The sequence below is a fragment of the Magnolia sinica genome, chromosome 3 (genome assembly GCF_029962835.1).
Source record: "Magnolia sinica isolate HGM2019 chromosome 3, MsV1, whole genome shotgun sequence".
Lineage (NCBI taxonomy): Eukaryota > Viridiplantae > Streptophyta > Magnoliopsida > Magnoliales > Magnoliaceae > Magnolia > Magnolia sinica.
The window spans coordinates 19,581,422-19,653,510 of record NC_080575.1 but is presented as its reverse complement, the minus strand read 5'-3'; the positions used below and the strand labels follow the sequence as shown (position 1 = coordinate 19,653,510).

Here is a 72,089-nt window from a genome sequence, read left to right as displayed (position 1 = left end):
CTGGAGCCATCTCCCACCAGAAAAAGGACCCCTTGATTGAAGGTCCCTTGAAGGCTAATCACCAATTTCCAAATGTGGGAAGCTCCGTATAAGGAAGAACTTCAAGTCACCCATCCCCTTTCCTCAATGCCATATTTACTAGCAATAATTTCACACCAAACCAACCCCCCCCGGATCCAAACCTCCAAAGCCACTTCCCAAGGAGGGCTGAGTTCATGGTGGCAAGGTTTCTCACTCCTACGCCACCATTCGCGTATGGCTTGCACGCCTCATTCCAACTAAGGAAGTGGAATTTGTTATCTTTTATTGAACCTCTGCAAAGAAAGTCTCTTCTCATCTTGTCCAATCCGTCACGCACTGATTGAGGGCACTTGAACAAAGACAAACTAGACAGGCATATTGGAGAAGGTTGTCTTGATAAGAGTGAGCCTGGCAAGGAGAGGTAATGAGTCTTCCACTTGGACAATTTACTTTCAATCCTTTCTACCACCTTATCCCATAGGTGCTTTGCAGGTTTCCCAATATATAGCAGAAGGCCTAGGTAGGTGGAGGGGAGTGTACTTGTCTTGCAATAGAAAATGAGGGCGAACTTGGTAAAGTCCTCCTTGGACAAATGGCCATCATCTCGCTCTTTCCAGCATTGATTTTTAGCCTAGAAATTGCTTCAAAGCACAGGATTGCTTTCTGCAAGTCATCAATCATATCTTCATCAGCATCACAAAAGATTATCATATCGTCGGCAAACTAGAGTTGTGATATACGATCCACTAAAGCGGCCACCTTGAAACCTGAAAAGAGACCACTCTCCTGTTCCGTGGTGATCATCTGACTGAAAGCTTTCGCGATAACAATAAAAAGATATGGAAATAGGGGGTTGCCTTGCCTTAAGCCCCTGGACGCCTTAAAAAAGCCTTTTGGGAAACTGTTAAGGACTGAAAAGGTTGGGGATTGAATGCAAGCCTTCATCCATAACCTCCCTGCCTCCCTACCTGCCGACCATATAGTCCAGAAAATTCCAATCGACATGATCAAAAGCTTTTTTCACATTGAGCTTACAAATGATTCCCTGTTTCTTTTCCTTGAAATGGGAGTCCAAACGCTTATGGGCTATGAGCCCAGTGTCCAGAATTTGTCTCCTGTCCACAAAAGCTCCTTGATTGTGGGAGATAACATTGCCCAAGACCTCCTTGAACTTTGAAGCAAGCACTTTAGCCAGAATTTTATAGGGGCTTTCGAGAAGGCTTATAGGTTTAAAATCCTTCAGATTACCTGCTCCTTCAACCTTTGGAATCAGTGCAATAAACGATGCTCATAGTTCAGTCAAAATGTGGCCCTCGTTAAAGAATTCTTTAATGAAAGCGGTAACATTTGGGCCGACCATGTTCCAAAACACTTGAAAGAAGGCCAGGGGGAAACCATTTGGGGACTATAGGGGCTTTCGAGAAGGCTTATAGGTTTAAAATCCTTCAGATTCTCTGCTCCTTCAACCTTTGGAATTGATGCAATAAACGATGCTCATAGTTCAGTTGAAATGCAGCCCTTGTCGAAGAATTCTTTGATGAAACTGGTAACATTTGGGCCGACCATGTTCCAAAACACTTGAAAGAAGGCCAGAGGGAAACCATCTGGGGACCAGGAGCTTTATGCCTCCCCACGCTGTCCACTGCAACCTTGACTTGCATTTCTAAATGACCAGCATCTTCTTTTGAGAGATGATCAAAATGCAGATGATCTAGCTGCAGTCGCAGCCTCAAGTTCTTCGATAAGAGCTTGTGATAAAAGTCCACAACTGCTGCTCAAATTTCATCTTCTTTCTTCTTCTTCTTTTTTTTTCCCCCAGCCTTACCTCGGCTATAAGAAGGGAGCAGATTCTGATGTTTCTGGCCCTTGCCGAAGCCATGCTGTGTAAGAAGCTAGTATTCTTGCCGCCCTCCTTAAGCCACGAAGCTCGGGACTGCTGTCTCCACTTGATATCGTCATTAATTTTTCTCTAGCCCGAAACACCTCGATATTCCAACGTTTGAGATTATCTTTCAGTAGCTTTAGTTTCTTGTGGAGCCTAAAACCAGTTGTTCCTTCAACCTGAAAAGAATGCCACTACCCTTTCACGAGATCGGAGAACCCTTCAAAATCTAGCCATGCCAATTCAAACTCGAATGGCTTAGGGCCCCGACCATCTGAAATTGAGTCAAGCAAAATGGGTCTGTTGTCTGAGAAAATGCACGGCAACCCTTTCGAATGTGTTAAGGGGAATTTGTGCATTCATTCAGGAGATGCAAAGAATCTGTCTAGGCATGACAACAATGGGGGCTCTGACCATTGGACCAAGTGAAAATGGCCCCGAAGATCGGGATGTCGATGAGATCGAACCGCTGAACCCAATCTTAAAATTCCTTCATTGATCTGGTTATCCGGGAGCCATTCGACTTTTCATACGTGAATCGAATGGCATTGAAGTCTCCTCTGATGCACCAGGGGATTGCCTATCTCGCTGGAATAAGCTTAAGTTCTTCCTAGAATTTGGATCTCTGTTCCGCCTTGCAAGGACCCTAGACAGAAGAGAGAACCCACCTAAAGCTAGAAGAAATGTCAGAAAGAACTATTGAGACTGAGAACTGACCACTCCAACTGTCCTCCTATTTCCAAAATCTAGAGTCCCAAGCAACCAAAATTCCCCCAGAGGATCCCTCTGCATCGAGACAAATAAAATCTTTAGACTTACGACCCTAGACGAATCCGATGTAGCTCTGTCAAATGAAGCTTAGTCTCTTGGAGGATGATAGTTTGCGCTCTTGAGTTGTTGTAAACCTCCTTGATCTGGGAGCCCTTATGACTACTTCCCATTCCCTTGATGTTCCGATTGAGAATAATCATTGAGAAACTGAACTCGCCTGTCTTACCCTTAACAAACCGTTAATCCTGAAGCTAGTATCGTAATTGATCAAACTCTCTAGCCTCAACAGTTCCCTTTGTCCTTGCGGAGTACACTTTAATGGTCGCTGGTAACCTGAGCAACATCGTTCTTCAACGAAGTGATAGAGGACCTCAACATCTTCGTCGTCTGCTTGAAAGGACATTCCAAGTTTCCTCCCCACATTGTCGATCACATCCTTAGACCATACTAAATCCTCCTCTGAGATGAACTGATCGTAGTGGCCTTTAGGAATTTGGGCTCTTACCTCGATGGGCTGATATTCTTCGGGAGTTTGGGTCGCTATGCTGCCATTTGTAACCTAAAGAGGAGTAACATCCAAGGTTTCCATCACTTCCACACTTGAAGTCGATACCCCGTCTTCCAAAGGAGCATTAGAGTTAGCGGCAATGATCACTCTAGAATCCCCTGGGATTGCTTCCTGACGGTTCTGATGTTGCACCAAGATAGGCTCCTTCAGGAGTGAAATCGTCATCGAATCATTCTTATGGGTGAAGAGGTCGCCATTGAAAGAGGGTCGAAGGAGGTTGGCATTACAAAGAAGCAGGGCTCTCGGACCCCCCCCCCCCCCCCCACACACACACGCACGCATAATAAGGTAGAAGACGCTTTTCAGGAGTGAAGGAGACTTCGAGATCTCTTATGAATGTTCAAGGCACGTGTCATTGGCTGGGCTTGTGCCTCTGTGCTTCCCACACAAGTCACATAAGGATTTGAAGAAAAGGGATCGTTGCTCACATGAGTGGCATCAGTTGGAATAACTGATGGCCCAAGGTCCTTGATCGTTGATTTTGCATTAAGATGAAGGCTCGGAACGGGGGTACATGTTGATACATGAGAAGGGTGTGCCTTCGATTGGGACATGTGTCGCTTCTAAGGAAAAGGGGTCAAAGGCTCGAGACCGAACCTCAATCTCCAGACCTATAGAGTCTTTCGTTCCGGCTCGAGGTTGGGGCAGATCCGGAGCCTCATTCCGAATCTCCGTCCAAACCTAAATTGAAACTTCGGGTGGCACATTCGAAGTTTGTGAACGTGTGTGGAGTGTTCCCAAATTCCACTTAGCTAATGGGCTGCGCGTCCCGCCTGGTTAGAGCTCCCGTAGAGTACCAAAATCAATTCAACATCTGCAAATGCTCCATCTAGCCTTTTCTCTCTGGAGGTAGCTTTGAGGGTGACACATGGAGAACTCTCCTCCTGGTGCGACACCGGACCAATGCATCTGTGCTCCGTCTTCCCGATGACCTCTTCAGAATGAAGAAGGATGTCAACCCCCTTCTTGTAGCTTCCAAACATCGCCCCATTTACAAATGGATCTCTCAGGAATCTCTTTCGAAACCTTCAGCCGAAGGAAGGTCTCTCCCACCCTGAGAGACATTGTTTTCAGCACCGGCAGGGCTCTGCTTCTCCTCATGCAAATATGAGTCACGCTCAAGTATTCTCCCACATTGAAAGCTTCATTTATAGCTAGCAATTCATCTAGGCATTCTCCGATAGCTTTAAAGACGTCCTTATTCCATATCTCAATGGGGGTTCCTCGGATGAGAAATAATGACACTTCTTTCCCCATAACAGAGTTGTCGTCCATTTTGTAATGGAGCGGATCAGGACATCATTGAATCTTGGCGCAGCCAAGACCATCTGATTTAAGTCTGTGCCCGGCTTCACGGAGATCCACACTTCATTTGCCTTCAATGACTTTAGCTTGCACTCCCATTCTTATAGTCGGCAGAAGGCTCGCAACCAGACCCTAATCTAAGAAAGCAAGGCCCCTTCCTTTGTCTTCGCCAGCACAAACCAGAGGAGGAAGGGTCTAGCATTCTCCACCATCTTCTAATCTACATGAGCCTCCATGCCCGAATGAGAGTGCTTTGTCCAAACCCACCTATCGCGAGGAAGCTTGCCTATCCCCACACCCCTTCCTTCGCAAGCTTTTTGAGATAGGGTCGTCGGCCCTTCTCCAGTATGGACCTCCTTGAAGGATCTAGCTTCTATTCAGTGTAGCTCCGTGTCCCCTGATCATCTCGGCAACAACTTCTTCTCTACTTGTCTCCCCTTCCCCAATGCTCCCTTTGCCAGGGATAGAGATCCCCTTCTTGACTTTTGTGATTTCGTTTGGCTCTTTGAGATAGGGTCTCTTCCCTATTTGCCTCTTCCGGCCCATACATAGCTCTCTGCATGCAGAGTTTCATCCCTACAAAACTTTCGCCGTTTAACAAGTGAATCGCCGATTCCAAATCCTCTTTTGTCTTCATTCGGATGAAAGCAAAGCCCTGGAGGGTCAACGACCCCCGAACCCAAGGGATTACAACCTCCATCACCTCCCTTGCTTTCCCAAAAACTCTTTCGAAGTTGATTGGCATCCACCTTGTAGGAAATCCTTTCATGAACAAAGTAGGGAGAACCTTGAGAGAAGGGTTGCTTTTCACTATAGTAGTAGAAGCCCCAACCTTTCTCCTACTTGCTGGAATCCATCTAGGTCCTTCCTCTTTGATAGACTGAAAGTCTCATAGACCAGCATCTTCCTTACTTTACCTGAACAGTCGTTGCCGGAGGAGTTCTGATTTCCTTCAGACGACCATCCAGCTTGACTGTCTCCCTTCGCCGGAGATTTCCCTCTGGAATATCTGCTCCACTGAGAGCTCGAATGGCGCCTGCCATCTTCACTTCTCACTGCTCCGCTACCCTTCGAGGAGCTTCTCGAAGAAGCTCTCTCCACTGCACGAGACATTCACTATACCATGGACAAGGCTACTTCTAATGGGCAGTTGTTCCTGCTGAAATCTGCTTGGAAACGATCAAGCAATGAGGAAAAAAACGGATTTCACGGCATGGTTTTACAGAAAGGTTGGTTGGATGCATGATGCAGATACGGGTGTAGACAAGAGCGGAACCAAGTACAGTCTTGAACCACCAGGACTCGGAATAGCACCACCGATGTGTTTTAAAAAATGTAGCTTCTCCAGGCAGATCTGCAAGACAGCTGCGTGAAATTTTACAAAGGAAACTATTCACCTCAACTCCAGCAGCTGCGATGAGGTCTCTCTCCAAATCATGAAGAATGTCTTCTGACCTATATCAGGCATCTACAGGCTGAGAGAAACACAAAGGTTTACCAAAAACTTGTCATCCGCACATATCTGCTATCCTAAGAGAGATTATAGTGGAGGTAGGTTTTAGGATCAGTTTCCTTCTCCACTCTATTGCAAATTGGTCGAATCTGGTGGTGGGCTGGATCAAGGCAAATGTTGACACAACTTGACAGATCCCTATCCCGTAGCGGACCATTAATCCCAATCTTGTGATCTTGTCACCTGGGAACGGATGGGCACTGTGCAAAGAGAATGGATGGTTTGAAGAACTTGAGATAGTCCACAATCAATGTAGTGGCCCACCTGATGCAGGTATTAACCCGAATTGTCTATTGTCATATTCACAGTGAGGACTAGCTCATGTACTGCTAATATGTCCTACATGCTTGCCAGATTAGCACATGAACTTGAGTGCAAAGGTGTGCATGGAGATAGGTGCATATGCGGCTAGCGAACCTCTAATCAACTATCCTAAACTTTTTAGGCTTGTCCTGATTGTATTTGTGCAATAAAATGACCAGTTCACAAAAAAAGAATGAATATATGAATGAGATAATGGGAATCATGGTCAGTGCATCTATCTTTTCAGTTCTGAAATCCCATTTTATAGAATATCAATAGAAAGTTTACTAGAATTATATTTTGCTGGCTATTTTAGATATCAACAGAACTTTTTTTTTTATGGGTTAACTCTCAAAGAAACTTGTTGATTGTAATCTCTCTCTGTTTTTTTTTTTTTTAATTTTTTTATTTTATAAGATAAAAGATTTTATTAGGCAGAGCCAAAATTAGAAAACAAAAACAGAAACAAGAGCTATAAGAAAGAAAAACTAGCATACAACCACCCAGCCCCACAACTAGGGAAAAACTCTGTGAGACCCTAAAAAGACTTGGGGGTCGTTTGGCACCATGGATTTGGGGGGATTTGATCCCCTGTTTGTTTGGCAGCATAAAGTAACTGGGGGTTTCAAATCCCCTCAAAGAGGGGGTTTGGAATCCACGGTGAGAGCTTGGATTACACCTAAAATCCTTTCTATAGTTGCATGTGTAACATGTGTGTCACCATACTATTATTCTATTGGGCACATGGCCCACTAATGATATCCAAAAACAATTAGATTATCAATTGCATCACTATAATTATTTTAATATGATGATCAGCACCGTCCAAACATTGTCCATGTAAATCACGACTAGAAATTGTTGGTTAGTCACTCAGACATGATCTTGTGCTTGTGGCCCATCCGAGACTTGGAATTTCATCATTTTTGGGCAAAGCATATATTTTAGCGGGCTTATTACAACCATTGTGTCAAACATTACATACGTCACTAATTAGAGATATTAAAGTTGATTTAATAATTAAATTCAAACCCCTGTAAATATACCAATCATAGCTACTTTTGGATTAAAGTTGATTCCCAATCCAGGGTGCCAAACACAATAAGAGGATTTCAAATCCAGGGGGTTCCAAATCTAGGCTCCCAAATAGGCCCTTAAGGCGCTCAATCTTTGAACAATAATAAAACCCTACTAAATACCCCAACAAAAGAGACCCTCACATTTCTAAAATAATGATTATTTCTTTCAAACCAAACAACCTAGAGGACAATCATTAAAAAAGTCCTCCACTTCTTTCTCCCAATGACCCCTCTTGGATCCGCGTGGCATGAACAAAGGAGGCCATAAATAGAGACAAGCATGACCCATGAAACCCTAGCCAATTGAAGAACACGCCACCAGACTTCTGAGGTGAAAGAGCAGTGAAGGAAGAGATGATCCACATATTTCGCATCTCTGAGGCACAACAAGCACACATTAGGAAGAATCATGCCTTTTTTCCTCATATTATTGACTGTAAGCACCCTATTCTTGCCAACCAGCCATTCAAAAGCAACAACTTTAGGAGGCACTCAATAGAACCAAATATCTCGCATGTGACAACATGTCACTGACAAAGCCAGGAGAGCAAGGGATCCATAGTAAGGATCACATGGAGAAGGAACTTGAGCTAGCAAGAGACCAGACTAGGGAATCTTTCGAATCCGAAGGGGGGATGAAACCTTGTAGACGAGAAAGAAGCGCCATTATATCCAGAATTTCGGAATCCGAAAAAGATTTCTTCTAAATGGAAGGAGCCAAACTCTCCCTTCTCCTTCTCTGAAGAAACAATTTGCCACGAAAATATTCAGAAGGGGACAAATAACAGCTAGAGCAAGGAAAGCAATTGAGAGGAAGGGATTGCCACTCCACAAATTAGAGCAAAATCTAATTCTCACACCATTACCCAAAGCAAAGGTCAATCTTCCAAAAACTTCGGGAGCGACCTTAGCAATTCATTTCCATAAGAAGGAAGCTTGGTAAAGAGAGGAAGATCTAGTCCACCAACCTTAAGGAGACATCCCATATTTAGCAAAAATAACCGATCTCTAAAGGCTATTCTCCTCTCGACCAAACCTCCAGGCCCATTTATCCAACAGAGCCTCATTGACCAAATCCAACCCCTTTATTCCCACATCTTCTGATAAAGGAGAGCAAACCTCCTCCCAGTCAAAAAGAGGGAATTTCCTCGAGGAAGGACCTCCCTACCACAAGAATTCCCTACGAAGTTTTATTAATCTAGAGGAACCGACTTGGGCAATGAAATAACGACACAAAATAAACAGGTAGATTAGAGAGAGAAGCCTTGATTAGGGTTAATCTACCCCCTAGGGAGAGAAACTAATTCTTCCAAGGAGATATTTCTCTCCATTCTTTTGATGATTTTATCCCACAACAATAGAGCAAGTTTGCCTATACAAAGAGGAAGGACTAAAAATGCAGTCGGCAGGGACCCGACTTTACAACCAAAAGACAGCCAAGTTAGAGATTACCTCCAAGGACAAATTGATCCCAAAAAAGTCACTTCTAGACGAGTTCACCTTCGAACCTGAGACCACTTCAAACCAACATAGGCATGCTCAAAGAAACAACCATAGATTCGTTAACATCACAAAACAACAATGTATCATCAACAAATTGAAGGTGAAAGATATGCTAGGGGTAATTCTCCACCTGGAAACCCCTAAATAGGCTCACCTCCTGACCCTTAGATAACATACAACTTAGAGCTTCAGTGACTATCATAAAAAGAGAAGGAGAAAGGATCTCCTTGACGGAGACCCCAGGAAGCTTTAAAGAAATCGAAGGGAGATCCATTAATAAGGACTGAGATTAGAGCTAGGGAAACATAGGATCGGATCCAACCCCTCTATTTATCCTCAAAACCCAACATGCACAGTAAATAATCCAGGAAAGACCAGTCTGCATGATCATAGGCCTTCTTAAGGTCAAGCTTGCAAAGAACTCCCGGCCTACCCACCCTATTGCAAGAGTCCAGACATTTGTGAGCAATAAGCACACTGTCTAAGATCTGTCTACCTAGCATAAAAGCACTTTGAAAGGGAGAGAATCTTAGAGATCACTAGTCACAATCTCTAATTACGGATCTTAGCCATAATCTTGGAGAGACTACCAACTAGGTTAATAGGCTAAAAATCTTTAAGATATACAACACCTTCCAACTTAGGAATAAGCACTAAAAAGGTGCTTCCGATTTCAGAGGGCAGACAATTAGACTCAAAGAAATCAGCCACAAAACTAGGAAGATTTGACCTTAGTAGGTCCCAAAAGGACTCATAAAAGGCTATGGGGAATCCATCAGGACCGGGAGATTTGTCTCCCTGCAAATCCCAAACAACAGCTTTGATCTCATCAAGTATGAAGGGCTTCTCCAAAAAAGCCACATCTTCTTGAGAAACACAATTGAAGACTAGATCATCAATATAAGGGTGAGAAACATTTTCTGACAACAATAAATTTGAATGGAAACTTACAATAGAATTGCAAATACTATCGTTGTCAGAAATACGTTCACCATCCACGACCAAAGAGGACATAGAATAAGCATGCGCCTTGGTGTTCGCTATTCTGTGGAAGAACTTTGTTATGATCACCCTCTTTAAGCCAAATTGCCCCAAGATCGTTGGTGCCGTTTTATTTCCTCCTCTTTTAATCTAGCACAATAGTCTGAGGATAACCTAGCTCTAGAAGAGATCTCCTCCTTTGTGAGTTGGCATCCTTCCTCCTTGACATTCAAAGCTTGGATAGTAGATAGCAAAGATAACATCTCAGATTCTCTCTTATCAAAGATTTCTCGATGCCAGGCTTTCAATTTAATCTTCAACATTTGTAACTTTTTTTTAAAGCTTAAAACTCAAAAAACCATCAACATCAAAAGAGCACCTCCATTCCAAAACCAGAGAGTGGAAACCCTCCACTTCGAGTCAAGCAAGCCCGAATTTAAAGGGTTTCGGCCCCCAATTGTTCTCATCAACTTCCAAAAGAACAGGACAATGATTAGAAAACTGGTTTGGGCAAACTTCTTTGACAAGCAAGTGGAAAATGCTAGCCAATTGGGAGAACCAAAAAATCTATCTAATAAGGACATAGCAGGGGTTGTACGACTGCTACACTAAGTGAAACTGGCATTTCCTATTAACAGGTCCAACAATTCATTCTTACTCACCCAAATCGAGAAGCCTCTCATAGAAGAGAAAATCGATTCCCATCAATTTTTTCATGAATAAACCGAACAATGTTAAAATCACCTCCAATAGACCATAGTAAGAACCATTTATCCCTTATAGAAGATAATTTGTCCCAAAAGGAGCTATGGAGAGACGGTCTGCTTGGACCATAAACTCTGGAGAATACCCAATGAAACCCATAAGAAATTTCGTGAAGCAGTACATTAACTGAGTTAGAGTATAGGCCCAACCAAACCATCTTCATTTCTCAACAGGAGGAATCCTAAAGAACTAGAATCCCCCCTGTTGAGCCCACAACATCCAAAACTACCCAGCCTATACCTTTCCTTCTCCAAATATAGTTAAAAATACCTTTGTCCACAAATTGCAATTTAGTTTCTTGAAGAACAATCAGGCGAGCTTTAGAGTAAGAACACATCTCCTTAACCTGGGACCACTTATGAGGGCATCCTAAACATCTCACATTCCGAGAGAGGATCTTCATTGGAGAACCATGTTACCCCCTCTTCCTTTTCTCTCTTGCCTAAGAATAACTTTCAGAAGGCCTTCTGGATACACTCATAAATTCTGAAGCTCTCTGTTGCTGGGGAAAGATCTTGGGGAGGGTAGAGATGGAACCCCATCTACTATAACACGAAGGTCCCTCTCAGCAACTAACTTGAAAAGAGCAATATAATCTTCATCTCGGTATTGAAACACCACACCTAAAAGCATTCCAGCATGGCACACAACATCCCTAACCCATCTTGCTTTCTTGATTGCTTCCACTAGTCCCTTCAAAACTTCCACTAGAACAGAAGACAGGAGAACAAATCCCTAAAGACTCCTAGGATCATCCAAACTGTAAGCAGCCCTAAAAGAGGGAACCTCAAAAGCTCCCTCCAAAGAAGCCTGGACCAAACCTCATGACCCCTTACCTCTAGTAAACAAGGAACAAAAGGAGAGGGGGCTTCTTGAGGGATAACCACCAAGGACAAAGGACCTACCTAAACAAAAGAACGACTTGAAGGGGAACCCAAAATTGGAATAGAACAGAGGGGAATTAGAGAAACAGGCGATTAGGGAGGAGTATGAAAAATCTCATCTGGAATGAGAGAAGGGGAGGTTAAGATTGAGCAATCCGGAAGAACGCTCCTGTCTGGGCTCGACCTGATCTAAGGAGAGGACATTCGGAGGGGAAAGAACGCCAGAGAGGAGATTTCAAAGGATCGGGAGTCTTCTTCGAAGCTACTATTCATCGAGATATCATTTGAGCAATGCGAGCATGAGTCCGAAGAGGAATCCTCAACCAATGTAGAGGGATGAGAAAGGGCCAAACATTCTTCTAGAACATTCAAAGACTTCCTTATTTGAGCCATTGGTGGGATCAAAAACCTTATGCTCCTGACACCTGCCATCTTAAAAAAATAGTCGAATGGGCCAAACCATCAGCTACCATCGAAGCAACCTCCTCCTTTTTAGACGAACCACTGCTCGGTGCAGGAGACTGGGATAACTGTCCCACGCACTTCTCCAACTACGCTGAAATGAGGACACATCGCCTCCTTATTAAAGACTTCCTGACCACTAGAGATATTATCTGTTGGAGGATTGATATTTACAACCTTGGATGTCGATCCGTTAACGACCTCGGGCATGGGGATATGCTCCTCAGGACATGTTGCAAGGGCGACACTCAAGGGAAGTCTCGAGCCCATCGTCTCATTTTAGGGAGGAGGAAAAATAGCTGAGATATGGAATGGACTATTAGAATAAGACTATTAGATAGCCCTTGATTGTAATCAACCCATTAATAGTCAATTACATTGTGCATGTGGTAGTTTTATGCTTTCATTGCCAATCCATGGCCCGAATAAAGGAAGAGGACTGTGTAAAGTTGGCAGCTGGCGTCAAACTTATGCCATAACTTCCAACATGAATCTGAACAATATGGCATTCCAAACATTTGATAGAGTGGAACGGTAAAAAAGGATTCATGTAGCCGACCCCAATTAGTTGGGATAAGGCTTAGATGATGCTAATGATTGTAACTCTCACAGAAATCTTAGAAGGAAAAAGATACAAGTAATTAGATATAACTAGTGTTTTAAATATCAACAATATCGGCCGATATATCCCACGATGTATCTTGTATCCCACCTGTGTGATACGAAATGCAGTAGTGGGATATATCCCACATGTTTGATCCAGTGAGCATTTTTTTATTTCCGATCTTTTTCGGTTTTTTTTCCCTTCTGTAAATTATGTTAAATCAATGTGAAATTGTTACAAATCAATGATTTTTTATGTTTTGCATGGAAAATTATGGATTGGGAGCTTCGATTTCTAGATTTGGAGGAAAATGACCGAGTTGTGGAAAATTGAAAAAAATAAAAAATTTCTCAATTTCTTGCAAATCGGTTGTAATCTTTATGTCCAAACATAAAATCAAACATGTATGTAACCTGATCTAGTGATTCTTCTTTTGCTTTTGAATGTATTGCTTATGTTTCCACACGTCTTCTTACATTTATAAATTATATGAGTAAAATTTAAATATACTTGCATCAATTCAGTTAGACACCGTATAGATTAGGACCCCATATAAAGAAAACCTATTATGTGCACTTGTTTTTTTTTTTGCAATGTTTTGATTTGTAAGTGTGTATCGATGTCTTTTTTGACAATCACTGAAATTTCATTGAAAAATTCCACAATTTCCAATGTTCCCCCATGTTTCCAACAACAACGATACATTACACGATACAACCGATATATCCCATGCGATTACCGATACGTATCTATATCCCAAGGGTGCTATATGTAATACGATACCAATATTTCGAACACTGGATATAACCATGACATGGGCCAATAGTCCAAATACAAAGACAACCATTGGAGATACCCTCTTCTACGAGCAAATCCTTGATACTATTTACCTCTCTACAAATGATCAAGTGAAAGTTGCAACATTTGACCCAAAATGATGAAATCTAATCCTACAAATAATGCAATATTTAATGATCAGATTTTTGTGAGAAATCTTATTCATTGTCGTCGTCATCATCATCATCTAAGACTTATCCCAATTAATCGGGGCTATCCTGCTATTCCACTCTATCAAGGGCCATAACTTAATATAGACCATATGTCATCAAGTTTTTCCTTACTACCTGCAATCATGCCCCTTTTGGGCTTTTCCCTTGCCCTTGCCTTCACCTTGTACCAACTCAAGGCATTCAATAATGGCAATGGTGGCCATAACGACGCCATAATTATTATTACAATACGGACCGTAACGGCATATCGACCATTACGGCTCCCTGGCCTATAATGGCCATTATGACCTCATAACGCATAATGGTTCCCACTATTACCATTATGTAACGGCTGTTATGTAACTGTTTTTCAATACCTTGGTCTCCGTTGCACATGACCAAAGTCTAATTTCTCTCATCTCCTAAGTTCCCTCCAATGAACTCATTTCGAATACTATCCTTCCTCATCTGGCAACTCATCCATCTCAACATCCTCATTTCAGCAACACTCATTCTATGAACATGCTATTAGTAACTGTCCAATTTTCATTTTCCCTTTCAATTTGAGTGGTACATGACAATCACATAAAACTCCATAGGAGGACCATAACTTAGTGACAAAGATATAACTATTTGCTAGCACTAACAACAGAGAAACAATTATCTAAATGCTGAAGGGATATACTCATTCACCAACGCAGCAAGTATCAAGCAACAGGGTCTCAATGCATGCCTCAATGGTAGACGCACTGCATTTAAATGCTGAAGTCATGGCTTCGAATACCCATGCGGGGTGTGTGTGGGTGGATGGTTAAAAGAAAGTATCAAGCAACAAAATGCGTGACATTTGTAGATATACAAGCTCTAATGGTAATAAAAGAAAGTAAAAGAAAAGAAAAGAGGCCAATATCTCTTAGGCATGGATAAATTCATCAACTTTGTGTTTTTAAATGACATTCAAAGAAGAAAAGAACAAATTCAATATCTTTAGAAGTTGATGTGATTTGCTTACAATTGATACAATAAATAATCTAGCAGCCTACATAGATTTTTTTTAAAAAAAATGTACACATGAAAACTGAAACCTTGTCACTTCTAATGTTATTTGTTATAAAAATAAAAATAAAAATACATACACATGAGAGTTATTATTTATTTATCTATTATTTTGATTAATTGCTTTATGAGAACTTCCAACTTACATATCACTGAGAATGGCAAAAAAAAAAAAACATCTCCAAAACAAGTAGTAATCACACCAGTGATTCAAGGTTTGCGACCTCAGATGCACCCCTACCTCAGACGCACCCACCCCAATCGCCCAGAGGCTAGCCAGCAGGGATAGCCTCCACAATACCTTGTCTTCTTTCCCAAAACCACCTCCGTGCCAAGCCAAAAATAAGCACCCAAACGTCCTGAAGAGGTCAAAGAACTTCTCCCACACCGATCTAGCGTAATGACACTTCATGCTTTGAAAGAGAGCAGCACGACTTGATTAAATGGTGCTGAAAATGCACCTTGTAACCAAAATATTGCAGTGAAGCCGGTCAGTGGAAGATTGAAGACTTATAACATTCCAAAGGGTCCAAATCAATCTGCCCAAAATAAGCACCATACCGCTGAGCTACTTGCCATCATAGGAGCCATTTCAAGCCATCTTTGCAAGCAAATAATCTGGATAGGACGAGCGAAGTTCTAAAATACCAAACTGGAAGCAGCTTGTGGTTCTCAGCGGGATCCTTAGGTGTAAGATTGAACCTCTATTCAACTCACGGTACCATTTGACGATTTGGGTAAAATGGCACCTCAGGAATATTATCTTCCACCACATCAAAAGACAGACAAATCAGTTACTATCCATCACATAAGGATCGCCAATAAAAACCCATGTTGCTGATGGTTATAGCTTCTGATACCAATGCAACTGCAGGTTCGAGTTTTCAGCTTTCATGGATAGCTTTTTGCACAAATATCTAAGATCGCAATAATTTCAAATATTGATTTGCTCGTGCCAAACGAGGATTTCTTCCATTGTTTTTAGAAACCAAATCAATTAGATCATTATATGTCCAGACTTTCTTCTCTCTCACTTTCAATCCAAGAGACAAATACAGCTCTTCACAACTCCTAAGGAAATACCCTTTGCCAAAAGCAGTGAGAACTAGAGGATCAGTCTTCATTTCTACCTCTCCTTCTAGACATCCCAACCTTCTCCAAACTTCTAACACCTTGATCCCACCAACCCCGCTCATATTTGCATCAAAGGCGACTCCAACAGTTACTATATCAGGCTTCACATTCTGCACTCGAAGCTGAGAAAGTGCAATATCCAAATGTGTCAAATCTTTCATCTTCAAATAAGCTAATGCAATAATGTTCGTAAATGTTACATGCGGTCTTACTTTAGCCACTTCCATTTCCTGAGCGACAGATTCTATGCCCTTTCGGCTCATAAGACAAGCACTAGAAAGGAGGAGAAGACACCAGACCAGGTAAGTCCTTCCTGTCCTCGAAGCAGTGTTGAGCCCCAAGTCCTCTAATCGAGAAAACCTGTAATTCTCAATATAAACACCAGCCATTTTCCTAATCAAGCCCTCATTTAAATGGGACTTTGAGTTCAAAATCCTATGATAAACTTTCTCCATCTTCTCCAAAATCCCCAAGTCTGCATAGGCCTCGAGCATTGCAATCAAAGTCAATGGTTGCAAATCCATCCGATTCGAAAGAATAGTCCGATGCACTCCTTCCATTTTCTCGATCAATCTTCCTTGGGCAAACACCCTAATCAGTATATTGTAAGTAACATGATTGAGTAAACAACCCTCCGATTCCATCTTCTTGACACACTTACACATCTCATCATACATTCGATGGTTCCCATAAGCTTGAATAAGTCCATTATACGTTTCAGATTCCAGCATCAAATCATTCCCCACCATCTCTGTGAGAAAATTTCGGGCGTGATCGAACTCCCCTTTCTCAGCAAACCCATGAATTATGGAATTGTAGATTGCTACAGATGGGATAAGACCATACGCCTTCATCTCTTGAAGCATTGACACTGCTTCTTGCATCATACCTGATTTACTCAACAACTCGATGATCTTCGCGTAGTTAGCCTCATTGATTCGGGATTTCTCTATGTTCTTCCAGAAATCAAACACCTACGTATTCAATATTCAAAGTTTCAACTTCAGAAAACAAGTAGAGATAACTTGTTGGCAAAGTCTCAAAGATCCAAATAATTTTTGCTGTTTTTCTGGTTTCCAAGTTTCCATTCAAATAAATTTTCCAACTTTAGAAAACTTTGGGAAACTTTTTTGAATGGTAACTTCAAACATTTTTGCAATTTTTGTAACTCGCCCAGAAAATAACATGTTCAAATCCAGATGAATCAGCAGTGACTCAGCCACCATTTTTTCCTAGCTTTTTTTTACTAATATACTCAATAACCACTCTTGGCAATTGACACCATTTATCATTTGGTGGGCCCTGCTGTGGACACCCACAGCACACAGCGCACAAGCCCCACCAATTGGAACGCGGGGTGAGCCCCACTGCAGCCCACAAACTGATGGCCAAGAATCCATTAATTGGGCGGCTAGGATTCCTCGGAATGCAACTGTTGAAAAGCAGGGCACCATATCAAGACCCCCCATTCATCAGAGGAATCATCGGTAACTGGGCCACTATTTATTTTTCCTAAAATTTACTAATATACCCAGTAATTGGAATGGTTTATCATTTGCCTGGCACCGCTGCAGACACCCACATGGTGCACGAGACTCACCTATTGGAAGGCAGGGCGAGCTGAACTGCAGCCCACAAACTGATGGCCAAGAGCCCATTAATTGGGGGGCTAGGATTTCTCAGATTGCAACTGTGACAACGCAGGCCATCCATATCAAGACCCACCAAATGAATGGCTATGATTATCATGAATCAGAACCATGTGCAGTGAGGGGCTAATATTTTGGCTAGTCCAGCAGACTACTGAACCGGACCTCAGGCAGTAAAAGCGACAATAAGAAGAAGAATGAGGGGAGAAAAAGGGTATAACGTAATGCGGACATACCGGGAGAGCGCCTTTCAATTGAGAGGTTTGATCGAGGAATCTGATAACGGCCCAGAACTCCTCTTTGCTCCAATCTCCTCCATCCGATGCGAGGAGGATTTGAAGAGGATCTGACCCTTCTTTGCTTTGGAGCTTATGGAGTAAGGCCTTGAGACTCTGATTTCTATGGAAGCTCTCGACGGCAAGGGCCCTGTGTTGTTGTTGTTCATCTTCTTCTTGTAGTTGTTGTGGCCGCTGCTGTCGTCGTGGTTGTTGTTGGTGTGAAATCTTTCGTTGTGGGAGTGTTGTGGTATGACTGTTGGTGCTGCGTCTGGTGGGTGTGATTGGTCCTGGAGAAGAAAGAAGGGGTTTCAAGTGTTGTTGTTGTTGTCGTCGTCGTCGTTGTTTGGGGGAAATCTTTCGTTGTGGGCGTGCTGTGGCATGACTGTTGTGGTTGTGTCTGGTGGTGGAAGAAAGAAAGGGTTTCAACTGTTGGGGTCTGGCTGTTGTTGGCGTTGATGGGGTGGGGTGGAAGAGGGTGTTGGGTGGGCCATTCATCGTCAAGATCACGTTCTTATGGCCGTTGAAGCTGCCTCCTTTTGTTTTAAGGAGAGAAGGGTGATATACTGATACGGGATGAGATGGGCGCTTGTCTATCGATAAGGGTAACACCTTAGTAGGTGTTGCTCTTACCGTGGGGCCCACTTGATGGTATATTGTATATCGACTCCGACCATCCGTTTTTTAATCCTACTTTAGGACGCAGTCCCAAAACATTAAGCATATCCAAATCTCAGGTGGACCACACCACAGGAAACAGTGATGATTGAATGTCACCATTAAAAACTTCCTAAGAACCACTCTAAGAATATCCTTAATGTTTAATTGCCATCCAACCCGTCGATAAGGCCAACCAGACCTGGAAGAAAGGAAAATTCATGGATTAGATTGATCTAAAACTTCCGTAGCTTACAAAAAGCTTTTAACGGTCATTCACCAATTTTTCTAGTAACGTGGTCTACTAGAGATTTTTTTTTTCTTCTAAGTGTTCGGATAACGTAATTAAATAATATGAGAAAACAGATCTACGGTCGGCATATGAAAAAAATTCATCAAAGTGGGCCCCATACAGTAAGGGTAACACCCACTAAGATATTACCTAATAACAGGTAGAGCTAGGCATTTCTGACCGGATCCGAGCAGAACCTAAGCTTGGATCGACGCGGTTTAAGTAGGCCAATCAAATCCGATCCAGAATTCGATCCGATTTAATCCAATCCGATCTGGTCAGGTAAAATAGAGCCATTGGATTATTTCTGGCGTAGTTCTGTACTTCCGCTCGACTGCAGGTGATTATTTTTGGAATAAGTACGGGAGTTATTTGAAACGCTGGCTGCGTATGGAGCTTGATACGTAGGCACTTGGAAATAGAATACCTGTCACATGATAACTGAAAATGGACCGACTAAACTGTGAAACCTTCTGTTGAGGTGTTAAAAACTAAAAATTAGATTTTTAGGACAATTGAAATATCTTATTCATGGACACTTTTTTTGATAAAATAAGATGGTTGGATAGTATCATTTTTAACTACCTAATAAATATTCCCTAATCCTGGTATCGATCCCTAGTGGGGTGGCTAACAGTGAACTGTGAACTGACAGTGGGGTGTACTAACAAGCTAAATAATAATAATAAACTAAGTGTAATTTTTGGTTAGTGACCAAAATTTGGTCGGTTTAATTTGAATTATCTGCATTCCACCTGCAATTCCTCAGTAAATTCTAAGTGCCCGTGTATTTGTCTATCAGAGTATCATTCTCTACCAGAGTATCAAAGTTTATCTGCAACAAAGAGGGAACCGATCGGCTACTCCCCCTTGTCACCGGCCAATGGCTAGTGGTCAGTGCTTTGTGGGCCCCACTAAGATGTATGTGTTTCATCCATGCCGGCCATCTATTTTTCCATATCATTTTATCTTAAAAGACCAAAAATTAGGTATATCCTAATTTCAAATAGACCACATTAAACGAAACAGTGTTGAAGGAGCATCAACCATTAAAAACCTTTTGGGGGCCATAAAAGTTTTGGATCAAGCTGATCTTTGTTTTTTCTCTTCATCTGGGCCTTTATGACCTAATCAACAGATTGGATGTCAAATAAACAGTACAGTGTGCCTTAGAAAGATTTTAATGATGGATATCCAATCACTATTGTATTCCTGTGGTGTGACTGACCTGAGATTTATATACTTCTCATTTTTGGGATCAAGAGCTGAAATGATCTTTAAAAATGGATGAACGGAATGGATGAAACACATATATCATTGTGGGGCTCACAGAGCAATGACCATCAGCCACAGGCTGGCCAATCCGTTTCCCCCCTGCCGGGTGGCTGGTGGTTGGTGCTCTATGGGCCCACCATGATGTATGATTTTCATCCATTTTCACATATCATTTTATGGCTTTATTTCAAAAATGAGAGGGATAGAAATCTCAGGTGGACTGCCACAAGAAAACAATGGTGATCGGATATCCACCATTAAAATCCTCCTAAGACCCATTATACTGTTTATTTGACATCCAATCTGTTGATTAGGTCATACAGGCCTAGATGAAGAGAAAAAACAAAGATCAGCTTGATCCAAAACTTTTATGGCCCCCAAAATGTTTTTAATGGTTGACCCTCATTCAACACTGTTTCCTGTAATGTGGTCTACTTGAGATTTTGATATACCTCATTTGTAGACTCCTACAGTAAAATGACCTCTAAAAATAGATGGATGGCATGGATGAAACAAATACATCATGGTGGGTCCCACATAGCACCGACCATCAGCCATTGGCTGGTGTTAGGGGGAGTAGCCAATCCGTTTCCCTGGCGGACGTGGATTTCCTGCGAAAGCCTTTGGCAGGAAGTTCCTGCACAAGGATGGTGAGTAGGACCCACTGATAATTTTGTGATCCACTCCGTCCATCCATTTTGCGATCTCATTTCATTAAATGAGACCACAAATCAGGAGAATTCAAAACTCAAGTGGGTCTCACGAGATGAAAAATTGGGGAAAGAAATTCCTACCGTTGAAATGTTCCTGGCTCCACCTTGATGTTTGTATGTCATCCAAACTGCTTATAAGGTTATTCCCATTTGGAAGAAGTAAAAAACACAACCAACTTAGGCTGATACAATACTTTTATGCCCAGTAGAATGTTTCGATTGTGCTCGCTGAAAACCGACTGTTTCCTTTCGTGCGACCCACTTGAGTTTTGAATCCTACTGATTTTTGGTCTCATGTTATGAAATGGGCTCGCAAAATGGATGGACGGAGTAATTCCTTACAAACATAACGCTGGGTCCAACCCAGCATCCTTGCGCAGGAACTTCCTGCAAAGGCTTTCGAGGGAAATCCGAAACAATTGTATCCCCACCACTGACATGTTTCCCTCATCTAAGAAGACCATCAAATGCACCATCCCACATTAGGCTTAGGTCCCAAAAACACCTCATTGTTATTCAAGTGGACCACATGAACAAAGAAAAAACTAGTTGGAAGGGGGACACCAACCTTGATTTTTCATGAGGCCCATCATGCTCCGCATGTGAAATGACCATTAGATGTGTTACCTGATTGTAGCCCACGGCCCAGAAATCAATCTCATTCCCATTCAGGTGAGCCACAGCAAGGGAATCAGTTGGATCCTCACCACGGTATGTTTTCCTCATCCAAGAGGAACCATCAAATGTGCCACTCCACATTAACCCTATGTCCCAAAAATCAACTCGGTCGTTATTCAAGTGGGTAACCCCACCAAAAAAAAAAAAAACAGTCCAAAGGGGGACACCCACCTTGATATTTCACAAAGCCCATCATGTGAACAACCATTAAATGCGTTACCCCATTGTAGGTCCGCAGCCCTGAAACCAGCACCATATCTTATTCAGGTGAGCCACTCCAAGGGACAACTTGGAGCCCTAGCAGGACATGCTTGCCTCATCCAACAAGACCATCAAATGTGACACTCCTCTTTAGGCGTAGGTCCCAAAAATCAGCTAGATCATTATTCAAGTGGGCCACACACACAAAAAAAAAAAATCATTTAGAAGGGGGACACCCATCTTGATTTTTCATGATGCCCATCGACCTCTTTATGTGGACAACCATTATAAGTGTCACCCAATTTTAGGCCTACAGCCCAGAAACTGGCCCCATACCTTATTCAGTTGAGCCCCACCAACAGAAACAATTGGAGCCCACCACAACGTATTTCCCTTATCCAAAATGACCATCAAATGCACCACCACACATTAAGCCCTGGTCCCAAAAGTCAGCTAAATCATTATTCAAGTGGGCCACACGGGAAAAAAAAAGAAATCAGTTGGAAGGGGGACATCGGCCTTGATTATTCACGAGGCACATCATGCTCTGTATGTGACTACCCAAAGGAAAACAGTTGGAAGGGCAGGCTTTCCCCTATTCACGGTTTCCCTGTGGTGTGGCCCACCTAGTCACGGATGGCAGACAGATTCCCCCTTTCTTTCATGTCATTGACTACCCCATCACCTTGATTTTCATTTGAGAAATGATCAGATACACAGGCAAGGTTCCACAACTTGGATCCCTACCATCTTTCCCACTAGCATGCCTAGGCTCAGAGGCCTTATGAGCTGGGTGGGGAGCACTGCTTCTTCCTTTGTTTTGGTGTGGTTGGGGAGTTTTTGCGATGGTCCTGATGGAATCTAGGCCTAGGTTTTCCCTGTTTTCTGTTTTTTGCTGTGCTATAAGATAGGTAAGGCTCAGTCATATTGTGTCGCTCACCTGAACTTTGTACTGCCATTTTGTTATATCAACAAAACTACAGGTGGTGTACTCCCACTTTTCTGAAAAAAAAAAAAACAAAAAAACAAAAAAAAAACATTAAACTCCTCTCTCTCTCTCTCTCTCTCTCTCTCTCTCTCTCTCTCTCTCTCTCTCTGTGGCCAGTAACATGCGTCTTACAGCTTGCAACTTCCTGTAAACACTTTATAACTTAAAGCCAAACAGAACAGACATCCAAATAACCACTAAGACCTTTTGGTTTTCCAATTTCATATGAAATGCAAAGTATATGAGCTATCATTATCATTTGTTTAAACAGGAATTATGGCTTATAAATCAAGACTCAAACACACTTGTAAAGGTAGGTAAAGTAACTTAAAATCATTACACTTTTTTTACACTACGAAACAATCATTTTTACCCTGATTTCCAGGTGAAACAAAAAATGTAACAAAATCATCATTGCAGTCAAATTAAGTGATGTCGTCATACAATTACAAGAATAAATAATCATTACGCATTTATGGCCATTTACCATTGTAATTGGAAAACCAAACAGGCCCCTAATGTAATTGCGATTTGAGGGATACATTCACCATATTATGAATTACTAGCAAAACATCATTGCACTTTCTCTATGCTGTCTTCACAATTCAAATTAGTTGGGTACCAAACACACCCTTACAATAAAACCATCATGTGAAACCACAACAGAAAATAGAAAATAGAAAGCAAGGTACATAACAACAAGAGAGACAGCTTTACGTGGTTCGTCATGGTGAGTGACTACATCCACGGGAGAAGACGATCCAAGAAAATTTCCATTATGTCCAAAAACAAATTACAACAATTTCAAAACATGATTTGTATCCCCTTTACCAAATCCTAACTAATTTAATCTGTTTCTATTCCCAATTACAGAACAAAATACCCTTCTTTTCTCTTCATGGACCCACCAACTATAGCTGAGTGATAAGTCCGCTCCGTCGTCAATCAAGAACCTCGGGGTCAGGCCTGAACAACAAACCCAAATGTACCAATGTGGCACCCTTATGTGAGATATGAAGCGCTCATCATGCAGGGGCGCCGAAATGAAATGTGCATTGGCCCAAAATCCAGATTGGTTCGCTCATTACATGGGCCATGCTTGTATGTTGACTGTACAACATTGGTCATCCTCTGCCAACCATCTATGTTTGCATGGAGATATGGCCCACCAGATGAGTGAACTAGCCTGACTCTTGGCTAAGTATCATTTATTGTTCAGCACTCCTGATGAATGATCCAGACAGTTCACATGGATGCCATATCGGAACATGAGGTCCACTTGTATTTTGTGTTTGCAGAGGAGTTTACAAGTAGCATTGATCAGGAAGAGAGTCCACGGCATGGGCGCCTGCGGATGAAACGTCGGTCTAGCACTTTGGGTTGCGCCATCGGCCATGGTTTGAAACATTTCTGTAGATCCGACCTCACATCAGCCTCCAACTCTAGAGTGTCCCACCAATCTTTACTTCCCCTGATACTTTCTAAAATCGATAAATTCTTTGCAAAATATATATTCTTTAGCTTGGGACAGTCAATCACGCTCACATAACTCAATTTTGGCAAATCAGCCCTTCCTTCCCAAATTCTCCTTAACCTCGGCATTTTTTCCAGCTTCACTTCAATCATGCTCGGCAGCATTGCAGTCTCTTCTCCTTCCATTCGGAATACCGTCTCCATTTCATCGCAGTTCTTTACACGGAGCTGTTCTAGCTTATCGAGTTTCATCAGCCTGTACGGAAGACTATCCAGCACTTTGCATCCTTTCACATAGAACCCTTTTAGATTTTTCATCGAAACCGTCCCTGGCATCGCCTCCCAAATGATCTTCAATTTTGGCAGATCTTTGATATTTAAGTGCATTAAGCTAGGTAGCAGGTCTTCTTCCCACGGCCCGCCTGTGATCAAGGCCTCCATTTCATTGCATTCTCTCACATTTAGCTGCTTCAACTTTTGTAACATGTGCAAATCAGGTGGAAGCGACTTCAGGCCTTGAATTCGTGTTAGAATTAAGTATTCCAAGTTTTCAAGACACCCAACTCCCATTTTCTTCTCTGAAATCGCCTTCACTTTTGGCAGTGTTCGAAGACACATGCTGGCCAGCGTCAGGAATACATTTACATGTGTCTGGCTTACGACTGTACCTATACTCACACAATTTTCTACTACTAAAGCGTCCAAATTCCGGCACTTAATCAAACCAAATGGGAGAGATTTCAACAATTCAGAGTCTCTCAACAACACCCTTTTCAGATCTTTCAAAGAATCAGGTCCAAGCTCTCCTTCCACCCACAGGACTTCTAATCTTGATAGACTTCGAAGTTCTATCTTCTTCAAACTCTGTAGAGCATTCTCTTCCAAGGTTTCTCTTGTGATCATTTCAATTCCAGAATCATTTACCTGAATCTCTTCTAATTTCTCTAGTTTCCGAAGTTTACTAGGGATCAGGATCTTTAGTTCCGGGCATTTCCAAATGCTAAGGGTTTTCAAGCTCGATAGAACTCCGTCTTCCAATTCTCCATCCCAAAGAGTTTCCAGTCTTGTACAATTGCCCAACTTTAATGTCTGCAAGCTTCGTAAAGAACCCATTTCCATCCCGTTCCTCCAAAGCATCTTCAATGCTCCCAAATTCGAAAGACATAGTGACTGAAGAGCTGGCAATGCAAATGCCTCAATTGGGTTTTTCTCCACTATAGTTTCCAACCCATCGCAGTCGTTTACTCGAATCAGGCGAAGCTTCTCAAGCTTATCTAAACCCGATGAAAGTAGGTTCTTCAATTCCGGGCACTTCGCCACATCGATCGATTTCAAGCTCTTGAGAGACCCATCTTGCAATTCACCTTTCCAAAGCGCTTGTAGCCTCGATAGATCAACAATCAGGATACTCCCCAAGCTCGGCAGTGCATTCTCTAAAACCCCTTCACCTCCAATTATCTACTCGACGCTCTCACAGTCTCCTACATAGATGTGGTTCAGTTTTGGAAGCAGCCCATGTGAAGAAGGCGGAATGACAACCTTCAATTCTGAGCAATGACTCAAGTACAAAACCACAAGATTTTCAAGAGCCCCGACTCCTGATTTCACTGCAAAAATACTCGAAAGTCTCGGAACATTTGCCAACTCCAATCTCTGTAATGTAATTCCTTCATCTTCCATTGCTGCCTCTTCAGCTATCTTCTCTAGCTCATCGCAGTGATCAACACAAACTTTCTTCAGTTTTCCAAGTATCACAAAGCCAGATGAGAAAAGAGCCTTCAGCTTTGGGCAGCTGGAGACCGTCATCTCTCCTAAATTCCCAAGAGACCCACCTCTTAATTTCCCTTCCCATATACTTGTGAAACTCTGTAATCTCATAAGCTGCAAGTCTCCTAGCCTTGGTAGAACTGTAATGCCTTCTTCGAATTCGCAATCTATTAGTTGCTCTACATTGCACATGTCGCTCACATGAAGTACTTGCAAGTTCTCGAGCCTTTGAAATCCAAATGGGAAGCTTTTCAATTCTGTGCATCTCCAAACACGTAGAGATTTTAGACTCTGGAAAATACCGATGCTGTTCAATAGTGGTAGCCAACAGATGCTCAGCTTCTCCAACTCCGCAAACTGATTCTCCCCCAATGCCTCTGTTCCTTCACAGTCTCCTACATACAGATCTTTCACTCTTCGATTTCTGTTAAGAGAATTCCAAAGATTTTTAAGTTTCGAGCATCCAGTGATTCGAATGCTCCGCAGATTTTCTCCAAGTTCTAGCTCTTCTTCTAGAAGCGGCAATGAAACCAGGCTTAAATTCTCTAACTTCTTCAGTTGACCATCATCTCGGCATCCGATCATCTCCGTTACATTATTGCAGTTTTCGATTCTAAGATCTCTCAACCTACTCTGGGGCCCCACCAACGAAGAAATCGTGGTCAACCTACTGCATGTCAAGATAATCAGACATTCCAAATCACTCAAAGCGCCAAAGTCATCAACAGATTCGCATTTGCAGAATGAAATAACCAACACCTTGTCATAATTCTCTTCAAGAAAATCATCGCAGTCACGGACCCCAGAAGACGGGCCAATCACCAAATGGAATCTTCTCAATCTCCTCAACCATCCAATGATCTCCGCATCAATGGATTCAAATTTCTCAACCATTATTTGCAGACTTGTCAAGCTTGCAAGATTGATGATGTCCTTCAAACTCACCCCACAAGTCACATCCAACGATCTGGACCCTTTGTCGATATTATCGCGATCAACCCATGTAATGGTGCATTTAAACATGTCCAAATCACCCAAATCATGTAACTTGGAGATTTCGAATTGGATTGTTTTGAGCCTTGTTTCCCTCAGTCCTAATTTCCTTAAACTGCCCAACTCACCCACCTCCTTCGGCAAATTACGAATTCGAGAATACAATACATCTAGCACTTCAAGTTTCTTGAACTTCCCCGTTGAGGATGGCAGCTCTGATAGCTCCCGGCAGCCTCTTAAAATCAGCACACGAAGATCGCTTAAATGAAATAAAGAGGATGGAAGTGATGAGATACCTGCATGGGAGAGACTGGTGATTTGAGCAGCCCTCATGTTTTGAAAGAATCTGTCCGGTATTACCATTTCTTGAATAACGATGTCTGCCTTCTGATGCGGACACAAGCGCATTCAAGGTGTACCAACGAAGAAAGCGTCAACCACAAGTGCTGTCCTTGTGGATAGGCGACTATTGAGGAGCTGAAGACCTTTCACATGTGATTGGACATATAGAAGACCCCACTCAGGGAAGACACATGTGAAGGAAGATTGGAGAAAGAAGACCGAGTGCCAAAACTTTCCCGTACTTATGTTATTTGCGCGTTTTTGACTTAGTTAGGGGTCTTTTAGTAATTTTATGTCTTTATTTGCTTATTTAAGTGGGCTAAAGCCCTAAACTCGAATTTTAACTATTGATTAATGAAAAGCAAACCCTTTGGTTGCCTCCTTCCTCTCTTCTCTCTAATGGTGCTTCTTCTCTTCCCTTGATCTTCTTCTCCTAATTTCTTCTTGTGCCCCTCCAACTTCTTCAAGGTAATAATTTTCTTCTTTCTATTTTCCAGTTTTGGCTAATCCTTCTTCGATCAAAATCTTGAGAACCGATCTAAACCCTAAACCCCTAAATTCTCAAATCTCAAATCCGAGAAACTTCTTGGTTCTTCAGACTAGTGATCTTCGTTGATCGATTGGGTGTGACCATGCAAGATTGGGAGGTCTCATCCCTCGCCGGATCCAACCCAAGTAGTAATTGAATTCCATAATCCATGGTTGTGGTGATGGCCCGCTCCATTGCATGTTTCCTTTATGATTTTCTCAGTTATGATGATTACTGTTAGAATTTTAGATCATTTATTTCTTTTATTTCCGCTGTTTAATTGTGTCCATGAGCATGCATCATAATTAGGGCTGTCCTGCGTCACCTTCTCACTGTCCTCTTCAGCACCTTCGATCACAGCTGAATTGACTAGAACCTCCAGAGCTGAAAATCCTTCTTCTAACAATCTTTCGAGGTAACAGTTCGAATCCGCATCAACTAGCAGGCTACTGATCAAGCTTTTTGCATTCAAAGGCTGCTCGTCGGCAAATAGTTTGCAGTGCAAAATGCAGAATTTGGTCCCATCACAACTGTCTGATCTGGTAAAGAAGATTCCATGGACCTGATTCTCGATCGGACGGTTCATTGACATCACCCAAATGACCACATCAATGGACATGTTTTGGCCATGTTGGTACGTGATCTTTCGTATGATCATCGGCTTTTGGGCTACATCAATTTTGTATGTGCCAGCCTGTTTGGATGCTTCCTCGCTTAAGAACTTCCACAGATTGGAATTAATTGCTTCAGGCGTTGAAATGGCAATGACTCACAAAACTCGTAGTTCTTGGATTCAATTCAGAGAGAGAAAGAGAGGGAGGGGGTGATGAGAGCTTGTGATTGGTTTTGTGATGAAATCAGGGAAGATTGCCATTCTTGGAAATTCCGGTCCAAGTTTGTCATTGGTGACTACAATTTTGTATTTTTATCTGTTTTTTAACGTTTGGATTTTGTGCAGTGATCGGTCATTACGAGGAAGGCTCCCTAGTTATAGTAGTTTTGTATGCATTTCTTCTATGTGGCATGATTTGCCACAACTCACGTGCACCATATTGTAGTGCACTTCCTATGTATTGGGGGCACATAGAGAATTCATATTGCCGATCTGAAATGTCCATCCAACCTATATACGGATGTTAAATTGCACTTGTTGGATGATCCTAACCATCCACATTTTAGAATATTCTTTCGAACAAGCACCACATGGTGCTAGAATTTGATTGGATGGCAAGCTGTGACTGAGGACGGTACAGTGTCAGAGAGTGAGGACGGTCAGTATTTGATTGGGTGCAGTATCAGAGTGGGGACAGTATTTGATTGGATGACAGACTATCAGGCTAGGTGCAGCTTGCCTGCTGAACGGACTATCATGATTTACAGACCAGTGTATGTTTCCCTGTTAGGCAACACCTACCAATGATTTATAGACCAGTGCATGCTTCCAGCGGGGCATCATCCTCTGAGGGAATGTCTATAGCCGTCCATTTTCATTCACATGCATCAAGGTAGCATTTCCATTCTATCAGTCAACCCTCAAGTAAGTATCCAACAAAATGAACAAATTCGACTTAAAACTCTGTAAGAAAGGGAAGACAGGAAGAACTTCCGGTGGGGTCTGGGAAGCCTAACACTTCAGATTGGCTACTACCGAACACACGAGGATCCAACGCCCACGATGAGTCGTTCAAGAAAACCCCTAACCAACAAACCTATCATCAGAAACAAGTACTTAGCCCCGTTAACCAGTTTCATCCATGCAGGATGCAGCTGGTTCAGCCCAAAACAGCCCCATACAAGGGTGAACGAAACTGATTTTAGACCTCGATGGCAAGTAACCTGAATAACAGCACCACATATAGCCCGAGAACATGTGAATCAGCAAAAACCATGTCATTATCAGCATGATAATTGCCAATATTTCTGATAATTAAAAGCACCCCTCGGCCAACGATTAAACAATAATAGCAAGCTGACCTGGCCGAAATCCAGTTACTTATTGAGCACTGACAATCCCCAAAATCCCAGATACAGCCATTATCTTGAAGCCCAATCAGCCAACTTAATGGGCCCACCTATTGGGTGGACACATCATGATTAATTTGGGAATAATGTGCCTTTTAACTTGTGGGACGAAATGTTGGGCAGAAAACAAACATGTTCACAGGATGATTACTGTTGCTGAAATGAGTGAGATAGATGAGTGGCAAAACAAGGATAGAATTAGAAATGCATGCATTCGAGGTAACTGAGCAGTAGCCCAAGTAGGTAATAAGATGAGAAGAAGGGGTTTGGCCATGTGAAACAGAAAGCAAAAACTCCAGCTGTTAGGAGAGAGTTGGTTTAAGTTGAAGGCTCTAAAAATGCAAGGCCCAAAAGAACATGGGTGGAGGAAGTTGGAAAGGATTTGATGACCTGTTGTTTAACTGAGGATATGATCATTGATTGAATGGAATGGCGAAATAGGATTTGTTTGGCACCCGAATTATAGTTCGGATAAGACTCGTATGATGATGAAGACGACAACAACACATGCTTCTTGTGAATTACACAGGAAACTATTTGTTCTTTTGCTTCTCATTTTCTTTTCCTTTTTTTTTTTTTTGAAGGAAAAGTTACAAAACTAGCTACATAAATCATAGGAAAGAGAAGAAGATTCCATCCTTCAACACCAGACTAATAGACAAAACAGAAATAAAGACAACAGCACAACAGGAGTAACCAGTATTTTTCGAGGCCATAAAGATTGCCCTTGTGGTAGAATTCTAAGGCGAGCTGTTCAAAATCCTCGTACAAGTCTTCTCTAAATTGCTTCTCCAAGCCATAGCTGGAAAAGGAGATGAGAATACCGGCAAATGCAAGCAACGGGGGAGCGGGAAAAGGATAATGGGGAGCGACAAAGAGATGGATGAACCAAAATGACCAATGGCAATTATCTTCTTGAGATCTTGAGTCCATGAAAATGGATCTATAAAGAGCCATACCTGTAAAACCTGAAAAGGCGTTCTAGTCCATAATTATACTTAGCGACTGCGTCTTGTAGCACTAGCTTCCAGAACTCATTATACATGGAAAGATAAAACCTATCTCTGAGGAAATATGACCAAAAGCGATACAGCGTGTTCATTTCCTGCATATATACAATAATGAGTATATGCTTTACTTAATATGAGCCTAGGCACATGAACCAATAAAGGTTGGCAAGACAGCCTTTAGAAAAATAGGTTATGCTGTGAATGCGAGGCAGATGAGTGCATACTCAAGTACATAATATGTGTGCGTGTGTGGAATAATGGATGGACTTGACTTTCATTCATAAAGTGTGTGTGACAGTGTGTAGAATAATAGATGGACTTTCATTCATAAAGCACAAGTGGCAAAGATAACAAATAAAATACTTGTTTGCATCAATCTTCAAATGACAAACTTGTTTTCTTTTTCAGCCATGAGAACAATACTGAGTTAAGGATGCATCTGTGTTCCGCTCAGGTGGAATTGACTTTTCTCAGAACACAATTCTGCTCATTCCCTCAATTTACTGAGCCTAACAGAATGGCAATTCATTTTCCAAGCCATTTGACAGAAACCCACTTTCCCAAATTCTGAGCTTTTTCAATTTGCATGGTATTGAAGTGTTTCCCCTGGGAATGAAAGTTTTTGGATAAGTACAAAGTGCAGCCTTTAAGAAATAGCAATATCTAAAATGGGAAAGAAAGCTGTAAGGTTAAAACAATTTTCCTACAGATCAGCAGAGACCTTCCTACAAAACAATCTTTCTATTCTGGGGAAGAGATTGTGCTGTGGTGCAGGTATGAGTGGTATTTGTGCTTGATAATTCTTTTTGTCTTTTTTCTTTTTTCTTTTTTTTCTTTTCTTTTTTTTTTTTTTTTTTTTTCCTTTTTGGTTACTAATGGAACTTCTATTTAAAAAAGAGAAACCATTTCCATGGATGATTCTACTAACATGAAAGGTGAGCAATAAAAAATGATGGGATCAGGAATGTTGCAGGAAAAATATCTACTAATTGGCTCATATGAAACATTTAGGGCCTGTTTGGATTCATGGGAAGGAAAAGAAACATTGTCCCCATGAAACTTTCCATTGTTTGCCAAGCATTTCTTTGTGGAATTTGTGGGAAACATCATTCCCCACTTTCTATGTTTGTTGAAAAATAAACAAAATATTCCCACCTCCACCTTAAGAAAGGCATTTTCTCAAGATGGGAGGAAAATAGGTTTCTCAGTGGTTAAATACTTAAACCCAAATGTGCCACCATCCTTCTTCAATCACTTCAGATGTGCCAGATGTGCCAATGTGACAGATGAGCCATTTTCCATCTCCAGTTATGCCCCAAACATGCCACTATGCCACATGTGCTTCCATCCATATTCTCTTGCACCCACATGTTCAAAGCATTGCACATGTGCTGACATGCCACATTGCCACCATCCATCTTCTCTTGCGCCCAACATGTGCTAATGTGCCACATGCACCACCATTCATCTTGTGCCACACATGTGCAAAGCACTGCACATGTCGCAATGTGCCACACAATCATCCATCTTCAATCACTCCAAATATGCCATGTGCCAATGGTGTCAATCTGCAAAAGCTCTGCTATCTACCTTCAAGTGCTCACTTGTCAGAGGTGCCAACACTCATGTTGTGCCACATGTGCTACTGTACAACTTCAAGCACCTCACATGTGCCACAACTCTAAGTGCCTACATATACCATGTATGCCACATGTCACCATCTTCAGGCATCCCACATGTGCCACATGTGCTAATCTGCTACATGCCAGTGACTACCTAGAGATTTTTCCCAAGAAATTTTTTTTTGTTTTGCCAAACAACAAATTTGAAACTAGATCCTAAATTTCTAGGAAAATCTTGTTGAAAAACAAACAAGGAAAACAGTATTTCCTTTCCCTCAATTTCCTGCACAGAGGGTTTCCTGAGAAAAGTTATTTCCTTTCTTATGCTATCTATGAATCCAAACACATTTCTAGGGATATGCTTGGAAATACAGCTCACCTCACTGCAACCAATTCCCATTTTCTTCTGGTGACTTAGACAGCGATTGTGGTACTTCACATACCTACAACAAGGAGCAAACATGTCAGCATTGAGCAGATAAGTTACAGAGCAAAGTCCACTCACTTTTGCTGCCGATAACCATTTTCTTCCAAAAGCTGATGACTTGGATGTTGAAACGGTGGGAAAGGTTTTGGCATAGAACCCACTGGCGGGTTACTCCCGGAAAGGATGTTATGAGGAGAAGCACTCAACTTCAAAGGCAAAAGGCTGGGGAATGATAACCAAATTAGATCCGTTAGCAGGAAGAGAAGAGGAGACAATTAACTACTCAAGCAACTCAAACTCCCAATACATGAGTGATGTACAGCGGGTCGGGGACAGTTTGATGGCCAGGATGGATCACAACAGGCCCGGTCGACGATAGAAGTCATCCAGACCATCAGACCTTAGATCGGGGGTATCTCGTAATCCGGAATGAGTTATCGGGCATAAAATATATGACTTTGGGGTAGAACGAGCTACTTTAGCGACCCAACCCAACTATGCCGGGTTGTGCAAGCCGGATTTGCGAAATACCTATGGACCAACGGTCGTTTCCCTATTTTAATTCCGTTTTTACTATAAATAGCAGTTTTAATTTAATTATAACTCTTTATCCGTTGGGCTTTAGAAGTTGCGCCAACGCCTATCCCATTGCTTAGTATCCCTGTTTATATGAACCCGTTTATTTCATTCATTAATTATATGATTCCAGAAGTCTCCGTAAGGAATCCAGAGAAGCTCCGTGAATTCGGAGTAGTTATCCTTCAGGAAGAAGGTGATCGACCTCATCACGTTCATCCCTACGTGAATGAGCAATAGAGAGAACTCACCAATGATTTTCTGGTGGTGTGGGCCCAAAGAAATAGCCAATTGAATTGCTTGGTGGGCTTTCAGATATGATGCCATGAAGATTTCGCCCATTCCCATGGTTCCTAAAACTGCTTGGAAATAGCCGTTGTTTATGGGATGGCTGTTGCTTGTTAAAACCTTTAGTTTGCCTCCTCCGGCAATTAGAATGCCCAGTCTGCTCAGAGTTGCAGTTTCCAGTACAAATATTATTGGCTGCTGAGTTTAGTACGTCAGGTCCAAGCATAATATATTTATAATCTCATCTTTGGTTTCTAAACCAGAGGGGTTCGCAGGTGAGCGTTCCGATATATATATATATATATATATATATATATATATATATATGACCTCACGAGTCCGTCGCATGAGTCAAGCTGTGTGGGCCCCACCGTGATGCGTTTCGAACATCTACCCCATCAGTCAGATGCACCGTTCCATCGTGGGCCTAAGTCTCAACAATCAAGTCAATCCGTGACTTGTTTGGGCCACACCACATACAGAAGTGGGGAGGGGCCGTGCACCATTAAACCATTCATAATCAATTTTTGGGCCCAGCAAGATGTGTTTTGCAAATCCAGCCCATCCATTATGTGTATCCCACTTGTATGAGGGTTCAGACCAAGTTTCAGCAGCATTCAAAACTCAGGTAGGCCCCACAAAGTGCTTTTATATGTTTTAATGGTGTCTTCACATGATTTTAGATGGTATGGCCCACCTGAGTTTCGTATACGGCTGATTTTTGGGATATCCCATAATTTGGAGGGGACCCATCAAATTCACGGTGTTGATGGTTGACATGCATCACGGTGGGGCCCACATAGCTCAACCTCACGGGAGCTTATCACGAGGTCGAGCTCGTTCTCCCACACACACACACACACACACACACACACACACACACACATATATATATATATATATGGAAATGGTACAATGAGGTCGACCTCATGGGAGGTCGACCTCATGGGACGAGCTGTGTGGACCCCACCGTGATGTGTGTCAAACATCAATACCATCCGTTTGATGGGTCACCTTTAAGTTATATGATATCCCAAAAATCAACCGTACACAGAACTCAGGTGGGCCATACAATCTAAAACCATATAAATACATGCATGAAACATATAAAATCACTTGGAGGGCCCGACTTGAGTTTTGTATGCATCTAAAACTAGGTCCGACCCCTCATCCAAGTGGGACACACATGATGAATGGGCTAGATTTGTGAAGCACACCTCAATGGGCCCAACAAATGATTATGAATGCTTTAATGGGAGGGTAACCCCTCTCAACGACAAAAGTCATTGAGTGACTTGATTTTTAAGCCCCACCATGAAATGGTTCATCTGACTGATGGGGTAGATGTTCAACACGCATCACGGTGGGGCCCACACAGCTCGACCACATGGAACCATTTCTATATATATGGGGAACTTCCCATGAGGTCGAGCTGTGTGGGCTCCGCCGTGATGCCTGTTGAACATCTACCCCATCAGTCCGATGCACCATTCCATGGTGGACCTAGGGCTTAAAAATCAAGTCAATCCATGACTTGAGTGGGCCACACCACGTACAAGTTACTCTCCATTAAAACATTCATAATCATTTGTTGAGCCCACCGAGATGTGGTTCACAATCCAGCCCATCCATTATGTGTGTCCCACTTGGATGAGGGGTCAAACCAAGTTTCAGATGCATACAAATTTCAGGTGGGCCCTGCCAAGTGCTTTTATATGTTTTAGGCATGTCTTCACATGAATTTAGATGGTATGGCCCACCCGAGTTCCTTATACAGCTGATTTTTGGGATATCCCATAATTTAAAGGGCACCCATCAAATGCAAGGTGTTGATGTTCAATATACATCATGGTGGAGCCCACACAACTCAACCTTAAATTACTATATATACATTATGGGAAGTTCCCATGAGCTCGACAACATATAACCTTTTACTATATATATATATATATATATATATACTCACCTGCACACCAGTTCTCACAAGAACTCATCTCACGTAAAGTGAGCCTAAAATCTGAATGGTCCACATGATACAACACATCATGAAACTGCTATGGCCCACCAAAGTTTTGGAACAGGGTAAAAGTTGGGCCTTAGGGGTTTCATGGGGCGTTGCTCTCTCTCTCTCTCTCTCTCTCTCTATATATATATATATATATATATATATATATATATATATATATAAATAAAGCCTTTTGTGCGCTGGAAACCATGGGGCCCACCATGATGTTTTCAAGAAATCTACCCCATCCATCCATTTTTCCTTATCATTTCAGGGCACTATCCCAAAACTGAGGTAGATCCAAAGCTCAAGTGGACCACACCACAGGAAGCAGCGGTGATAATGATTCTCACCGTTAAATATTTTTTAGGGCCCACTGTGATATTTATTTGACATATAACCCGTAAATTAGGTCATACAGATCTGGATGATGGGGGAAAAAAAAAAACAAATATCAGCTCAATCTAAAATTTTGGTAGCCACAAGAAGTTTTTAATGCTGAGAGTTCAATCAACACTATGTGACCCACTTGAGATTTTGATCTACCTCAGTTTTGGGTTCATACCATATAAAATTATTTTTAAAAATGTATGGACAACGTGGATTTATCACTAACATCTTGGTGGGACCCACCTAGCATTCAGCAGATGAATTTCATGTGAAAATGCTTCCGCCGCATCCTTCGGATAGATAGAGAATATGGTGAAGAGGAGTGCGAGAGAAGGAAACTCGCTCTTTCAAGCTCGCGCTAAGAGCGCCTTCATCTAGACCGTCTACCTTATCCGACGGTTGATAAGAAAGGTTCGTGCGTCGCTGAGCGTTCCTCTCTCTCTCTCTCTCTCTCTCTCTCTCTCTCTCTCTCTCTCTCTCTATATATATATATATATATTTCCAAGTTTACAAGAGAAGTTCCGCTTCGCTGTTTAATACTTATAACCAAACAACGGAATTACTGTTGGATTCCTTCAGAGGATAGGGGTTTTCCATTTCCACAGTTCGGTTTTTCTCTATCCAAACAGGCCCACACATCGTTCTTGGAGCTGAACCCAAAACAAACATCCCCATATATCCTCCTTGGAAACACTCATAAACACTGAATGCATATTTTCAGTAGAACTGCTCTAAGGAATTGTTGGTGGAAGTTTTACTATCTTACAACTAGGACCCTCAAGCCAAAACCACCAACATAAGACACCCACATACACCATAAAATAAATGAAATTAATTAAAATTTTTTTTTTTAAAAGGAAGAGAAAATAAAGCAAAGAATACATAGAATTCATCTCTAAGATCTCTAAGATGTAGTGGAGACTCTGATCACATACATAACACGTGATGATCCATCGAATGACCTCCGATGAGCGAGCGTCTTCACAAAATAAACCTATTATTATCATCATCTATGCACCATTCAAAACTTAATTGACCGACGAGCAGCATACGAATGGGACCCACCCTCTCAGCTTCCTCCTCTCTCTCTTAATCACGGGTAACCGCGCCGGCGAGTTCCATTCCTTCTCCACCTCACCTTTGGCGGCGTTCCCTGTAGGAAGCTCGGGGTTAGTCGTCTTGACTGGCGGAGCTTTATCTTGCAGGGCTTGATCTTCCTGGGCTGTTGGCGATGGGTGGTCTTGTGCTGTTTTCAGGGGCTTATACTTGCTTTCGAGGTTGGCTTCGACGAGGAGACTCCGTAGAGGGGTGTGAGGTTTCCCAGAGCTCCAGTTCACTACCTTTGCAATGATCTCTTCATTCTTCTTTCTTCCCTGTGATTCGTTCACAACGTGTGTCAGAGAAGGGAACCACCCGGGTTGAGAAGAAGGGGACGTCGGCCGTTGAGCAGATTGAATCTCAGAAGAAGCAGGTTGCTTTCTGTCGCCTTTGCCAGGTTCGACCAGGGTCATGAAAGAGGGTGCCTCAAAGAGATCGGTGTTATCGACATGGTTTTTAGAGGCACTTGCATTCTTTAAACTGGCATTGGAAGCTTCCTTTGGAGTTGGGATATCTGTGATGAAAACCAACAGCATATCTTTTAAAAGCATTAAAATTAGGTTTTGATAGAGCATGACAAGGAAACGTTCCTTCTGTGACACCACCTTAACAAATTGAGGTACTATGCCATGAAGCCAATATTCACAGCCAAGTTTTAATGGCTTTGCACATGGCTTCTTAAAAACCTTTTCTTATGCCAGTTCTCACAAGAACATGTGGCATGAATGTGTACAAATTCCAGAATGCTAATCGAAATGGCCCCACCATGGATGGACCATTGTGGGCAAATCAGGCTGGTTGGACAATCCCAACAATCTGATTTGATGGGGGAAACAGTTTCCTGGGCGCTTTATCCCTCAAGCAGTTAGAATCATCCCACCATGGTGGGGGCCTCCGGACAAACCCTTCAGATCTTATACATGTCTGCTACATGCTAACGTGCGAACACTTCGCATGCCATAGACATTTGGAAGTCACTTGGAAAAACCCAATAATTAATAAAAGAAGGCAGTCAAGGCCAATGTTTTCCGTATCGTTATCGTGCGATGTATTGCACCCAATGTTTTCCATATCATTATCGAGTAATGTATCACAACATTGGATATGGATACATGTCGGCTATCGCATGGGATATATTAGTTGTATCACGTAATGTATTGCTGTCGTTAGGAAACATGGAGAAACATTCAAAAATTGGTCGAATTTTTCAATGAAACTTCAGGGATCGTTAAAAAAAGACATCAATACACACTGAGAAATTAAAACATCACAAAACAAACAAGTGCACAAAATGGATTTCATTTGTATGGGGTACTAATCTATGCATTGTTTGACTGAAGTGATGCAAGTATATTCAGAGTCTATTCATATAATTTATAAATATATGAAGACATGTATGGAAACACAAGCAATACATTCAAAAGCAAAATAAGTAGAAAGCTAGAAATATACTTGTGAATAATATGTGTGGCTATGGCTAAACCCACATAAAGTTGCGCAATGGCTCAAAATCACCATCTCCATCTCGACGGGGTTGGGCATAGTACCGTTGCTCCACAAACCAACAATACTATGCCCAGGTTATGGTAGAATGATACCAATGAATAGATTCTATAACATAACACTGGTACTCACTCATCCTCTCTGATTTGAGAAAATTTTGGAGAAATTTCAAATTTTCTCCAATTTTCCACAAATAGGCCCATCTTCACCCAAATCCCAAAAGTGTGTGTGATGATGATTTCATCAAACACTCTTGAATACTCTGAAATGGGAGCCAATTGGGCACCGATCAACGTGGAATTTCGAAAACAAATATTTTTTTTAACATTTTTAATTAATTTTTCCAAAAAATCCCCAAATGACCAAGAATCACTAGATCAGGCTGCAGACATTTTGATTGTGTTTGGACACGGATTGCAACTGATTTGTGAGAAATTGAAAATTTTCAAATTTTTTTTCTAATTTTCCACAACTCGGCCCATCTCCCCGAAATCTCGAAACGAAGCTCCAAATCCATGATTTTTTTATGCAAAACATGAAGAATCATAAATTTGTAACCATTTGACACTTATCTAACATGATTTACAGCAAAAAATAAAATAAAAATGCTCACCAAATCAAACAGGTGGAACATATCGGCACTACCTATGCGTTTCGTAGCACATAAGTGGGATATTGTCCGATACCATCGATATTGAAAACATTGGTCAAGGGCCACGATTTTTTCCTAGACCTCATGAATAATATGTATACTCGTACTGCATGCCGGTAAAAAAAAAAAAGGAGTTTAAATGGGTTGTCTAACATTGATAACTCTGATGTTAAGAATAGAAACTCAACGTTTTCCCAAGTACTGAACTTTCACTGTCATTGTGCTAGCTATTTATGTTATCCTTTTATGGGTTTAGTCCCACATCTGTGAATTCGTGGAAAGTGGACTCATGTGTTTGTGTGTGTGTGAAAGAGACACATAGTACATGTTAGACATGCAATGTACCTATATACTATCCCTGTACTACATTGTACATTCTGTATACACTGTAAGTACTATACCTGCACTTTTAGATATTTTCCCTTCGCTATCTCATAATTATCCCATTAGGTGGTGTACAAAAAGGCTTATATGTAATCATCAGGTGGCAAAAAATACAATATTTGTAGCTCAACTTGCTGGAGATGAGCTCTTTTGAGCACACGAGTTTCATCCCATGGACTGTATTGTGAAGGATTTCAAGACAGGGAAGGAGCGAAATCTTGAAGCCGCAATTGGACCTCATACGACTTCCAGAGTATTTCTCTTCCCTTCTATTCATTTTCTTAGATCTAAATCCCTGTGCGACTTCTTGATCTAATATCACGGTCTCAGAGTCTGTTTCAAAGGAAAAATCAGATGTTTTGGTGCCTGCATCAGCACACACCTGTGGTGGGCTATCTGCACATCAACTAATAATCATTTTCCAATCATCCGAAAGAGGGAGCTAATAGTACAGGTATAGTATTTCTTTTACAGAAGTAGTACTTGTAGAATACAATGTAGTGCGAAGATGTATAGGTAAACTGCATGTGTACTATATGCCATGCTTCCCTTTCACAACATACATATATGCAAAGCGGCTTAGATCCTTCAACATCACAGTTGGTCAAGATGTCACATCATATAGCCTTGTCTATGCATTAGATGTTTGGATTGAGAAATTTCTCCCACATCAAAGAGCCTTGCAACTGGGTTGCATGGTCTATGAATTCTGGAACCTAGAATACCTTTGGTCTTTGATTATACAGCTGCTTGACAATGAATATCGTAATGATGTGAAACTGGTCGATGCGATTGTATCTTAATGGCCATTCTCGCCCCTTAGCTCATTATCCTGCCTTGGATCTTACAAAATGGAAGGATTATGTTGAGAACAAGGAAGAATGTTCATCTAATGCCTAGCATTTTCTTTTGACTTCAAGAAAACGTGAAACGAAACATGATCCCAGTGTCCTGCAACCATTTTCTTCCCCATGCTCATCATCGTCATCATGGCATTGTCCCAGCAATTTTAGGCCAGGAATCCATAATCATCATCATTCATCATTATACTCTATGATCTTCTTTAATTTATTGACAATTATACATCTAGGAAAAGTTCTAAGGCAATTCATGTAATTAGAAGAAGAAGAACGAAAGGGAAGCTTAGCAATGTCTGGGTAATGTCTCTCTCCGTAAACCAGTCTTTTATTTTCTTTTTCTTTTTCTTTATTATTATTTCTTTCTTTCTTTCTTATGGCCTCTGTATACCACTCAGTCATGTGCGATCCTCTTAGCCAACTACCAATTTTTGCTTCAACTGCTTGTAAAGAAGCAAGAACAATGACTGCCATAATGATTTTAACCAAAGAAAGGGGGAAAAGAAAAAACAAAAGAAAAAGAAGTGTTAGAAGTACCAAATATGCCTTCGGATTTCCTTGTTTATAGGCTTAAGATTTACTTGTAAACAGCAACACAACAACACAAGATAGTCAACGCTGCGGAAATTTATATCAGCCGTCAAAAATAGGTTCTATAAGCTATAGAGATTCTTTTTTTTTCTTTTTCTTTTTCTTTTTTTTTTTTTTTTTAAATTACAAATCAGATTACTTTTCTTTTCTTTTTTTTTTTTTTTTTGAAGATTTCAAATCAGATTACCTTGAGAAGAACCTCTCAAAAAATATTACCCTATGGTTTTAAAAAGGACTCGGATATCATTTTCTTGGAAGGACTTCTAATATTAGAGATTAGCCTGAGGTGTGTTAGAGAAAACTATTTATACCTCAAGGCAAAAATGTAATTCCAATCATTAGAGGAACCTATTCTCTCTCTCAATAACTTTTTCCTCTCAGCTTCCATCCTCGTTAAAGAGCATTCTATAATTTCACTGTCACTGTTTTGCATAAAATTCCCATATGTTCTTAGTAATTAAAGCATTGCAAATTATCTGCCATTGACCTATGGTCGTTCCCGCACTATCTGAAAAATCATACAAGATTATCAGGTTCTGGGCAAGCCCAAATCCGTGTAAAAACACCTACTCCACAGGCCACTATATGTGCCTACCATGACACACGGGCTCAAGATCAAGCCATCCACCAGTGGGTCCTGCCATGTAGATGCCATGATCAGCCCGGTCCACTTACCCATTGGGACACAATTCTAGTAGAAATGGACGGTGAGCCATCCACTTGTTTTCCAAACTGAAACCCACCTGATAAGTAGAAAAGCCTAAATTGTGGGCCAGGCCATCTACTCGGTGGAACCACCTAACTTAATGGATTGCCTGGATTGTGCATATGTGTGTCATGTTGGCACATGTGGTGGTATGTTTAGTGTCTGCATTATATACGTGTAGCCTTAGCAACCTGGCTTGAATTGGGTTGAGTCACACATTCGAGATACAATTTTCCAAGACTAATCATTCATCTGTTGCCTGAAGAGAAGCAAAACTCTACTACTCCAGAAATTTCAATCCAACAAATCACACCTGCCACTAATAATATGAATCTAGTGGTCTGCAAGATTCCATGCAAGGATGGAACTCCTCAAGGACTCTGCAAACGATAGATATATAGAAAAGGGCAAAGCTAATGTGGTTGAAAGAAAACAGTATTCAACTAATATTCCTAACAAGCTGCTGATAGTTCTACAAGATTTCAAACTGTCAAAACAAAACGACATTTTCACAGCTTCCAGTATTTTTTGTGCACTTCAGGAGATGTTATGTCCTTTTACCCAATGATTCTGGCAAGAGCACTTCCATTCCTCATCTTGCCTTTTGACTACCTAGCCAACCCTGGCATGATGAGGCATGCCTTGAACTAACATTCCTAACAAGCTTCTGATAGTTCTACAAGATTTCAAACTGTTCAAAACAAAACGTCATTTTCACAGCTTCCAGTATTTTTTGTGCACTTCGGGAGATGTTATGTCCTTTTACCCAATGATTCTGGCAAGAGCACTTCTATTCCTCATCTTGCCTTTTGACTACCTAGCCAACCCTGGCATGATAAGGCATGTTTTTTGAGAGAGCACTTTCTACTCTCATACCCAAGTATTGCTTTGACACCATGTGAGCGCCAAGAAATCCGACATGAATTGAGTGGCCTCAGGAGTTCGTCACTAGTATAAATATTTATGAGATGTACAATTAGAGAGTAAATTCAACTAGTCAAGGGCTTGAAAGAGTCATAAAAGTACATGGTACGGCTGCAAGTTGGGTTCGGGTCAACCCAAACCTGGTTGACCCAACCAAAGTCCAGGTCAGGTTGGGTTAGGTTGTCAAGGTCCTTGGGTTGGGTTAGGATTGGAAAATGCCAGCCCAACTTGAAATTGGGTTCGATTATGGTTATACAAATTTGAGTTAGGTTAAGTTGGATTGAGAATGATCACATGTATTTGGATCAGACTGGGTTGGGTTAGGGTTGAGTATAGAGGAATTCTGGTTGGGTTCAGGTTTGGCATCTCGAGTTAGAATCCAGGTTGAGTCAGGTTGTGGGTTGGGTTCTCTTGAGGTTGGGTCAGGCTCAGGTTGATCCTCAACCTGACCCGACCCACTGAGTTGCACCCCTAGTTTATGATACGAACAAATGCATTTCTAACTTCCTGCATCTCTTCACAATAAGAAGAATAAAGCTTGGAGGTTATTGGGATCTGACTAACCTAGACACTTGTATTTCCCATGCATTCTAGTACCAAATATATAATAAATCTAGACAATAACAATCCATGTGAAACAGTGAATGCTTCCTCATGAAAAGAAAAAGATATGCAGAAAGCTTGAGCATTTCTTAAATTGAAATACATCCCAACAGTGCAACAGATAATGCAAAATCAGGGAGAACAAGTCTAAAATGAGAACCAAATAAGGAAAACAAATTCAAGAAAAAAGAATGAGCAATGAAGCCTTTACCTGAAACGGAGCCCCAGTGGCCTTCCACACTGTCATCTTGGCTAAAAGAACTCACTGAAGCATCTGTGGCCATTATCGAAGCATTCACATTTTGTTTAAGAACAGTATCATCGCCTTCATCGGGTAAAGAACGATCATGAATATTGGAAGCATCTCCTGCTGCAAAATCCTCAGCACTGCAGCTCTCGACAATGGCTGAACCCTGAACACAAGATTCTGTCCCCACTGCTAAAGCCACAAGCTCTTTGGGTGCGGGATTTTGCACATCGAGCTGGTATGCTCCAACCTCACTGCTCTGATCCAACTTCAGTTCTTTGTGATGGTGCTCAGCGAACCCACTGTCTGTTCCAGTGGGCCCCACTTGTGCTTCCATTTCTATATCAGAATGATCAGCACGATTGGGTTCTGATATGCTTTCTAAGGGGCCATTATCGATGTCTCTTCCTTTCGAACCCACAGCTGCATCCCAATGAGCGGATTCAGCAAGTTGCAGATTCCCTTCCAATTTATCTGTTCCAAGATCTTCATGATATTGGGAGCTTACTTTCGATTCATCGGTCACATATTCGGGAATGATTGCTATGACAGACGGAGATAATTCATCTGTAGCTCCTTGCTTGCTGTACTCCCCGACTGTGTTAGTATGGTCAGTTCTAGTGTCTTTGCAAACCACATCAAGCCCAGCACTGACCATTGCTATTGCTTGATGAACTTCAGCTTCCACAGCAGAATCTGCAACGATACCTCCAGCAGCAGGTACTGTAGGAGTTTCTGGCACGACTTCAGGCAATAAATCATGGCCAGCTTCCACAGGAGAATCCACATTGTTACCTCCGGCAGCAGGTACTTCAGGAGTTTCTAGCACGACTTCACACAATAAATTATGGCCAGAATCTTCCTCCCTGTCAAGCCCACCACTCTCCGTTGCTATTCCATGATGAACGTCAGCTTCCACAGCAGAAACTGCAACATCAACTCCAGTTGCAGGTACTGTAGGAGTTTCCAGCATGACTTCATGTGATGGATCATGGCCAGAATCTTCCTCCCTGCCAAGCCCACTACTGTCCATTGCTATTGCTTGATGAGCTTCAGTTACCACCGCAGAATCCACAATGTTACCACCAGCCACAGGTACTGTAGGAGTTTCTGGTATGACTTCATGTGATAGATCATGGCCAAAATCTTTCTCCCCATCAAGCCCACCACTGTCCATTGTGATTACTTGATGAACTTCAGCTTCCACAGCGGCAGAATCTGCAATGTCACCTCTGGCCGCAGGTACTGTAGGAGTTTCTGGCATGACTTCATGTGATAGATCATGGCCAGAATCTTCCTCCCTGCCAAACCCACCACTGTCCGTTGCTATTGCTTGATGAACTTCAGCTTCCACTGCAGAACCTGCAATGTTACCACCAGCCACAAGTACTGTAGGAGTTTCTGGTATGACTTTGTGTGATAGATCATGGCCAGAATCTTTCTCCCCATCAAGCTCACCACTGCCCGTTGTGATTGCCTGATGAACTTTAGCTTCCACAGCAGAATCTGCAATGTCACGTCCAGCCACAAGTACTGTAGGAGTTTCTGGCATCACTTCATGTGATAGATCATGGCCAGAATCTTCCTCCCTGTCAAGCTCACCACTGTCCATTGCTATTGCTTGATGAACTTCGGCTTCCTCAGCAGAGTCGCCAATGTTACCTCCAGCTGCAAGTACTGTAGGAGTTGCCGGCATGACTTCCGGTGATAAATCATGGCCAGAGTGGAGTTCATTTTCCTCTGAATGGACTAATGTTGCTTCTATTTTGCTTGATCCCATAGTCACATCATCAAGGCTGGTTGCTTTAGTTGTTGCAGGTCCAGCACTATTGGAATCTGGATGTGCTGCCGATCCATCGAGGCCTATACCTTCAGCTGCACATTCGGTGGAGGCAAGTCCAACAAATTGAGACCTTTCATCACTGTGGTTCCCACCCAGACTGCTTTGATCAACAATCAGTTCTTCATGCACACTTCTAGCAGCGGACCTATCCACTTGAACGCTGTCTTCTGGTACTTGCATGATGTCTGCGCTGGGTTCTATTGGCAGGCTTCCTTTAGTAATTTGAGCAGTTTCCACAGAACGGCCAATGTCAGCTTCGGCTTCCATAGATCCTGATTGAATGCTGGAAAGTTCCCTCAGTGGTTTTTGCTGTTCTGCTCCACCGGTTTGCTTTTCATGCACATGGCAGATTTGTGTGTCAGCTTCTTTTAAACCCATGATTGCATCCTCAGAAGAGACATCCATTGTTATGGTACCAGCATTTGTGAGGTCTGATGGAACTTCCACTGCAGCAAACCCACTTTCAGGAATATCAGGTAACACTGCTATGGAAGGTACTCTTTCATCTTCATTGCTTTTCTCATTATCCTTTGCATCCGTATCAAGACCAACTGAAGTCATAGAACAGGTCACACTCTTGTCAGTATCAATATTCTTGTTCTCTATGGAATCATTTAGTGGCGTTTCAGGTTCCAAATGAGATGCTCCATTAGATGAGAAAGGGGCAGAACTACCGTCCTCTGTCGGCTCCACAGGAAAATCAGCTCTCTTATCTAAAATAGATTCACCCATGGCATTAGTGGCAGAGTGCAAGGGATGCGGGGCATTATCTAGTTTGCTTTGTAAAGCATCATTAGGTTGTGGTGTCTTATCTGCACGTGGAAAAGCCAGATTAGAAAGGTGCACCATAACTTTTAAGAAACCATGAAAACCAAGATGATCAAGTATCCAGGATTTAGAGTTGAAGTTTGTAATTAAGAGGTTGTCTTGCCCCACAAGCAACCCCTCCACAGGCAGCACACATGAAGACCTGGCACTTAAGGGGGACATCTAAGCAGTGGATGTGCTGGGCCTCACCTTGAAGGTGGCCTGGCACAAAATCAGAATGGTCCCTCTTCAGTGTCACCCTGTATGAAAACAGTGCGCAGATTTAAACAAGCTTGCCAATAGTACACATAAAATGTGTGACCTGCCTGATAATGGAATGGCTTGATTTCTGTGCCAGATCATCTTCACATTATTCTCAACTTATGCACTGCTCAGATTTCTCAGACAAGTGGCAGGATGGCACCTGTGCCGCATAAAGGCGCATATGAAGAGGGTACTACATAGGTACCAAGCCTCTTCTAATTATTTCTAATAAATATGTTGTATAACAACTTTTTTTTTCCATTTTTTTGAAAGATAGAATATTAATGTAGATACATTAAGTTAAAAGACAAAGTGCGACGCTTGAACTACATCTTCTTCAGCTTTTTTATGCCAGTATTTCGAGCATTGTTTACAAGTCATTTTTATCCCAAGTGCATCTCTTTTATGTCTGTACATTTTTATTTGGTATGGCTGATTATCTCAGACTAGGCACATCTCTTTTTACCTAAACTGAGTGCATTATGATTCATGACCTCCGTTGACTGTTGTTGGGCACTCTTCGGAGTCTCCCCAGACTTGAAATAATGAGAGAACAATGAGAGTTTCAAATTCAGTGCATTGATAGAATTTTTAATAAAGTGCGCAAAGTACCCCTAGGAATCTATTAGTTGGAAGGACATGCATCACAATTACAAATTTAGGGTATAAGAAATTTTCCCAAGTGCTCTTTACAAGGTTATGTATCGAATGTAGAGTCTATTGGGTAGTAGGATACAAAATACTTGGGAACATTTACTGCAAAGGTTATACATTTTACTTTCTTTTTTTTTTTTGGAGCGGTACCTTTTACTTCATTTCTTTTGTCCTTTAGCAAGAAAAGCTTAATATAAATAATTTAACAAAATTTAATAATTTGTGAAATTTCTCTTTGACAGTTCACTCTTTTTTACACTAAAAGACAAATGCTTAAGAGGAAAAGGTGTAACGCAATACAATAATATATTTTGTCCTTCCAGAAAACAAACCCTTAAATAGCAGTGTAGCACAAAAATCACTGAAATTTTTATGTAAGGTGGCTTTCATAAGCGATTTCCTGTTTTGAATATGATTGGCACAATCAGATGAATAAATATAACCCCAAATTGCCAGGACAGGGCTACAACGACGATAGTGATAATAACCCAAAATCACTTAGATTGAGAAATATTAAAAAGAAAAGAAAAAAGATTTGAGAAACATTTATTTATTTATTTTTTTTTAAAAGGATTTGAACCGGCTGTTGGTTATGAAACTATTGTCTTGTTTTTTTTTTGTTTTTTTTTGTTTTTTTTTTTTCTCTTTTTGAAATTCAAGGTCAAGAAAATAAGTAAAAATTAACGGAAAAAAATGAAATGAAATACAGAAATACAATATAAATATATGAGCTTTATAAATAAAAAGAAGAACTAACATTTGCCAATTACAAGAATAAATGAGCACCACATAGAGAACAAAGGAAAAAAAAAAACACCCAAAAGAAATCTAAATATAAATACCCCGTAAATACAAAACATAGTATGTAAGAAACTGAAAAGGAAACAAGACAAATTTATTTGACCATTACACAACTCGGTATTGCTTATGTTATTGGGGTCGTTAGTAGGCTTGTGTATGAAGTGTATACCTAGGAAGCATCGTCTAGGTGCAGCGTGCACTATACCTTGCTGCATTGTGTCAACTCCAACTGAAGGAATATTTATCTCATTCAAAAGTGTCATTGCAATCAAAACATCAAGCGACAATCCTCTCTACCATTCCAGAAATTCGAAATATATATATATATATATATATATATATATATATATATATATATATATATATATATATATATATATATATATATAGGAAATAAATCTCTCTTACCTAGTTAATCAAGATCTGCCTAGATTTGGTGGGCCAATTGCGATCGACAGCGCTGGATCATGTAAGAAAACCTATAACCCCTTTTTTGTCTTCGAAAGGAAACTAGATTTTCACTGAGGTTTTTGGGATTTTAATGGATTCGAAGTCTCAAGATGAGGCATGAGGGCTTGCGAGTTTGCGGTTTTAATAGAGAAGGCGAGGAGAGTTTCAAAGAACTCTCTTGCTCTCTACCTTAATTAAGGGAGTGGATTTGGTGCGACTCAGTTGCACCAAATACGGTGCGGCCCTTATGATGGGGCCCATATTGATGTGTGTATTGTATATCCATGTCGTCCATACGTTTTGTCAGATCATTCTATGGCATGATCTAAAAAATGAATTAAATCCAAATCTCAAGTGGACCATACTCTAAGAAAGAGTGGTATTTGAACCTCCACCGTCAAAAACTTGCTATGGCCCACTGAATGTTTTTGTAATGTTTATTTGTCATCCAACCTATTGATAAGGTCAAAGAAACGTGGATGAAGGGAAAATAACAAATATCAGGTTGAACCAAAACTTTTGTGACCCATTAGCAAGTTTTCACGATCAATCACCACTATTTCCTATTGTATAGTCCACTTGAGATTTGAATTTGCTTCATTTTTGGGTTCATGCCATAAAACGATATGTAAAAACGTATGAATGGCTTGGATATACAATAAATATACCAAGGTGGACCCCCCCATAAGTGTTGCATCGTCTTGGGTCAGGCCAAGGTCGCACCTAATCCTTTCCCTTTAAAAACAATTAGTTCTGTGGGCCCACCATGGTGTATGTGTTGTATCCACACTGTCCATCCATTTGGAGAGATCGTTTTAGGGCATGAGCCAAAGAATGAGGAAGATCCAAAGCTCAAGTGGACCCTACCACCGAAAACAGTGGGGATTGAATGCCTACCATTAAAAATTTCTTGGGGGCCACAGAAGTTTTCGATCAAGCTAATATTTGTGTTTTCCCTTTATCCATATTTGTGTGAACTTATAAACATGTTGGATCTCAAATAAACATCATGGTGGACCCTCGGAAGGCTTCATCAGTGGGCGTCACTATCCTCACTATTTTCTGTGGTGGGGTCCACTTGAGCTTTGGAACGGCCTCATTCCTTGCTTAATGCCATGAAAATATGTCTTCAAATGGATGGATGGTGTAGATACAACACATACATCATGGTGGGGCCCACAGTCAGGGTCCCACCCACATTGCTAGTCTTCGTGTTGCGGACGCGGATTGGGTACTACCCAACTCCGTCGGAAGTGGGAGCGGATTAGGTGAGACCCTGGATCCACCAAGGTGTGTGGGACCCATGGGGCCCACCTTGATATATATGACTACATCCATGCCGTCCATCTGTATTGAAAACTAATTTTCGAGCATGATCCAAAAAATGAAGCAAATCCAAATCTCCAATGGACCATAGGATAGGAAATAGTAGTAATTGACCATTAAAAACTTCTTGTGGGCCACAAAAACTTTGGATCAAGATGATATTTGTGTGGTCCGCCTAAGATTTGGGCATGCTTTATTTTTTGGATCATGCCCTTAAATGAGCTTTGAAAATGGTTGGATGGTGGCCCCAGAAATGAAGCATATCCAAAGCTCAAGTGGACCACACCACAGGAAACAATGTCAATTGAATGACTACCGTTGAAAAATTCTTAGGGGTTTGGATCAAGCTAATATTTGTGTTTTCCCTGACAGCATGTATGTATTGCATATCCACGTTGTCCATCTGTTTTTACAAATTATTTTAGGGCACGATCCCAAAAATGAAGCAAATACAAGTTTCAAGTGGACCACACTACGAGAAACAGTGGTCCACCATTGAGGTGTATTTGCATGTTGCCTTATATGGTCCCAAATAGTGGTGCACCATGAGGTTTCAAGTGAACCACACTACAAGAAACATGGTCCCAAACGCTAGAAAAAGTGGTGATTAAACATCTTACTGTCGAAAGCTTCTTGGGGCCCACCATCGTGTCTGTTTGACATCCAGCCATTGATTACGTCCATTGGATGTGGACATGGGACAGGGCCCGCTCATGAGGCGGATCTGGAGTTCAAGTGGCCCCCACTGCAGCTGGACAAAGGGAATGAATACTTACAATTGAAAACCTTCCCGAGGCTCATCCTATTGTTACCTGTTGTGTAACCTGTTGAGGAGGTCACCAAGGCCTGGAGGTGGCCCGGGCCCTAAAACAAGTTGCATGTTATGAACAATGTAGATCTCATGCATTAGTGCAGATCATATGTCTTGATACATTTATAAATGTTATGTATTCAATTTGAATATAGTTGCATTGTTTAGTTAGACAATGCATAGATTAGGAACCTTTACAAAGGAAGCCTATAATGTGCACTTTTTTTTTGAGATGTTATGATTTAAAAGTATGTATTAAGGTTTTTATTTTTAACGATCTCTAAAGTTTCGTTGAAAAATTCAACCATTTTCCTAATGCTTCCCCATGTTTCCCAAAAAATGTGATAAATTACCCGATACAATCTCTAAAGTTTCATTTAAAAATGCCTACGATTGTCAGACTGCTGGCTACATGGCTTTTTATATTCCTTATAATCAAGTCATATTCATCTTTGCAGATGGAGGATATATACAATATTCAGCTTGAATTAGCAGCGTTTTCATCTGGACCAGCATTCTGTACAGGTGAGGCCCCCTTCCAGCTGGAGTGCCCCATCATGGATGCTTGATGACAAACAAAACTCCACCATTGGGCAATCCTAACAATCTGGATCACAGAAAGATGTGGCCCATCTATTCAAAATGCTGTCCCAAATTAAAATGCCCAAGGCTTGTATGGCACCCTCGCGTTACATCAAAGAACGAACATTTCCAACAAATGGATAAGCTCTACATCCAAAGCATCAAAGGGAAGTTTTGAAGCAACTCACCGGCAACAGTTGGCATCTCTAAAACATGACCCACATCACCACCACCCTTGATTCCTTCTCCACTCATGTTTTCTTCCACTGTCCGGCTAGACACTGCATCCCCAAATTCCGCAACAGCATCAGAGAACACATCCTCTTCAGATCTGCCCGGTCCTTCAGCTTCAATTCCTACACTCCTGCTCTTCTTCACATCCATTCCTTCCACACCCAATTCTACATACACACACAAACAACAATCCATTCGAATACATCTCAAATGCCGGAAAATCCATCGGTTCAGTATCAATGAAACAGCACGAAATTCTTACCGCAGGAGGCCGGCTGCGGCTTGTGATCATCATCAGAGAGATCGCTATCGGAGTGGGTCTTCTCTTCGGACCCGGTCAGCTTAAACCCTTCAACCTTGCCGCAGACTTTCTTGTGGGCCCGACGTTGCTTCGCACTTGGGTGCGGGTTTGGGAAGGCCCAGCCACATTTGTGACAGACATGGACACCATGATTCTCATGCCCTGCCAATCAAAACCCCATTAAAAACTCTCAATGAATTGGAAATAAAAATACCCATAAATTTAAAAAATAAAAATAAAATCTTCAGCACACTACAAACAGAAAATAACAAAACCCAAACTTTTAAAAAGAAAATTACTAAAAAAAAAAAAGAACCTAAAAAATCAGAAAAAACAAAAAATAATAATAATAATAATAACCCTTAAAAATTTTTAAAAGAAAATTCAAGTACAGAACCTAAAATCCATGAAGACAACAAAAATAGAAAAATAAAGAGAACCAGAATATAATATATATATATAGTAAATTCTGGGGGAAAAGGAAATGATATTTGAGCCCCTGTTTTTTTTGTCACGTGCATCCCTTCTCCTTTATCGTTTCTTGATTCTGTTTCTGTCGTTTCTTCTCGAAAACAGATAACGACAAAGAAGAACAGTGTACTTGTATTAAAAAAGAAGGGTGTAAATATCATTTCCCATCAAAACTCAAAATTCAAGAAAAAAAAAAGGAAAAACAATTCAAAGAATAGCTCATTAAAAAATCTGACCTGGAGAATGAATCTTCTTCTTATCTTCGCTCTCCATCTCTTGATTTTTCTCAGAATCCAGAGAAAGAGAGAAAAAAGAAGAAGAACAAAAAACAGAAAAGAAGGATCTTGAAATAAAAGAAGAGAAATGAAATGTAAGCCCTCAAAAATGAGAAAACAGCCGTTCTTATTTTCTTCCAGCAGCTTCTTCTTCTTTTCTGTCTTGAGAAGTCACAGTGGGAGAAAACAGTACGAGATGGAGATGGTTGCGCGAGTATCATGAGCCCATGTGCGCAAGATAGCCGGATGGGACGCACGGAAATATATGATCCTCGATCGAGGATATGAACACTTTACCGGGGTTTTACTTTTTCTACTCAGGCGGATGGGCTGTTGACGATAGGTTGCCTGCGTGGGCATTTGATTTAGGGTAGATTACACCGATGGAATTGCATTGGAAGCAGCATTTATGGTTCACGGTAGATTGTCTTGGGAGAGAAGTAAAGCATGGGTCCAACTTTATGTTTGAAATTCATAGATTCCTTTCTTCCCTATGATAACACGGTGTGGGACTATTTGGATTGGCCATGGGATATAACATACGGTGAAAATTAAGATGAGCTTTATTAACAGTCCACAGTCATTACTCAATATCATCATTGAGAATTGTTGAATGGGTCTCGTTTTTGGACATAGTCACATCTAAGGTGGGGCCTAGCTGATGTCCCCCTTGGATACATGCCCTACCATGTATGTGATTGGGCCAAAGGATAGCCCGATCCGCTTTGCTTGGGAAACGGATTGGCTACTCCCCCTGCCACCGGCCCGGTGTCTGGTGGTTGGTGCTCTGTATGTATTTCATCCATTCCGTTCATCCATTTTTATAGGCCATTTTATGGACTATTGCAAAAAATGAGAGAGACATAAATCTCAGGTGGACCACACCACAGGAAAACAATAGTGATTGGATATCCACCGTTAAAATCCTCCTAAGGCCCACTGTACTGTTTATTTGACATTCAATCTGTTGATTAGGTCATACAGGCTTAGATGAAGGGAAAAAACAAAAATCAGCTTGATCAAAAACTTTTATGGCCCCCAAAAGGTTTTTAATGGCCAACGCTTATTCAACACTGTTTCCTGTAATGTGGTCCACTAGAGATTGGGATATACCTAAATTTTGGTCTCATACCATAAAATGATCTGGAAAAATAGATGGACGTCATGGATGAAACACATACATCATGGTGAGGTCCACAGAGCACCGACCACCAGCCATTGGCTGGTGGCAGGGGGAGTAGCCAATCCGTTCCCGCTTGCTTGTATGCACTGCCTGCAGGAGACCATTTCTCTAGCTATCACATTTTTATTGATGTATGTTTGGATTATGTAAGTTTTTTCTGTGCACGTCTGTAGTTTGTTGACATTTCGGCTTGAGAAGAATGAACTAATCTTACATAATCATGCCTTTTCCTTATACTTCTAATGCAGCTTCCGACTTCACGAACTCCGGCTGATAAATCCACCCGTCCAATTCACAGAGCATCCCTTCCCTTACCCACCAAAGTTGCAACTGTGGAAACCCCATGCAGGCCCAACACAAAGTCTCCTCCACCGCATGAACTCACCCGATGTCTCTGTTAATGCTCCCAGAATAGAAATTACGGAATTCCCATTAGCCTCATCTGAGGACCCCCTCTTTCCTATTCGCAAAAACCGATCATTGGCATCTGCTCAAGGCTCCTCTTACAAGCCGAGCTTCATTGGTGAGGCGCGACATTTGCATTTGGACCTTTTACAAGCCGAGCTTCATTGGTGAGGCGGGGCATGCAATCCGGCATGTCATGTTTTGGGATGGTGGGGATGAAGGGAGTGAGTATTCTGAGAGGAATCCAACAGCAGAGGCGTCAAGCCGGGGGTCATCGGAGTCACAGCAGCGGAGGTTAGACACCTCGTCCATACTCTGGATGCACTATCACTGCAGGACGATGGGCTCGAGAAGTCGTCCAAAGACCGTCTGAATCTTGCCCGCGGGATCGCCCAAATCCCTCTCCTCTAACAGACGATTTTGGAAGTGAAAGCTGGGACGGATGAAAGGTTGCCCAAACGTACATGGGATGGAACTGAGGTAGATTTTATAATCTTACCCCTCGTAAACCACCCTAAAGCGAATGCCCAAACACGGCCTAGGGGTGTACACTAACTGAGCTAGCTCCGTTGGCTCGCTCGACTTGACTCGACTTGAAAAAGCTCGAATTGACTCGACTCGAACCTGAATTCAAACCTAGTTGAGCTGATTTTTGGAGCTCGAAAACGAGTTTGAGCTTGCCCCAGCTCGACTCGACTTGGATCGAATCCAGCTCGAACTCGGCTTGACTTGGTTTGACTCGACTCGACTCGGTGTGGGGGTATATATACCCTTTCAAAAAAAAAAACCCTTGTAAGGCCCGTATCATAAATCGTACTGTTCCGTAGGCTTCCGCGGTCCTTCCAATCGAATTCTGGCAACCCTCGACCCGTATCTGACGTTTGTGCGCGATCATAAGCCGAGTCCCGCATATCAAAGTCGACTCGACCCGAAACTTGTACCCTAGTGATCGCATTATCGATGCAGTTCCAACGCCGCAACTCGCGCACCAATCCGATACCCAGACTAGGAGATGTGGGCTCGCGTTCATTCCAAAGAAACGCAGCGCGTTGCGAATTCTGAGAGAATCTCTACAACCTATCCCATCAATCAATTAATCAATCAATGTCAAGTACAAGTCAAGTACACTCCATACCCCAAGTACAAGCAACCCATCCCTTCCCATTCCCAACGTCAACTCTTACATCACTTCATCCATCACTCTACCCATCACCCATCACTCCATCTCTTATCATCCCATCACTTCTCTCTCTCCCTCATTTCTCAAAAAATTTTCCAAGCAACCAAAAACATCCCACGTCTAAGCCTCCCAACCTCTTATGGAGAAGCTTTAGTGTGGTCCACTTCCTACCCTCCCATCCCCCATCTCAACCATCAAAACTTCATCATCCTCCGTTAAAATCAAAGCCTAGGCGACTACCTTTCCATCGGACCAAGAAGAAGTGGACGGTGGGTGATCTTGGACCCACATTCTTGCTTTTTGTGATTTAAGGGTCCACTTGTTGTAGGATCCACTTGATGTATGTATTATTCAAGGGAGGGCCCAATAGTGGCGGGGTCCCTCCCATACACGTTCCTCTCTCTGTCTCTCTCTATTATCAATGGCCCACCTATGATGTGTATATTTTATCCACGCCGTCCAACAAGTGGTCCACTTTGATCCCGATTCGGGGTCCGCATGACCGGACGATCACACAGCCCGGATGAAAGGGAAAAATAAATATCAACTTGATCCAAATCTAGTGGCCCACTGCGTGGGACCACCATGATGTAGGCGCATCTTCCAGCACCGTCCAGCTTGCTAGACAGTGGCTGGACACTAGATATAATATATATTATATAAATATATATATATATATATATATATATATATATATATATATATATATATATAAGGTATGTATATATTATAATATGATATAATATTATACACACACACACACACACACACATATATATATATATCTGTATGTGTGGGCCCCATGTGGGACCCACCCTTTTAACGGATTGGCTAGTGTAACGTTGGTCAACAGCCAGCTGAGTTGCTATTGTACACAGCAACCCTCTGGTGGGCCACGCTCGTGGACCCCACCTTGGTCTACATGTTTCATCAGCACCGTTCATTTGGACGGTGCCATGTACGACCCACCTTGATGTTTTAGAACCACGCCATCCATCTGCCAGATGGTGGGACCCATTGCCTTTTTAACGATAGCAGTTCTGTGGGTCCCACGTGAGATCCAGACTGTCCAGATAGTGGGACCCAGATCCATAGCTCAAATGGTAGACTGAGTGAAAGATACCTCGTTTCAACGCTGAGGTCTTGACATTGATTCTGTAGTGCGGTGGCTAACAGTGAAGTGTGAACGGACAGTGGGGCCCGTGGGACCCATCCACGACGTCCATCCGTTTAGATGGGTAACACCGTGATGCAAGTGGCGTGTCCCCGTCCTTGGACGGTGGGACACACCCCACGTGTGGGGCCCTCCTTGATATATGTGACTGCCTAGGCCATCCAAGGGCCTGGACGTTATCATATTATAATGATATTATATATATATATATAATATTATAAATATATAATATATATGCTGGTGGGCCCTATGTGGGACCCACTTCTGCCCCCTTTTTTTTGGCAGCTAGCTGCTGTACGATGGCAGCCAGTTCCGTGGGTCCCACCTGTTTCATCCACGCCATCTATCTATGGGACCCACCATGATGAATGTGTTGTATCCAAACTGTCCAATCATTTGTGAGATCATTTTATGGCAAGGGGAAATGAATGAGTCAGATTTAAAGTCCAAGTGGACCCCACCATTTGCAATAATGGGGACATTGCCACATTAGTTTCCAATTAAGCTGATATTTGTTTTCACTTCATTTATCTCTATGTTAACTTATGAATTAGTCGGATCTCAAAATACATAAGGGTGGGCCCGATTGTTATACCTGAGGCCCATTGGTGCTGCCCGAGTTGATATACATAAAGCCCATCAGTGCGGCCTATTTGATATACATAAAGCCCATTTGATTCGGCCCATTCGATCGACCCATCTAATTCGGCCCATTTGATTCGGCCCAGATGATTCGACTCATTTGATTCGGCCCATTTGATCGGCTCAGATGATTCGACCCATTTGATTCGGCCTATTTGATTTGGCTCAGATGATTCGGTCCATTTGATTTGGCCCATTTGATCGGCCCATTGGATGTATATGAGGCCCAATGAGACGTATGTGAGGCCTTTGTGTGGGCCGAATGTGATGTATATGAAGCCCATTGTGATGTGAGATTCTACCATGATGTATGAAATGATGTTTTTGGCAGTCATGCCTTGGGAGCAATGATGGTTTGACGTCTACATTGTAAAAGCAATGATGGTTAAATGTCCGCATTATAACTCTCCTTAGGGCCCATTGATAGGCCTACACTTGTAATGTGCAGGCCGTCTAAGCTCATCTTCGTTATGAACAGAATCCATCACCATATTACATGTTTAATATAGTTCCATGATTTATGCTCATACGCATCATATGTATGCTTGATATGAGGAGTGACTGATCATAGTATATGCCTTCGGACAGATTGTTTATGGGCTCCCTGATAGGCGGAGTTGCCCTACATAAGCGCGCAGTACGCGTAGGATTTGCTGCATGACTGGTAGTGTGATTCATACACTTCGCATTTGTATGACATGATTACTGTACGCCCTAGCGACATCAGGGCTGTGGCCTCCACAAGCACATCGTGGATGGCATGATCAAACACCGAAAATATCGTTACTACGCATCGAGGCACGATAGATGTCCCTGGGTGAAAATTTCTAAACCCGATGGTACTAGAGGATGACTCTAACATCGAGACCAAGTGGATATATGAGCGCACGAGGGCTGAATGCCAGGAGGCCGCGTCTCCCACTGTGTCATGGTCGGTTGGAAAGGGGTGTGGCCTTACTCGCCCGAGGGTAGGGGGCATTACCAGGTTGAGTTTAACCAGCTCGTGAATGGGTCTGCTATCTATGTGCCAGATAGATATTGACAGACTATTAGGCAGGCGGATAGTGAGGTTTCTTACGCTCACTTGGACTATGCGCCTGGAAAAAGGGCAGTGTCATTTGGAGTATATTAAACCCCAGTGACTATCCAGAATGAGAACTGTATTAATATTTGATGTTTTAGTGATGAGCTATATTGATATGTGTATTTAGATGAGGATTGACATGCTTGAGTTGCATCTCACATCGCATGGTCTTGATATGGCCAATAACATTCATATCTTGCGCCGCATAGCCTTGGTATGGCTGATTGCATTCATGTACCCATCAGCATGATTCTGCATTACCTTGACATTGTATTCTGAGCATGTTCATATTACGCACACACTTACACCACCCTCTGAGCTTTTTATAAGCTTATGCATGATTGATGCGTGCAAGTAACGCCAAGACGCAATCGTAGCTTCGCCGCAGTAGGGGTGTGCAGTTGAGCTTCAGGAGTTTTCGTTATCATTATCTTGTATTTCCCTTCATACGCATTGTACTTAAAGTTTTTGATCATAGTGGATTTTGTGATGGTGTTCTTGTGGTTATTGTTCGTGGGTTATGCTCATTATGAATCAAAATCATGTTAGAAATCCTCCTTATAGAATCTTAGGATCGGAACCTGGTGTATGGGTGCCGTGAGCCGAGAATGGGGTACTACGGAGGCTATCGGCGCTAGATTCGGCAATCAAAAATTTTGTGAGCCCCGTTTCCGAGTTTGGGGCGTGACAACCCTACTGCTCTAAACCATTTCCCTTGCCCGTACGATTGGCGCCCCTAAACCCTTAGGGCCTGTTTAGCCGAACGGATCCCATAGGATTAGGAGGGATGGGATGGATTTTAAGGTAATGATGGTGGTGTCAGTGGATTGGTTTAAGATCCATGGGATTGCTATATCCCGGGAGAAGTTCATCGAGTTTATATAGCACGCCCGGCATATCCCACGATTTTACCTTCCAATCCCTTCCAATCCGTCCAACTACACACGCCCTAGGCACGATTGAACGAGATTGGGAGGGATGGGATCAATTTTAAGGTAATGATGGTGATGTCAGTGGATTGGTTTAAGATCCATGAGTTTGCTATATCCCGGGATAAGTTCATCGGGTCTGTTTGGCTCGTTTAGCATATCCCGGGATTTTACCATCCCATCCCTCCTAATTCCTCTTAATCCGCCCGGCCAAACAGTCCCTAACCCATTTCCCTTGCTGCCCGGCGCCCCTAATCTCTACTCCTCCTTTTCCTCCCTCTCTCTCTCTCTCTCCAGTCTCTCCCTCCTCTCCGGCTCGACCCATCCGGCATGCCCCTAATCTTCTTTTCGAATTTTGATTTTCTAGACAATGGAGAGAGAGAGAGAGAGAGAGAGAGAGAGAGAGACCTGCTGGAAACGAAGGGGATTTCTCCCAACGAGATTTACAGATGGAAGGAACCTAGCTCAGCTAGAAGATTTCACCCCTAATTGTCTTTCCACTTGCAGATCTTGTTCTTCTCGATGATCTTCGCGGCAATAGCTAGAAGATTACGCTCTGAAACGCTCGTGCAAGGAACCAAGCTCTGCAAGATCAAGAGGTTTGTGCCTTTCTTGTTGTACCAAAAATCGATGGATTTTGAAGGTGCAGTCTAGGTGTTTGTGGAAATGCCTCAATGGCAAACTCGGCTCGATCTTGGCTCGAACTCAGCCCGAGCTGGCCCGATCTGCTGACCGAACTGAGCCGAGCTGGCCAATTAGGCTCGAGGACCGAGCCGAGCCGAGCCGAGTTCGAGTTGAGTTCAGCCAGTGGCCGAGCCGAGTCGAGCTGAGGCCAGCTCGACTCGGTTCGACTCGATGTACACCCCTAGTTGACCCCTACACAAGCATACACCAGCCAACTGGTGGTGGAAAAGCTCTGTGGGCCCATGTGTTTTATCCACATTGTCCATCCATTTTTCCAGCTCATTCTAGGGCATGGTTCATAAAACTAAATAAATACAAAGCTCGAGGGGACCGTGCGACCGAAAATAATGAGGATTGAAAGCCTACCAATGAAAACTTACTCCACATAAGTTTTGGGATGAAACTGATGTTTGTGTTTTCCCTTCATCCGATGGTTACCTGACTTCATTAATATGTTGGATGGAAAATAAACTTTTAGGTGGGCTCACACAAAAAATAAAAATAAAAATTAACAGTAAACATTCAATTCCCACGATTTCCTATAATGTGACTCACTTTAGCTTTGGATATGCTTATTTATGATCTCACCTTAAAATGAGCATAAGTAACTCACTAGCCTGAGGGTGTGTTTGGTCCGTGGATTTGAATGATATTGAATTGTATTAGATGGGATTAATATCATTATTGAACAATGATTGCATGTCTGCAAATACTATGGTATTGTAGCCATCCAATCCCATGTTTGGTATACAATTTTTGCTATGGTCAAACACATGGTTAAGCAAAATCACATTTGATGGACCATGGAATTGTAATCAATGGATCAAATTTACAACGAATTTTATTCACTTGTACACATATACAACTAGAATGTCATGTGTAAATGGTGTATATGGATGGACGACATGATAAACACATGCATCGATGTGGGGCCCACATGTGTAGTGGATTTCATAATCCATATAATTCCTGCATGGGACCAAATGCAATTCCATGGGACTAAATGCAATTTCATCCCACCTAATCCCAACCTTTCTCATCCTCTCCAAATGCTGGATGTAATTGCATGGGACCAAATGCAATTCAATGCAATTCTATCACACCTAATCCCATCTAATACCTGCCCGACATGGTATTGGCAAGGATTAGGTGGGATGGGATTCAAAAAACATAATTATTACATATGGCTGGGAATGCCCCTGTTACCCTGCTATCAGCTTAATTCCATGTTATGTTTGTAATATTGTGGTGCATTAAATGGATATACCCATCATCATTTGAAACTATTGAGAATAACACGTGTTATATCCAAACCGTTCATCTGTTTTGTAACCCCATTTTATGGCATGGGCCTAAAAATGAGGCAGATCCAAAACTTATGAATGCAATTCCATCTTATCTAAGGGGGCTTTTGGCGCATGGTATTAGGAAGGATTAGGTGGGATGCAATTAAAAAAAAATGTAATTATTACATATGACAGGGATTGTCCCCAATTATCATGGGATAAGCTTAATTTCATGCTATGTTTGTAATACTGTGGTACATTGAATGGATATACCCACCATCATTTGAAACTATTGAGAATAACACGTGTTATATCCAAACTGTTCATCTATTTTGTAACCTCATTTTATGGCATGGGCTTAAAAATGGGGCAAATTCAAAACTTATGTGGCCCCAAAGAAGTTTTCAATGGTGGGTATTTAATCCCCGCTGCTTTCTATGGTGGGGTCCACTTGAGCTCTAGATCTACTTGATTTTTTGGCCCATGCTCTAAAATGATCTCGAAAAATGGGTGGACACTATGGATATAGCCCACACATCATGGTGGGACCTACACAACTTGCTAACATTGAGTGGAATTGGCATGGGACCCAATACAATTCCATCTAATCTAATTCCAAGCTTTTCCATTCTTCTCTAACATTAAGTGGAATTGGCATGGAACCAAATGCAATTCCATCCCGCCTCATAAGTGTACCGATGCCCAATGCATACATTTTACCCTAGGGCTTGAAGCCAAAAATTAAGAGTGAACTACATCACACGAAATACTTTCACTGTGAGTTAAACATCTGCGGCTGAAAAATTCTTGGAAGCCACCAAAGTTTTGGATCAACCCGGTATTTGTTTTTTCCATTCATCTATGTATTTTTTTTATCTTATCAACAGGTTGGATGACAAATAAACATCACTGCAGGCCCTAAAAAAGTTTCAACAGTAAAAATTATTATTCCTAGTATTTTTCCTATGGTGTGGTCCACTAAAGCTTTTAGATATGCTTAAATTTTGGGCTTAATTACTGAAATGATATGTAAAAACAGATAGACGGAGTCGATAAATCACATGCATTTACAGTGGGCCCAATTTAGTTTACTAAGTATGATAAGAGCAAATGAGCTGCCAAAATAGATGGACGGCGCATAAAACAACATACATCATGTGGGGCCACGAAGCTTTTCCATCAGCTACTGATGGTATAGGCTCACCGGTCAATCCGCCTCTTGTTTTGTACCCGTAAGGTGGCATTGTTTGATCATCCAGACCGTTGGTGTGTTGGGTCCCATCGTGGATTGATGATGTCATGAGAATACCTTGACCTTTAATCTTGGCCTTCAATTTGGAGTGTGCAAAATGGACAGTTTATTTTAAATGGAAACAGATTTGATATGTGTGGCTAAGATTAATGTAATTGAGAGATCTTTAGGACACGGTACATCCATGGTAGGCCCAACAGATAGCTTGGCACACGTGTGAAAAACAGGATCCAAGTATCACTCGCACTGCCGTTTGTGGTGTCGTATCTTGTGTTCCAGTCGTTTGACTAAGTAGTAAAGAGACATCGCCCCGTCAACACCGCAGCTGATTTTAGCTGAGGTTTGCTACAATGCATACACACGTATTGCTTTATTTTACGCGAGATGATAACCGTTGGATCCATGGAATTTTCAATCATCCAAACCGTTTATACAATATATATCATCATGGACTGGTTATAATCGAAATTTCATAGGGATACTCCGATTACATCCTATAGATTTAAAGAAAAAGTACATATTCAAAGAAGATTAAAATGAAAAAAACAGTGGTTTAAATATTTTCATTTGGAGAGTTATTTTCTATTTGTATACCATCCACAGTATGATCTATCATATAAACGGTTCAGATTATTTAAAAATGACCTATATCCAACTGTTATAGGCACGGTGTCAGAAAATGCTGTGCCTTCGCATGCATTGCGGCAAACGTCGTTTTCCGTAGGGGTGGGTTCGTTACGGGGGCAGACTGCGTGTGACCGCGGGGCACGGAGATACCTCTGTGCCCGGGGCTTGTGGGCCCATAGGGATGTCCGTGACAAATCCGCTCCGTCCATCTGTTTTGAAAGACGACAATAGGCAGTAATATAAAACTCAGGAAGATCCAAAACTCATGTGGGCCATACCACACGAAGTAGTGAGGATTGAAAGCTTGGCAGTGGCAGAAGTTTTGTATCAGAACGATATTTTTTTCTACAGTACGTTTATCTGAGTGGTAATGATTCTATTAATGGTTTGGATGTCATATAAACATCATGGTCAGTTTTAGGAAGGTTTCAACGGTGGACGTTGTTGTTCCCACCATTTTGTTGGTGTGGCTAACTTGAGCTCTGGATCTTCGTTATTTTAATAATCGTGTACTACTGTAGTCTTTTCAAACAGATGGACGGAATGGATTTATCACAGACATATCTGTGGACCCCACACAGCCCAGGGCACAGAGATGTCTCGGTTGATGGGGCACTAGCAATCTGCTCCCATTTGTTACTCGAGGTTCGCTTGAATACATTCGTAGGTACTACAATATGATACATATTGGGTACATCCGTTGGATCAGGGGCAGTGTTTCGTGATCTAACCGTTTGTCACGTTGGCCTCAACGTAGATAAAGGAAAACCTTTTCCTTTTTTAATACCTGAGCAGTTATTATTATTATTATTATTATTATTATTATTATTATTATTATTATTATTATTTATTTTTAAGAAGAATGTGTACAGTAATCTTTGTCGATGTTATTTCAATCTTAAGTAGTTGGAGTGTGAAACATTGCTTAAAATTATTAGGCGATTTTTAGAAAGTGGGGTTTATCCTTTGAAAATGAGTTATACCAATTCATTATGTTCTAAAGATATAAAAAAAACTCTTCCGATCAGTCACAAAGAAAACTGCAGAACACCTAATACTTAGATTGAATCTAACATATACGAGTGTAGACTCGAATTACAGTTAAAGTTAATAACTACTTGATTGCTATTGTAGATTACACTAAAGAACGTAAATGACAGATAATGAGAAAATAGATTGATTTGGTTGGTAGGAGACAACATCTTTTGTTGAATTCATTTGTTATTTATAGCTTTAACCTAACGATCTGGATACTTCTCATATTCTGACGGTTGCTAAAACTATTTCAACACTACTGACCTTTAAGAGCCTTTACTACTTAACTTACCACATTTACAGATAACCACTCCAAGCTTCCCTGTAAACTCGACCATGTTTTGCTCATCCATTATTGCTTTATAGATGATGTGACATCGCTTGATAGACATTGGTTGTATACCTGCAAAATCTTCTTCAGGTATCTCTACATATTTTAAATACATTATGCAACTCGTGTAAAATTACACGTGTTTCTCTTTAATTGGCTCTCGAAGGAACAGACAAAAATTACAACATTACCCCTCACGTCGCTTAAGCTTTGGTAAAAGGTGAAAGCGACATATGACCCCTTATAAATGCGACCGTTCTACAGGACATGTGGCGATGCCTCATTTACCACATGTGACCGAGACAATTCTGAATAACAGTCGTGCTTTCCTTTTTTGGACAGAGAGCTATTACTATGGTGATGCATATATAAGCATCATACCATACACGATTATGATTACACCATAATTAATGCACCCGATTTTGGCCAATATATATTCCATTTCAACACGTTTTCCCGTTTTCCAAGCTTTCTTCCATGTTTCTTTACTTTTGAAACCTAACTCACTGGTATTAACAATGGTTGCTTCATCATCCTTTGTCTCTCCAATGTTCCAATAAGATGACCTGATACATGCATTAGAAGGTCTTTCCAAAAAATTTACCAACGAGATAATCTTTAAATTACTACTTAGTTGTTATTTCTATTTCGATCCAACCTTCTTTATCAGAATTGAAGTTGATGAGATCTGCTCCATAGACTGCTTCTTTCCAATTTGCCTCGATAAGAATATGCTGATTCATTCCCGATCGATTCCTGAACCTCCTAATGCCCTAAAGACTTCACGACCCTAGATGAAACCTTTGCTAGGATGGCACGATTGGTATGACTGTGTCGTTGTATAACACAAGGTTTCTTGAAGAGAAACCAGCATCTATGAATATATCAAGCTATCGTTGTACGATTACGCACCAAATCCTCATCTCCTCACCACAAAATCAACCTTATGGAATTCATCCACCAATACATTATTCTTCGAATGCGGCCCTATGAGTCCAACAATCTTAGACATTTGTGCCCTTACATAACTTCTTCCTTTTGGTGGAGCAATTTTTTCATACTTCACCCACAATGAAGAAAGACACTTCAGCAATAAAGGCTGGCTAAGCCTATTCACATTTCATGGTTGCCTATTGAAAATATGAAGGTTTGGTCAAGTATAAAGAACACATGACCTTCTTATTACTATGAATCTGCGAACATCTACTCTATGCGAATGCACTCCAAATCACCAAGGAATATGTTCAACTGGCCGAGGCGCTTGCATATGGTTAAAAACTAGCACTTACACCCTTTATACTCAGCCTTCTATACGGAGGCAAGTACGAGCTAACCACCAAAGGTCTGTTTAATAACGGATGACTGTTATGGCTTATCCAAATGTAAAGGCTTGGTCAAGTATGAAGAACACACAACTTTCTTGTTATTATACATTTGCAAATATCTACTCTGTGTGAATGCACTCCAGATTACCAAGGAATATGTTAAACTGGCCGAGGCGCTTCAACAGGGCAGAAAACTAGCACTTACACCCTTTATGCTCGGCGGTTTGTACAGAGGCATGTACGAGCTAACCACTAAAGGTCAGTTTCATAACGGATGACTGTTTTGGCTTCTCCAAATGTGAAGGCTTAGTCAAGTATGAACAACACACCGCCTTCTTGTTACTATGGATTTGCAAACATCTACTCTATGTGAACGCACTCTAGATCACCAAGGAATATGTTCAACTGGCCGAGACGCTTGCACAGGGCAGAAAACCAGCACTTGCACCCTTTATGCTCGGCCATTTGTACAGAGGCATGTACAAGCTAACAACCAAAGGTCTATTTCATAATGGATGACTGTTATAGCTTCTCCAAATGTGAAGGCTTGGTCAAGTATGAAGAACACACTGCCTTCTTGTTATTATGGATCTGCAAACATCTACTCTATGTTAACACACTCTAGATCACCAAGAAATATGTTCAACTGGCAGAGGCGCTTGCATAGGGCAGAAAACTAGCACTTGCACCCTTTATGCTTAGCCATCTGTACAGAGGCATGTACGAGCTAACCACCAAAGGTCTGTTTCATAACAAATGTTTATTATGCCTTCTCCAAATGTGATCGTATGAGTATTTTCATTCCTTTCATGTATTTTCTCTTCCCCCTAATTGTATCATTTATACTTCTTACAGTCACAACAATATTCATTTTCCTTAAGAAATCCATACTTTTTCCACCTATATGGACTATCTTTTCTTCCCTCTTAACACTAGCAAGCGCTACTGCACTTTCACCCATTTTTATTGAGAGAGTTCAGCCCAACCTAGTTCACAAATGATTTTGAAGAAAATGACAAGCAATCGACTTCTTTGATGCTTCAAGCTTGGGAGAGTTACCTCATCGGTAGGGACCCTCCTATAGTGGCATAGTGGAGACTAGTAAGAACGTAAAGGCTCTAATCGAGCAATATTATTTGAATTTGCTTGCTTGACAATTTAGTTTGGTCTAATGTATTCATTGTACCCTCACTCAAAAGACGTGCAACCAACCCCCTTACTCTCAACCGATCATCGATTAAATCGAACTCTGTCATTCCTTTCATTCTATTTTCCAATCGGCCAGCATATCTTTTGAGCTACCCGAGGTTCTGAATCATCTTCAAGTGATGGACGCCTTTTTTGAATGGTGGGAGGGACATTATAAATAGTTAGTAGCCACATTTGTTGAGCTTATCACCTCTCAACTCTATTCCTCAGTGGACTTACGAGGAAAGAGAAGAATTGCACCCCAATCGGCCACAACTTTTGGCCAACGGATAACTAGGTTGAGAGATATATCAGCTGAAATAACTATTGCAGTAACAACTCCAACGATCGAGAAAGCTCCTAAACCAAAATGCAAAAAAGTTCTGGTGAAGGGGCATATTCCTAGGCATACCCCAGCCCTCCTATCTTCTCTTGTTCCCCTAAGAATTGTCGATTCAGGACCTTCTCTCAGTCCAACTCCTAAAGCTCTGACTTTGGTCATCGTCCGAGCTTATCCAACCACACAACCGACATCAATAAGTCAGCGATCATCAGCTAGGACGGGCGACCCACTGACATTGCAAAAACTAGGTATTTATTCGGTCGACACTATAACTTCTTTTGAAATATATTTTTAAACTAAGTACTGGCCGAGACTCTTTATCGAATTTTATGCCACCAAAATTAAGGAAGGCCTCAAACGTCAAAAAGATGCACATTAAAACCAATGCTGGATTAGATGGTAGCAAGATAGGGAGAGATTAAATGATCCAAACCTTCCTTTTTTCTGCATGACAAATATCTCACCCCTTATAAACTCAATCCACTAGCATTTCTAACTTTTGCGCGACCGATGGCAACGATAATTAAAAATTCTCAATCAATAGGCAAATTGATTCATCACTGTCGTGGTCTATTCTGACTTAAGTGGATGTTATTTTCATTCCTTCTTTTTCATATTTTATTTTCTTGTTGTCATCTTATTTCTAACTTTACTTTGCTCATAATAAATCTTAGTTATCGGTCGCGGAAAGGCAAGCTATTTTAGAATCAACACTTCAACAAGTCGAACTAATTGTCGAGGCCATCAAAGCAATAGAGCAGCGGGTCACTGACTCTGAAGGGACAATGAGTAACGAACTCCTCCTTCCTCCCATCCATTAGATAATGGTTGACGAGGCAAAGAATATTCATATGATCAGCCTCAGTCACCCACAATTGTCATCGACCAAGGGGACGGAGAAGATGATACCGAAGTGAACACTCGTCCCTTAGCTGCCACTCCTAAAGCTCTCGAAGGGCGTCCTCCTCACGATCTACTCCAGTATCTACTCGACATCCATATCCAGTTTTGGGATCCTCTCATGATGAAGAACCACTTCAGTCGTGTACAACATGCAATGTCATCGTCTTTGATCGAGCAACAACAGAAGTTCAAGCGACCAACGTTTATGTTCCTCATTCAAAACCGGTTCCTGATCCAGTGCTGATATTAACTGATGATTATTCGGTATCTGTGGCGACAACTGAAGATGGGCTTCCAATTGAAGACATTCTCTCCTCCCTCTAGCAAGCTCTTAGCAACCATATATCCATGATCGAGTCCCTCACGCCCTCCACTGAGCTACAACATCTCAAAGAGGAAATCTAAGCTCTCGTATTCTCGGGGTGTAGAAGTCTGCATTGACCAAACTGATTGAGAAACTTATCGAAATGATTGATCGATACTAAGTCTTTTCTTGTTCGGATAAAAGCCTTGCGGTCAATCTGCCAGCACTCAAGGAATATATGGATTTGATAAAAGAGTATCATGAACTGAACATCGTGATTGAACACTTTGAATCTGAGCAAGCGAATGCAACTTCTCGAGTTGCTATAGTTAGTGACGCTGCTAAGATGCTCTTGGTTGAACATGAAGAGCTGAAGAAATCTAAGGCTAAGTTAAAGGACATAAGCGTGCAAACTGTCGCTCTGGAAGAATAATTGGAAGTGCTGAAGAGAAGTTTTGAGGAGAAGAAAGCTGAGCATTACCAGAGGAAGAAAGCAATAAAGGACATGGCTGTATTTTTCAAGGCACAAACAGAGGCAATCGGCTAGGTTAGACAAGCGACCTTGAGACATTAGGCCATTTTGGCCAAGAAGAAGGAGAGGCAGGAGGAAGTTAAGGATGTAATTACTGGATTTTCATCTTTTGAAATTTAACTTTCCTACTATACATATATCAATTAATAAAAATTAGACTCTGCGCCACTTTTATTTTGTTTCATTGACCGCATTTTACTTGGCATTTTATTTACTTCTGCAATTTATAACTGATTTGGTAATGTTGAATGCAAAAAAAGAGGAATTGTGTGCTGCCTTAGCCAAAATAACTGCCATGACGGCTACACGTTCCTACTTTTCAGGAACACGAAGCATCATTGAATGCCATAACTGCCCATAATGCACCGAACATTGGGGGAGCTCAATCGCCTATATAAATAGTAATAAACCTCATATTACAACTCATTAAAATCCACATACTACCAAAAATTCCTCTGATTTGTAGATATGTCCCTTGATTAACCCTCTTTCTCTTTCCTCAGTCAGGCCAAGGACTATCTAAAAGATATCCTTAATCTTGACCTAGTTAATTATAGCCAGTGCTCCCTGTTGTTTGACAATGCCCTCTTCATCAAGGATGCTTCAGAGGTTATTGATTTTAACACTTCTCTGGGGAAGTTCGGAAAGTGCTGAAGAAACTCTACTTCCTTGGAGATAGATACTTTTAACTTGAGTTCGAGTCGCAGAGGGTTCCTGAATACCTGAGACAACAAGCCTCTACTCAAGAAGAATCTCATTCCATGGGCGATGCCTTTGAGCAAGCATGGAACGATCGCCTTCAGTGGAATAGGATGCATCAATTTAACCACACCTTGCTCCAAGACCTTCAGGCTTAACGCACTGAACTTATGGTGGACATCAAGGAGAAGGAGTGTGCTTATGCTGCGAAAGATCCTACCATCCTAGAGGATCTTCTCTCCTTTTTGGACTCCCAAATTACTGACTACCAAGCTTGATCGAATGTGAACCTTGCTGGCAAGAGAGAAGCCGAGTGTAGGGTCTCCTCGATCGACAACTGAATCGATCAACTCCTACACTTCCTAAACATTTTTATGGAGGATGGACCTCACTAGAAGCACCAAAAGGAGACTCTGGAGGTATATAAGTTGCGTGTTATCTAAGAATTTGAGAAAATAAAGGCGGCATATGCCTAAACTGCCTTTCTCGATCAGTGGCCATTTTTTTTTCTTTTTTTCTTATGTAACTTGGCCAATGGACCACCTTTTGTTTCAATAAACTTGCTTTTTATTATGTTTAGCGCATTACTCATATATTACTACATGGCTATATTGTTCTCAATATATGACAACATCATTACTGTCGAAACATTAGCATTCTATAACATAAAAATACCAAATAATGGTATTATCGCTGTAATCGGCTGCATTCAATTTGGGATGCTTAGCCGATGAGAATCCTCTGGCTGTGTGCTCTATTAAGAGAATAAGAAAATGACTTGTTTCACTATGCTTATCGAAATTTACCTCATCGGCTGACTCCATGCAGAGGAATGCTATAAATTGAGTCGTTAACAAATTTTCACTTGATAAAATCAACCAATGATATATTCCGAGCTCGGTCGCAACTAACACTTAGCATTTTTTTTCTTTCTTTTGTGTAATAACCGCCTGGATGGTGGGATTCATAAAAGTGGGGAGATGTGTGTACCGTTTTCCAAGGAACCGATATTTATCGCAGCTACTTGTTCCACCTTCCTAGGCATACAATTCGGCGCCACAATCCTTAATTCGGTTATTCCAACCACTACGTCTTATCTCATGTCATCATAAAAGGCCTTTGATGATGCTTATAAAATCATAATTTTCTTCTATTCTGCATCATATACCTCTTTATTGCTTCCTTTACCTCCAAATTGTCCACAGACTCGGTCCCATGTCTTCCTCGATCATCTATGCACAATCCCTGAACCTCTTAAAGGAGATTCTCGCCTCCAAAGGATTGAATATTCAATAAAATGTCAATCCTTTTCTTCTATTCTGCATCATATACCTCTCTATTGCTTCCTTAGGGATCGATACTTCAAAGCAAACAGAGGTAAACAAAAAATGTCAATATAATGGAGCACTCCATTGTTCATGCGGAATCTAATACCCTTTTATGCCCGCTATGATACGATATGAAGCTATCGTTTGCACTGGAACTGTCAACACCATTTTAACAAGGCAGTGCTACGAACACTCCAAGTCTAGCACGTGAGAGTTAGCCGATGACCTCAACAAGACCGAACATCTCTAGCCTGGGAGGGATCAGCTTAATTCTTAGAAGCTTATGGCCTTTGTGGATTTTTAGATCAACCTTTACCAGGCTCGATCACACGAAAGCGTTGCCTGGAAGAAAGAAGCTGAAAGTGAGGTCACTGCTATCAGCCGCCGCACTAATGAAGTTTTGGCTTCCCTCGACCGTATTATAGTTGAGCAACAGACTTGGAGAAGTCAGAAGAAGCAGGCCGAGGAGGCTGGATCTTCCGCGCTCAAAGAATTCGAGGAGATCAAGGCCACCTATACTTAAGCCGTTCGATCGGTTAAAGTCCTTGTCTTGCTTTTTTTTTTTTTTGTAATAATCCCCACCTACAATAATGAAATTCATTTTCTTTTCACGATTTGCGGTAGGATATCTATTAATCATCTCATTTTCTGCTACTCGGCTCGACTCTGCACTACTTCTCGTAAAGAAGAGTAGTAAGTTTTCAAGAATCGGCTGTTAATTGGGGCTCTTGTAACTTTTCCATCCTTATCATGCAAGAGGTAGGATCTACCCTTAAGGACTTAGATGACAATATATAGCTATTATACCTCGAAATTCGGCACCTGGGTATATCCGACCCCAATTCTGTACCCGAAGGCATGACTTATATTTTGTATATTTACATTTCATAATCCACACATATATTGACAAAATGATTCTCATTCACAAGATATAACCATCCAAAAAATAAATAAATAAATATTTATTTAAAGAAAAATAAAATATTCATGTATCGACTATTAAAGGTTATCACCAAACTCATAACTCGGCACATGTTATCACTATACTATCATACTAAATGTTTATTATAATTTATTCAAAAAATGTTAAAGAAATGAAAAGTAAATTTAAATATAAAAGAAAATCTCTTTAAGCGCCTTCACGAGATCCTGATCCTGTAATTTTAAAATCCCAACAAGGTAAACCGCCAAGCCCAGTGAGTAATCTCAACATACGTTTCAAAAATAACCTCATATAATCTGAATAAAATGTACTAAAAGATATAATACCTATTTATAT

The 72,089-nt window shown here is 41.5% G+C and overlaps 4 protein-coding genes across 7 annotated transcripts; all 4 read right to left on the bottom strand.

The window, feature by feature from the left end:
- Nucleotides 1-14,592: 14,592 nt before the first annotated feature.
- On the bottom strand, nt 14,593-18,306 carry LOC131239650 (pentatricopeptide repeat-containing protein At4g14190, chloroplastic). The gene is made up of 2 exons (XM_058237451.1): nt 17,706-18,306; nt 14,593-16,794 (listed from the first exon to the last, which is right to left on the bottom strand). Exons 1-2 carry the CDS (start codon nt 18,240-18,242, stop codon nt 15,604-15,606), a joined length of 1,728 nt encoding a protein of 575 aa, XP_058093434.1. The 5' UTR covers nt 18,243-18,306; the 3' UTR covers nt 14,593-15,603.
- Nucleotides 18,307-23,868: 5,562 nt separating this feature from the next.
- LOC131238826 (putative disease resistance protein At4g19050) lies at nt 23,869-27,144 on the bottom strand. Its single transcript, XM_058236421.1, has 2 exons — nt 25,497-27,144; nt 23,869-25,385 (listed from the first exon to the last, which is right to left on the bottom strand). The coding sequence occupies exons 1-2, from the start codon at nt 27,142-27,144 to the stop codon at nt 23,869-23,871; spliced, it is 3,165 nt and encodes a 1,054-aa protein (XP_058092404.1).
- Nucleotides 27,145-30,214: 3,070 nt separating this feature from the next.
- Nucleotides 30,215-33,862, bottom strand: LOC131239649 (la-related protein 1A-like). Its single transcript, XM_058237450.1, has 5 exons — nt 33,561-33,862; nt 32,812-32,955; nt 32,686-32,749; nt 30,634-30,779; nt 30,215-30,476 (listed from the first exon to the last, which is right to left on the bottom strand). The coding sequence occupies exons 1-5, from the start codon at nt 33,821-33,823 to the stop codon at nt 30,326-30,328; spliced, it is 768 nt and encodes a 255-aa protein (XP_058093433.1). The 5' UTR covers nt 33,824-33,862; the 3' UTR covers nt 30,215-30,325.
- Nucleotides 33,863-36,691: 2,829 nt separating this feature from the next.
- Nucleotides 36,692-52,590, bottom strand: LOC131239647 (uncharacterized). Of its 4 annotated transcripts, none has more exons than XM_058237447.1 (5): nt 52,338-52,590; nt 51,592-51,792; nt 51,284-51,481; nt 43,522-46,212; nt 36,692-37,628 (listed from the first exon to the last, which is right to left on the bottom strand). In XM_058237447.1, the coding sequence occupies exons 1-5, from the start codon at nt 52,372-52,374 to the stop codon at nt 37,021-37,023; spliced, it is 3,735 nt and encodes a 1,244-aa protein (XP_058093430.1). In that variant the 5' UTR covers nt 52,375-52,590; the 3' UTR covers nt 36,692-37,020. The 4 variants fall into 4 exon arrangements, with proteins under 4 accessions (XP_058093430.1, XP_058093429.1, XP_058093432.1 ...); XM_058237446.1 differs by having other exon boundaries at nt 51,284-51,496; nt 52,338-52,589; XM_058237449.1 differs by having other exon boundaries at nt 43,522-45,951; nt 51,284-51,496; nt 52,338-52,589.
- Nucleotides 52,591-72,089: the final 19,499 nt, after the last annotated feature.

Excerpts from the sequence above, each read along its gene's own strand:
- LOC131238826 (XM_058236421.1), bottom strand. The coding sequence starts at position 27,144 with ATGGTAATACCGGACAGATTCTTTCAAAACATGAGGGCTGCTCAAATC. Across the intron at positions 25,386-25,496 it reads CCACATCTATGTAGGAGACT|GTGAATTGCAAGATGGGTCT; the intron begins GTGAGAGCGTCG and ends CGCTTTGGAAAG.
- LOC131239649 (XM_058237450.1), bottom strand. The coding sequence starts at position 33,823 with ATGCTTGGACCTGACGTACTAAACTCAGCAGCCAATAATATTTGTACT. Across the intron at positions 32,750-32,811 it reads AATGGTTATCGGCAGCAAAA|GTATGTGAAGTACCACAATC; the intron begins GTGAGTGGACTT and ends TCCTTGTTGTAG. Across the intron at positions 30,780-32,685 it reads TGGGAATTGGTTGCAGTGAG|GAAATGAACACGCTGTATCG; the intron begins GTGAGCTGTATT and ends GTATATATGCAG.
- LOC131239650 (XM_058237451.1), bottom strand. The coding sequence starts at position 18,242 with ATGAATGGCCCACCCAACACCCTCTTCCACCCCACCCCATCAACGCCA. Across the intron at positions 16,795-17,705 it reads AATTGAAAGGCGCTCTCCCG|GTGTTTGATTTCTGGAAGAA; the intron begins GTATGTCCGCAT and ends TTGAATACGTAG.
- LOC131239647 (XM_058237446.1), bottom strand. The coding sequence starts at position 52,374 with ATGGAGAGCGAAGATAAGAAGAAGATTCATTCTCCAG. Across the intron at positions 51,497-51,591 it reads GCCGCAGCCGGCCTCCTGCG|AATTGGGTGTGGAAGGAATG; the intron begins GTAAGAATTTCG and ends GTGTGTATGTAG. Across the intron at positions 46,213-51,283 it reads AGAGATGCCAACTGTTGCCG|ATAAGACACCACAACCTAAT; the intron begins GTGAGTTGCTTC and ends TTCCACGTGCAG.